The sequence below is a fragment of the Pteropus alecto genome, unplaced genomic scaffold (assembly GCF_000325575.1).
Source record: "Pteropus alecto unplaced genomic scaffold, ASM32557v1 scaffold123, whole genome shotgun sequence".
Taxonomy (NCBI): Eukaryota; Metazoa; Chordata; class Mammalia; order Chiroptera; family Pteropodidae; genus Pteropus; species Pteropus alecto.
This window is the reverse complement of record NW_006433950.1, coordinates 8,786,258-8,843,210: the sequence shown is the minus strand read 5'-3', so window position 1 is coordinate 8,843,210 and position 56,953 is coordinate 8,786,258. Positions and strand designations below refer to the sequence as shown.

The 56,953-nt window shown below is 47.5% G+C and overlaps 1 protein-coding gene and 2 non-coding genes across 3 annotated transcripts; 1 reads left to right on the top strand and 2 right to left on the bottom strand.

The window, feature by feature from the left end:
• Positions 1-10,050: 10,050 nt before the first annotated feature.
• FA2H (fatty acid 2-hydroxylase) lies at positions 10,051-52,866 on the bottom strand. Its single transcript, XM_006908822.2, has 7 exons — positions 52,596-52,866; positions 29,008-29,100; positions 20,766-20,908; positions 20,053-20,159; positions 13,344-13,516; positions 11,462-11,714; positions 10,051-10,209 (listed from the first exon to the last, which is right to left on the bottom strand). The coding sequence occupies exons 1-7, from the start codon at positions 52,863-52,865 to the stop codon at positions 10,130-10,132; spliced, it is 1,119 nt and encodes a 372-aa protein (XP_006908884.1). The 5' UTR covers position 52,866; the 3' UTR covers positions 10,051-10,129.
• Positions 42,266-42,384, bottom strand: LOC112477330. Its single transcript, XR_003045423.1, has one exon. It is a non-coding gene; the product is annotated as a 5S ribosomal RNA (ribosomal RNA).
• A 3,225-nt stretch (positions 52,867-56,091) lies between the features above and the next one.
• Positions 56,092-56,210, top strand: LOC112477354. Its single transcript, XR_003045427.1, has one exon. It is a non-coding gene; the product is annotated as a 5S ribosomal RNA (ribosomal RNA).
• Positions 56,211-56,953: the final 743 nt, after the last annotated feature.

The window sequence follows — 56,953 nt, the reverse complement described above, 5'->3', positions numbered from 1 at the left end:
GAGCAAAAAACTGTGTGAGCCAGCGAGGTTCTTGAGTCTGCTTCTCCGTGCTTGAGAATATTGGGGGGAGGGGGGCGCAGAGGGTGAGGGAAGAGATATTGTCCCCCTAAGTGAGAAAAAACATCACTTCCTCCTCTAAAGTCATTACAATGCTTTCTGTTATAGTGTGAGACATATTTTATTAAAGTTAGCTGTGTCCCCAGCTAGAAAGTCTAACTGAGTTCATTCATTTACTCATTAGACTATTTTCCTCTGAAAAGGCAGAACTGGGTTGTATGAAAAGACTTTCTGGATTGGAAAGGCAGGGGTGGAGGATGCCTGGGGTGTTTGTTTATTCATTTATTTGTCCCTGCTATGGTTCTCCGTCGACTGCATCATCAGTTTTCTTCTTATCTTAGGTCGATTTCCCTAGAAGCCAAGTCTGAGAAAGAGATTTCGGCACATATAATCTATTGAAGGGAGGCTCTCATGATAGAGTGGACTATGACAGGAAAATATAAAAGCTAAGCAAGGATGTGGTCCCAGCAGAGACCTGCTTCAGCCAGATTCCATGGGGAGGTTTGCAGCATGAAGCCCTGGAGCGATACTTGCCTTCCATTATGCACAGGAGGGATCCCATGTTAGGTCATGAAAAGTCTTAACAAATTTAAGATTAAAATCATGCCCGGTATCTTTTCTGATCACAATGGAATGAAGCTAGAACTCAATAACAGAAGGAAAATTGGAAAATTCACAAATAGGTGGAAATTAAACAGCTGTTGAACAATAATTGTGTCAAAGAAGAAATCAAAAGAAAATTGGGAAATTCCTGAGACAAATGAAAATGACACATAACATATCAAAACTTGTGCAAAAGCGGTACTAAGAGAGAAGTTCATACTGATAATACCTACATTAAAAAAGAAGAAAGATCTCAAATAAATAGCTTTGTAACTAACTTTATACCCAAGGAACTAGAAAAAGGAGAACAAACTAAGCCCAAAGTTAGAAGAAGAAGAAGAAGAAGAAGAAGAAGAAGAAGAAGAAGAAGAAGAAGAAGAAGAAGAAGAAGAAGAAGAAGAAGAAAATATATACATATATATATTAGAGCAGAAATAAATGAAATAAAAAAGAGAACAATAATAGAAAAAAATCAGTGAAATTAAGAGTTGTTTTTTTGTTTTAAGCAAAGATAAATGAAATTGATACTCTTAGACTAAGGGAAAAATAAAGAAAATTCAAATAAATAAAATTATAAATGAAAGACAGTATAATTGATATCACAGAAATAAGAATGATCATAAGAGACTATGATGAATAATTATATGCCAATGAACTGGATTACCTAGAGGAAATGGATAAATTCCTAGAATCATATCAATCATATCAAGAAATAGAAAGTTGAACAGACCTATAATTAGTATGGAGATTGAATCAGAAATCGAAAACCTCCCAACAAAGCAGAACCCAGGACTAGATGGCTTCACTGGCAAATTCTACCAAACAGTTAAAGAATTAACACCAATCCTTCTCAAAGTCTTGCAAAAATTTGAAGAGAGAACACTTCCAAATTCATTTTATGAGGCCAGAATGACCCTGATACCAAAGCCAAATAAAGATACTGTAAGAAAAGAAATTTATAAGTCAATATCCCTGATGAATATAAATGCAAAAAATCCTCAACAAAATACTAGCAAATCAAATTCAATTGCATGTCAAAGAATCATACACCATGACCAAGTGGGATTCATTCCTGAGATGTGGGAATGGTTCAACATATGAAAATCAATTAATGTAAAATACCATATTAACAAAATAAAGGATAAATAATAGATGTAGGAGAAGCATTTCACAAAATTCAATACTCTTTTCATGATAAAACTCTCAACGAAGCAGGAATAGGATGAAATTATCTCAACATAATAAAGACCATTCGTCACGTACCCTGAACAAGCCCTGTCCCGTCTGATCTTGGAAGCTGAGCAGGGTCGGGCCTGGTTAGTACTTTCTAGATGGGAGACCACTTAGGAAGACCAGTGCTGTAGGTATAAAAAAAATAATAATAAAATAAAATAAAATACTTTTAAAAAAATAAAAAATAAAGACCATTAATCACAACCACAGCTAACATTATACTAAATGGCGAAAACTGAAAGCTTTTCTTCCAAGATCAAGAATAAGGCAAGGATGTCCATTCTCTTCTATTCAACATAGGAGTGGAGGTCCCAGCCCAAGCAATTGGGCAAGGAAAAGAAATAAAATGCATGCAAATGGGAAAGGAAGAAGTAAAATTGTCTGTTTGCAGACAACATGATCTTCTATATAGAAAACCCCAAAGACTCTATTTAAAAAACTATTAGAACTAATAAACAAATTTAGTGTAGTTGCAGGATACAAAATAAACATACTAAAATCAGTTATGTTCCTATTCTAACAACAAACTATCTGAAAAGGAAATTAGGAAAACAATCCCATTTATAATAGCACCAAAAAGAATAAAATACTTAAGAATAAATTAATTAAGGAGGTGAAAGAATGGTACGTTGAAAACTACAAAAACCTTGATGAAGGAAATTAAACAAGACACAAATGAATGGAAAGGCATCCCATGTGCATAGATTGGAAGACTTAATGTTGTAAAAATGTCCATACTATCCCAAATAATGTACAGATTCAATGTAATCCCTATCAAAATCCCAAAGTCATTTTTTACAGAAACAGAAGAACAATTCTAAAATTAATACGGAACCACAAAAGATCATGAATAGACAAATTACTCTTGAAAAAGAAGGACAAAACTGGAGGAATCACACTTTCTGATTTCAAAATATATTACATAGCTACGATAATCAAAACAGTGTGGTACTGGCAAAAAAGGCCAACAAATAGATCAGTGGAACAGAGTAGAGAGCCCAGAAAGAAATCCATACAAACTGTATATCTACATGCAAAAGAATTAAATTGGACTTTTATCTTACACCACATACAAAAAAATCAACCCAAAATGGATTGAAGAATTGAACACGAGATCTGAAAGTATAAAAATTCTAGAAGAAGACATAAGAGAAAAACTTTGTGACATTGTCCTGGCATTGATTTAATGAATATGGCACCAAGACCACAGGTAACAAAAACAAACAAGTAGGATTATATCAGACTAAAACATTTCAGGCAACAAAACAAACAATCAATAGAGTGAAAAGACAACCTATGGAATGGGAGAAAATATTTTCAAACCATATATTTGATAAGGTGTTAATCTCCAAAATATATAAGGAACTCCTACAACTCAACAGTAAAAAAACAAAACTAATAATCTGATGAAAAAAAATGGGCTAAGGATTGAATAGAGACTTCTCCAAAGAAGACATATAAATGACCAAAAGGTATATGAAAAAATGCTCCCTATTATTAGTTATTAGGGAGATGCAAATCAAAACCACAATGAGATATCATCTCATACCTGTCAGGATAGCCATTATTAAAGAAAAAAAAAAATCCAAAAGACAAGTATTGGTGAAGATGTGAAAAAATCGGAATCCTTTCATACTGTTGGTGGAAATGCAAAATGGTGCAGTCACTATGGAAAACAATACAGAGGGTTCTCAAAAAGTTAAAAGTAGAACTACTATATCATGTAGTAATCCCACTTCTGGGTATTTATCCCAAAGAATTGAAATCAGGATCTCAAAGAGGTAACACTTTTATGTTTATTGCCATACTATTCAAAATAGCTAAGATATGAAAACAACCTAAATGTCCATCGACAGATGAATGGATAAAGAAAATGTGGTATACATATAATGGAATACTATTCAGCTTTTAAAAAGAAGGAAACTCTGCAATATGCAACAACATGGATGAAATTTGAGGACATTATGCTAAATGAAATAAGACAAATACTACATGACTCCACTTATATGAGATATCTAGTCAAATTCATAGAATCAAAAACTGGAATGGTGATTGCCAGGGGCTGGGAAGAGAGGGAAACAAGAAGTTACTAATCAATGGGCATAAAGTCAAGAACGATGAATAAACTCTAGAGATCTATAACATTGTACTTATAGTCAACAATGATATATTGTACACTTAAAAACTTGTCAAGAGGGTAGATCTCATGTTAAGTGTCCTTTTCACAATAAAAAAGAAATAAATAGGGACTATAAGAGAATACTATGAACAATCTTATGCGAACCAATTAGATAACATAAACAAGATAGACAAAGTCCTAGACACACAAATTACAAAACTGACTCAAGAAGAAATAGAAAATCTAAAGAGACCTATAACAAGTAAGGAAACTGAGTCAGTAATCAAAACCCTCCCAACAGAGAGAAGTCCAGGCCAGATAGCTTCACTGGTGAATTTTACCAATCATCTCAAAATGATTTAATGCCAATCTTTTTCAAACTCTTCCAATAGTAGAAAAGGAGAGAAAACTTCCTAACCCATTTTATGAGGCCGGCATTACCCTGATACCAAAGCCAAACAAAGACATCACAAAAAAGAAAAATACAAACCGTTATCAGTGACAAATATAGATGCAAAAATCCTCAACAAAATACTAGAAAACTGAATCCTAAAATATATTAAAGGATTACACACCATGACCAAAGAAGATTTATTCCAGGAATGCAAGGGTGGCTCAACATGTGAAATCAATATAATATACCACATTAATAAAACAAAAGGAAAAACCCACATGATCATCTCGATTGATGCAGAAAAAAAAAAACATTTGACAAAATGTAACACCCTTTCATGATGAAAACACTCAGCAAACCAGGGACAGAAGGGAAAGTCTGCACACGATAAAGGACATTTATGAAAAACCCACAGCTAACATCATACCTAATGGTGAAAGACTGAAAGCTTCCTCCCAAGATCAGGAACAAGATAAAGATACTTCTTCATTTTCACCACTATTATTCACTATTTTACTGGAAGGTCTAGTCAGAGCAATCAATTAGTCAAGAAAAAAAAAGCATCCAAACTAGATAAGAAGTTAAAACTATGTTCACAGATGACATAACCTTGTATGTAGAAAACTCAAAGAATCCGTAAAAAATTATTATAGTTAATAAATGAATTTAGCAGCGTTTCATGATACAAGATTAAGGCATAAAAATCAGTTGTTTTATACACCAGCAATGAAAAATACAAAAAGAAATTAAGAAAACAATTCCATTTACAATAGCAGCCAAAAGAATAAAATATTTAGGAATAAATGTAACCAAGTAGGCAAAGAAACCTGCACACAGAAAACCACAGAACATTGCTGAAATGAAGAACTAACAAACGGACCTCACTCTCCTCTATCCCTCCAATCTCTTGTCAGTGCCTGTATTTGCAGAACTGGCAGCCAATGAGCAAAAGAATACACTGTTACAGTTTACACAGAACGCTTCACGGAGTTCTGGGTGGGATGGGCAGAGATGGAGAGTGAATCTGGAGAGCAAATGGAAGATATTTAGCATATGTAATAATTCTAGTGTCTGATGTCTTTGTGGGTGCATATCCATGGCATGTTTTTTTTTTTTTATCAACTTATACTCATGATGCCTTCTTTCCTTGTGTGTTTTGTTTTGTTTTGTTTTTATCATGAGCTTATAGTCCTTGAAATTTTATCTGTAGGAATTTTTTGAAGCCTGGATTGAAGTTATATTTCTCCATAGAAATTTGTGTTTCTTCTGAGAGCCTTGTGGCTTTACCAGCCAGGGATATTTTATGCCAAATTTTTGACTTGAGCTGTTTCAGACTACCCAGTTTGCATGAATTCAGGCTTTAGACCTCCATGAGGGCCATGGTTTTGGTTCTATATTCTCAAAAGAGCCTTTCTCTGCTCCATGAAGGCAATTTTACTTGCAATGCCCTAGAAGGTGGGTTTATTTCTGGTTCAGTCCTACATTGAGGACATAGGACTGTGGGGTCTGGAGCAGACATATCTGATGATCCTTGCCCTATCCCTTCTGGTCATATCCATCTCTGGTCTTAACCTCAGTTGTGGTGGAAGGTTCTGCGTCTCAGCTCTGATTTTAGCCACAGTTCTGGTGGATAGTTCCTAGCGAGCTCACACACAACTGTACGGACTGCATCCCATTTCAAATGCACACATCCACCTTCCTGCATCTGCTCCAAGACCTTTGCCAAAGGTAAGGAATCTGGTTGGCTTACATGGCAGGACAGCCCACAAGTGAGGAGGGAGTTGACACCCTGGAAGACAATCCTTAACCAATAGAAGAAACTGGTGGATACATGTTTCAGACTCTTGTCCTTCAGGTGACCCGTGCTGGCAGGTATTCTGTCTGCTTCTCAAGATGCCCCTGCAGAATCTGTACACTTAACCTCACATTCTCTCCTCATATGGCTCCCCGATTTTCCTTTTTAGTCCTTCTCAGTCTCTCCTAATTTCTGCAGTCACCTCCTGAATGAACTGCCTGCATCCATGTTCTCATTGTAGGTTTTGATTTTTTAGGGAACCTAGATGAAGACAGGATCTCCCCACTTTATGCTTTTGCCAAAACAAGATTTTTTTCTTCGTTTTCTTACCGCTTCTTCTTTTTTCCTGCTACAAGCTTGTAAGGTGTCTCAGATGGAATGAAGATGACAGTTCTGGCATTTTCCAAATTTCACATTCATCCTATAGCATCCTTAATAGATAACATTTATTCATTGGACTGTTAACACCGAACTAGTCCAATTTTTGCAGCCATCATATATTTAAGGAAAGTTAGAACTGAAAAGTTCATGAACATAGTTATAGTTTCTTCTCAAAAATGGTAGATGAGACAAAACAGTAAGTCAAGAGAACAGGTAAGGTGGAAAAGTGCTGGAATTTTACAATCACAGACACCTTGATTCCAAGAGCCACTGTGAGGGCAGTCATAGCGGGCAGAGCCCGATGCTGTCACCAGAGGGCAGCAGAGGCAAGGGACCAGGTGGAGAAGGCAAGACCAAATAATGTAACCAGCCAGAGATCTGATAGAGGCAAGACTAACATTTACTGGGGCCTGTTACAAGTTGGGCATTGTACTGGCACAATAAGAAGTAGTACAAAGTTCAAAGGCAGAGATAGGAGGCCAGAGCCAATGGAAAAGTGGAACAAAGTCCAGTTAAGAGGGCAGTTCTTCAGGTCAACCAGGAAATGCCCAAAGACAGCATGTGTGGAAGTACAATGCCAGAAATAAATAGAATGGCTAAGGACCCATCTTCTGCCAGGGCAGCTGGACTGTTGCTACAGAACCAGGTAAGGTAAATTGTTAGGACCATTGAGAGTCACTCAACCTGCATATTTACTTTACACTGATCAGAATTTAAATGGCTTTTACCTGAGCAAACATGAAATACACATAACCGCATGCCATAAGTTCCAGGCTTTCCCCTATGCTAGATGTGTTGGTATTTTGATAATGTCCCATGTTTGCTTTAGACTCTTACTTGTGTCTCTTGCACTGGATAAAATTCTCTGACTCTACCAGATGGTCACCAAGTACGGACTGCACCATGAGCACCAACTGGCTTGAGGTTAAGGGCTATGGCACTTCCTACATTCTTCTCTTCTGTAAGGTGGGGTTCACTCCCTCTTCCAAAGGCCTTGTGGAAATCCCTAACCCCCTGAGAAGTTACAGCAGGCACAGCAGGAAGCTCTGGGGGAACCCGTCCAGTGTTCACTCAGTGGACCTTTTCATTAATAAGTCGGTTTAGTTTTGTGGGTCTTTTCCTCCTAAATCTTCTCATTACCATGCTACAAACTTACTTAGATTTTGGCATTTCATATTAGTTCTTTTTCAATCCTTTTCAATGGTTTTTTTTTCCTCCAATTAATTTTTTTCTCAAACTTGCTCAATTTAAGACATTTCTCTGGTGGACCTGCATATTCACACCCGGTTGATCTCTTCCTTTGCTTCTTTTTGTTTCTTCCTTCTCCTTGGGTGCGATGCTCCGTGATCAGATTTCCAGTGCCAGCTAGGAAGTGGAGGTAGTGATCTCTGCCGTGTGAATGGCCCAATTCCAGTGATAGATTCCAGAAGCTTCAGCGATGGGTCGTTCAGACAGATGGCACTTATCTTCAGGCTAGGAGCTGCAGGGATAAAGCCACCATGTGGCTGCCAGAGCAAGGAGAGGCAGCAGAGGTGGGGACTACCCCACGTGGGCCAGAAGCTCTCCAATGTTAGTTCACTTCTGCTGCTGCTTCTGAGTCTGCCCCTGTGTCTGCTTCCGCTTCCGCTTCTGTATCCTTGGGCGGGCAAATCCAGAGCCCACCTCTGCCAGGCTGACTGAATTAAACCCTGAACGTCGAAGACTTGAATCTGTATTTTGACAGGTTCTTCGGGTGGTTCCTCTGGTGTAGTGGCTGAGGAGACATCCTGAGAAACTGATTCACCAAGACTGAGCTGGCCTGAAGTTCTAGTTCCCACTATGGGTATTTGTTGCTAGAACCTTCCTTCTCTGTTTTAGGAAAGGCAACTGGAATCTCAGGTGGGGTCTGATCGATTTCCCAGTGGTGTACCAAGGCAGTTGATGGAAGTGACACTCTCTACCCTCCACGTGCAGGCAGTGAGGGGAGATGCTATCTGCAGAGAATTTTAAAACAGTCATAAAACCATGTAAGAAAATGAGAGTTGGTCAGCTTTTTATCATCGCCATGCCCCAGCAAGTCTATGCAACCTGGTCAGTGATAAATACTTCTCCCTGCCGGACCGACCACCCCCACCTCCTACCCTACGATGAAATCCGGTGAGTCAAATCAATAAGTAGCAATTAATCTTTGTTGGTTTCTTTTTCAATGTTTTTATTTTTCAAAATATACAATTTATTTACACCTTTATTTCACAACTGTAGTTTGTATATTTATTCCAAAATCTTTAAATAACTCCACAGTAAACAGTACAAATCACAGGATCGGTCAAACTGCTTCTCTTTAGCCTTTATGCTCATCGAGTTTTTTTTTTTTCTTTTAAGTTTCAAGTAGTAACGGTTTGTGGGTAAGAAGGGAACAAAAATAGGGCAGAATTTTTACATAAGTTCGACATGTAGGATTAGAAAGGGCGATCTGAGCAGCTACTTGGTCTGGGGCCAGACTAAGAGCGTTTATATAGTTTATAAATAAGACCCTCTTACAAGCAGCGAGGGTTTTGGTTATAAGGAAAAAGGGGCTGGAACCTCATCTGCTGAGGGGTGCACAGAAGCAAAGGGGGAGGGAGGTAAGGCACCACATAAAGGCTCCTTCTTGGCTTGAGGAGGCACTGGCTGGAAGGATCCTGAGTGAGGGGGCCCACCTGTGCCAGGTAGAGGTCAAGAATGGCTGGGGATAGGGTAGGGCCTCCGCCCTTGGAGAGGCCTCTTTAGCCTCTGTTGGAGAAAAGCTTTGAGATCCTGGAGGCAGGGAAGAGATGGCTAGAGCAGCTGGTGGCTCCTAAAAGGGCCTGGGCTCCCACCAGCCTCGAGGCTGCTGCCAGCTCCCCGTGGCCCACCTGCACAGGCAGGTGAGGGCCAGGCTTGTGGGGGCTGGATGTGTCTCAGCCGGAGGCATCTGGCGGCAGAGCTGGCATTTGTGATTGGCAGTGGACAAAGGCACTGCCCTGGGATCACGGGTGGCCTGTGGGAGGCATCATGCTGTCTCTTCTTGTGAGAGCCCTTCATTCACCTCAGTGTTCTCCACTCATCAGGAGAAGAGCCAGGGCCATCGAATCGACCCCAGGAAGAGAAGGTGGGGAAGACTAGGGCCAGAGGCCCCACAGACCCTCCTCCTGCTGTGAACAATGGCAGCTCTATAGTAGGGGGGCGGCCCCCAGGGAGCCCAAGATGCTAAGACACAGGTGGGACACGGGCCTGTCAGGGAGTCACAGGGGTCCGCTTCCTTCATTCCCCTTGGGGTTGATATCGTTGGCCAGGTCCTAAAGCAGTCCTGTGGGCTAAGGCTCTGGGCAGGGATGCTGCAGGAAAGAGCTAGTCCCTGAGGACCATTTGGCCACCAAGGGGACGTGACCCCCCTGGAGTGAATCAGGAGGCCAGTCTCAGTTTTCAGGGTCCCCCCAGCACCTTCGCCAAGGCCAAGGGCCGGACGAAGCCCATCCTGCCTGGCCAAGCAAACCTTCTTCGCAGGGTCTGGATGGAGTGAGGGGGACAGCGGCAGGGCTGGGAGTTGTCACTGCATCTTCGGGTGGGGTTCTTCCGGCATAAGGGTGTGGAAAAAGTAATCCCAAAATTTAGTGCTGATGCCAAATCCTAGAGAGGGAGACGAATGGGGAGAAGATGAGGCACTGTAGAAGTTGGTGGGAAAATCTTCTAAGGAGGGGGGCCAGGGTAGGGCTGGCGCTCAGGAAGATTTTAACATGTCCCCGCTGGCCTTCCCAATTCTCGGGGCCATCCTGACAGAAGTCAGGAGCAGAGTACCTGTGCTTCTAGTCTCCCAATGATGCCATGGGAATAAGGCCAAATTCCTTACGTGGCCTGACTTGCTGGGAGAGCCGGGCCCCAGCCTGCCTCTGCCTCCCCGTCTCTCAAACTTCAGCTCCTTCTTTCTCCTTCGTGATGCCAAGTTTGTTCCTGCTTCAAAGTTTTGCACCTGATGCTCCTGAGATGCTCTTCCCCCAAACATCAGATGCTGGCTTCTCTTAAGTTAGGTCTCAGCTCTAATGACATCTCGCTGGACCACTTTGTCTAGCACTCTGCTTTCCAACATGATCACCACTAGCCCACGTGACTGCTGAGCACTGGAAATGTGGCTAGACCTACAGAGGGACTAAATTCTTAATTTCATTTAGTTTTAATGAACCTAAATTCCAATTTAAAAACTTACACTCGATTTGGTTACTGGAAAGCTTTTCAGCACATTCAGATCAACGCAGGTATGTGAATCTACATTTTTTACTATAAATTTTATAAACTCTAAATACAGATCAAATATTTCCTGTGAAAATTTAGCACCTGAATTGATATGTGCTGTAAGTGCAAAATGCACACTGGACATCAAAGAATTAATACAAGAAAAAGAATGTAAAATATCTCATTGACGATATTTTATATTAATTGTATGTTGAAATGATAATATTTTGGTTATACCGTCTTAACAAAATATACTATTCAAATTAATTTCACCCTTTTATTTTTACTTGCTAATGTGGCTAAAAGAAAATTTAAAAATCACATCTGTGACTTGCATATTTTATCAGACAGAGCTGGACTTCCCCCCTACCTTATATAGTTCCTCTAACATCATCTTGCTTTATTTTCCTTGTGGCGCTTATCGCTGTCTCAAATTCTTTGCTATTAATTGATTTCCTTGTTTGTCTTTCTCTGCATAGCCCTCCACCCCCTACACACACCACAGAGTAGGATGGGGGCCCCAGGTTTGCCTTGCTGCCTCTGTATCCCCAGTACCGAGAACAATGCCTGGCCCTTGGTAGGGGCTTAATGGTAGCTGTCCAATAAATAAACGAACGAACGAGAGAGGCTGGACGTGTTGGCCGGTCCTCACCTGACTTCTGATGTGCAAAGTGATGCTTGACGTGATGGGCCTTCATGTTGTACAGGTAGGAGCCTTTGTGAGGTGAGCCGAAGTGCAAGTAGTAATGGGTCATGTCGTAGAGGACGTAGCCCAGGAGGCCCCCAGAAAACACGGTGCCCCCCACTGCCTCGGGCAGGAGGAGCTGTAAGACTGCGTAGAAGAAGGCAATCACCAGAGAAGCTGGCGCCGGGGGGAAGACCAGGCGGGACTCATCGAAGGGTGCCTGTGGACGGAGAGGCTCAGTGTCAGAACGCAGCCTGGGGCCTGCCCATGGTCACAGCAGAGGCCTCTCCTCGGAGGATGAGGTCAGAGCAGCCCAGACATCCCAGTGGTGGGGGGCAGCGCCTGTCACGGGTAGGCTTGGCACTTCCCGGGGCTTCGGGGAAAGCAGGCTACCATGCCAGAAAGCCCTAGGGAGACGGTCCCACTCCCAAGCCAGGCTGGGACCTGAAACGCTGTCCACCAGCACTGAGGTGAGTGTGATGTGGGCACGATGCTCACGGGTCACAGTCCTGCTTTATGTTCAAGAGGCCACTTTGGCTCTGGAATTTGTCAGATGCTAGAGAGGAGCCCCACCACCGAACGCTAGGTGGCGCACTTAGACTGAGCCCTGATGTTGTCTGGGAGGGTGACGCATGGGCGAGCTGAAGTTAATGAGGCTTCACGTGGAGGGATGATGCATGGTGTTAACATGTTTTCCCGACCCTAACAGGAGCCCTTCTTTGTTCCCAGGTGTGTGGGGTGGGGGTGGGGGGGCGGGGGAGTGTGGTGTTATCACATAACCGCGAGAGACAGGCCTTAGGCTCTGGAGCTTCAAAAGCTAAAGGCCTGGCATAGAGGTAAGATTTTAGACTGCTTCGTGAGTATTCTAAGAGACAGACCCTCTCTGGGCTGGAAGAGAAGACAGAGAAAGAAGGCAGGCAATAGTCGTAGAGCGATATGCTGGCGAGGTCCTCCCTCCAGTCAGACCAGGAGCAACAGGAACGTGTGTGCCTGAGAACCAGCTCCTGGAAACAGAAGGAAGGAAGGATGGAGAGAGGGAGGGAAGGAGGGAGGGAGGGAGAGAGGTGAGAGGAATGCCTGGGACAGGCTGGGAACACCACAGGGTAAGGACAGGGAAATGCAGCTTCCTCGGGGCAGAGCTGGCTTCCAGTCCCAGGCACTGGGACCATCATGTTGCCCTCGAAGAGCCCCGGGGTGGAGGGTGGTTGAGAGCACCGACTCTGGAGTGCAAAGAATGGGGCGCAAGGTCCTGACTGTGCCGGGTGTGACCTTGGGCGAGTTCCTGAGTTTCCTAACTTCCCGAGCCTCAGTTTGCTGCTCTGGAATGGGGAGAACTGCAGCGCCATCTTCAGAAGGAAGCTCCACGAGGACAGTGGCTTTTGACTCTTCTGTTCAGTGGTATCTAGAACAGTGCCTGGCACAGAGTAAGCACCCGGGGAACATTTGTTGAATGAATGAATGAATGCATGAATGAATGCATGAATGAATGAACTAACGTAGAACAGTGCCTGGCACAGAGTAAGCACCCGGGGACATTTGTTGAATGAATGAATGAATACATGAATGAATGAATGAATGAATGAACTAACAAACGAATGAGCGAGGTGTTGTAGGATTAACGATGATACATACAATGTACCTGCAGAGTGCCTGGGGTTAATAAATGGCATATAGACACACGCGCTCACTCTGCCCACGCCAGGCCAGATCAGGACCCAGGCCTCCCTCTGAGCAACATCAAATGCACCGAGTTCCTCCTGTTGGTCACCTGACTCCCAGAAAGACTGGCAGGCAGCTCCTGTGAGCTGGTGACAGACGCAGGGCCCCGGAGGGAGCCTGCCCTGCTCACCTTGTGGTGCTGGCCGTGCAAGATGAAGTGCAGCGTGATGAGGTAATAGCTGTCGCTGGGGGGCTTCATGTGGAACAGGAAGCGGTGGATGAGGTACTCGATTAGGCTCCAGAGGAGCATTCCCAGAATGAAGAGGCCCGGGAACACAGACTCCGGCATGGCTACTGAGTACTCTGCGGGGCGGCAACAGAGAGAGGAGGTCAGGACAGACAGCCCCAGCGGGCGACAATGCCTGGTGGCTCCAGACATCCTATCCTGCCACCCCGTCACCTGGGGAGCTGCTGCCCTCTGTCCAGCAGCTATGGGACAAGGCCACACTACTGGGGCTCCTGGGTCAGAATGGGAAGGAGGCTGTGAAGATCTGTACTGGGCTTGGAGGGGTCCTTTAAGGGAACGATGGGGCCACAGGCCAGAGATCTGAGATCTGAGATCTTCCTTAGAGGGACTAAGAGCAGCAGCTGTGGCCCGCACTGGACCTTTGCCTGGTGTCATGGTCTGAATGTGTCCCTTCGAAATTTATACGTTGAAAGCTAACCCCCAAGGTGATGGTGTTAAGAGGTGGGGCCTTTGGGAGGTTAGTAGCACATGAGGGTGGGGCCCTCATGAATAGGATTAGTACCCTTATGAAAGAGGGCCCACAGAGCTCTCTTCCCCTTTCGGCCATGTGAGGATACAACACAAAGTCTGTGACCTGGAAGAGGGCCCTCACCTGACCGGGCTGTTACCCTGACCTTGGACTTCTGGGTTCCAGAACTGGGAGCAATGCATTTCCGTTGTTTATAAGCCACCCAGTCTGTGAAGTTTTGTTAACAGCCGTCCGAATGTGGCTCAGATCCCTGAGAAGGATGACCTTGCCTCGGTGGCATGGCGGGGAGGGAGGGATGATCCCAATAAAGTCAGTAGAGCTAGGGGGTCATCGATGAAAAATGTTAATGACCAGGGACACAGGGGGTTAGAAGGGACAGGAAAACCCAAGAAGAGAAATCTCAATGGTCGAGACTTGAAATCATAGCACACGAGGAAGACTAAAAAAACAAAACAACAAAACAAAACAAAACAAAACCGGATGATTGACCTGGAGACTGGAAGACCGGAGAGATGTAATTGTCATGCAGTGTGGGGTTCCCAACACTCAAGCCTGATGCTGGGCTGCAGGCCTTGAGGCTCTCATTCCTTTTATCTATCTCATTCATTTCTGATTTCATGGGGACTGGGCTCTTGTCCCTCTTTCCTCCATGTCTACCCTCACCCTCTTGGCTTTCCTTCTTTTCTCCACAAGCCAATGCTTTGGACACCCTCTCCCTCCCTTTTTAAAAATAACCGCTTTATTGAACTATAACTCACACGTCACACAATCCACTCACTTTAAGGACTCAAGTCAATGGTTTTTAATACATTCAGAGTCGTACAACCATCACCACAAGAAGAAACCCTGTATCTATCAGCAGTCGCTCTCCATTTTCTCCAACCTCTGCTATGGCCCAGCCCCTGGAAGCCACGAGTCTACTTTCCATCTAAGGATTTGCCAATCTGGACATTTCATATAAATGGAATCCTACAATATGCAGTCTTTTATGACTGGCTCCTTTTACTCATAAGATTTTCAAGGTTCCTCCATACTATAGCATGTCAGGATTTCATTCCTTTTTACGGCTGAATAATAGTCCATTGTATGGCTATACCGCAGTTGTTCATCCACTTATCATCTGATGAACATCTGTGTTGTTTCTACTTTTTAGCTATTATGAGCAATGCTGCTATGAACATTCATGGATAAATTTTTGTGTGGGCACACGTTTTCAGTTGTCTTGGGTAATGCCTAAGAGTAGAATCACTGAGTCATATCGTACCTATGTTTGACCTTTCAATGAACCACCAAGCTGTTTTCCAAAGATAGTCATTCTCTCTCGACCTTCACTCTCTCACTACCCCATGAACTCCCAGCCCTGGATCAGTACAAGAACTGCCTCTTCAGCCACCCCTAAGCTACTGAGCATGGAGGGAGAGTTGTATGGCCCTGGGTGTGGTGCCTCAACCTCAGCTAGATCCTTTTATGTCTCCAGGCTCAGGTCTCGTCCGGCCTGCCCTCAAACATCCCCCATCTCCTTCCACCCAGCCTCCTACTTCACGGAGAAAAGAGGCCTTGGGGAGTATGAGAGGGAGGGAGAGAACGGCTCCCAACACATGCTCCCTTCCACCTTGAACCACATTCAGACCCCCACCCTGGAACTTCCTTCTTGCTCCTCAGAAAAGAGGTGTGCCCCAGGCACTTGAGCACTGGATGATGGGGGTAATAATAATAATGATAGCAGACACGTATGGGTGAGCACCTACATGCTAGGCACTCTTCAAGTGTTTTACAGGGATTCACTCCAGCCTCACAAGGGAAGCCTCGTCATTGGCCACGTGAAAGAGGGTGTGGAAGTACCAACAACCTTTGTTACTTGGCCGGCTCACCCCGCTAGGCAGTGCTGAGCCCTCAGCCTCCTCCCTTCCCTCTGGGGATCTTTGACTTCTCCTTCTCCCCTGGCTCTTCTGCTTGTCTTTAAGACTGTCCTATAACAGACTCTGTCCCTTCATAGCCAAGCTCACTGAAAAGGAAAGCTAGACTCAAGTCTCCACTGCTTCTCATGCGCTCGTCAAGCCCCCAAAGCCTGTCTTCTGTGAAGAAGAACTTCAAAGGCCATTCAGGATGTATTTCTTGCCAGATCTAAGTCATTTTTTCAATTCATCTCTAACTTGGCTGTGGCATACGACATCAGTGATCACTTTCTTCTTGAATCCGCAATCACGCAGGTTCATGAACATCCAGAGGTGAGCTGTTGGATTCCACAGTGTGAACCCACTGAAATGATATCCCAAATGATCTATCTGTGTGCATTTTCTCGGGGGAGCGAGTCTACAACTTTTCAGATTCTCAAAGGATCTGGCTTGGGGCTTGAGAAATGGGGAGCAACTGCTCAGTGGGTACAGGGTTTCCTTATGGGGCGATGAAAATGCTTTGGAACTAGACAGAGACGGTGGTTCCGGAACACTGTAAATGTACTAAGTGCCACTGAATTGTTCATTTAAAATGGTTAATTTTATGTTATGTGAATTTCACCTCAATCAAAAAAAATCTCTCTCAGGTCAGTTTACTGCTCTGAATCCCCCATTACCTTATCGCCTCTGGCTCCAATGACTGCCTCGGCCTTCTAGGCCAACCCTGTGCACGCTGTGAAAGCCCTTCTAGGTGCCTCATTACCTTCAGGCAAAGCCCAAATCCCCGACAGGGCACTCGAGGTTCCCCAAGACCTGACCCCGCTGGCCACATCCCTGCCTTGTCTTCCTGTCACCATTGACTGGGGCCAAAGCAAATTCCTTCCAGCTCCTTAGACGTACCATGTTCGCCCTCCTCCCCCGCAGCCTTGATTTTGCTCACGTTTCCTTCCCTGGAATTCCCTCCCCGCCTGCCTTCCCTGTGGAGATTCAGCCCACGCGTCTCCTCCTGAGAGGAGCCTCGCAGGTGCGCAGATGTGCGTTGGAGGCTCGGGCGCTGCCTCCACATCACCCTTTACCGACCGCACTGAACTGTGGCTGCGCTTTGACTCATTCTTCCCCACTAGGTGATGAGCATTTTACGGGCAGAATGGGCCTTTCGTTTTAGGTCCCCAGGGCCTGGCACAGCAGGCGCTCAGACACTCGCTGGCAATTCCTGGGCAAACATTAGCCTCTGAAGGGCTGTGTGGGATCAGGTTTCATCCGTGCTGGACCAAGGGTGGAACCAGGCCCAGAGAGAGGCAGCTTCTGGTTCTGAGTAAGGAAGCACTTCTGCAGGGGCGTGCCCAGTGTGGATGACCGCAGGTGGCTGCTGAGGAAAGAACGTCCAGGAAGGCAGGGCAGGGAAGTGACTTTCCAGCTCTTTGGACCAGATCTGAGGCCCAGCCCCATTCTGATAAAATGGTTCCAAGTGACTCTGTGCAATGGGGAGATTTTTCATGCCTCGACTGGGAACTAACACGTGATGCAGCTAAGATTCGGTCCCCAACAGATCCATCTGTCTAAATAAGGTGTTAAGCTAGTCTGACATCTCTCATCGGTGGAGCCTGCTGTGTCCACATCTGGTATAACGTTCTTGCTTAACAACACTGCCTGCGAGTGGCCATTTGGACTTGGCTGGGCTGCTCAGGTTGGCCAGAGGCTCGGCTTCCAGGGAAGCCTTGATCCTCCAGGGTCCCACCAAACACATTCTGGTGAAGTGCGGAGAGCATGGGCTTTAGATTTGCAGACTTGGGTTCGAATCCTGGCTCTGCACCACCTACACGTTATCTCAACAGTGAAATATCCTACCCATCGTGAAGGACAGAGAGAATATAATACCTGATTATGTGATAAGTATATATATATATATATAAGAAGAACAACGTATTACATATTAATACTTATACTAATGTAATATCATATATAACAAGTAGCTACTATAATTTTTAAATATAATGAATCAAATTGTATCTAAGTTCTAACTCGCGATCCTACTTGTGCCCACCTTCTCTCGATTCTCCTTGGAGAGATCTGGAGGGTCCCTGGATCGGGGAGAGCTTCCCAGCTCCCTGGCCCCCACCCCAGAGTGCAGGAGCCCTTCCTTACTGCTTAGCTCTCTGTCAGCAGGGAAGGGACCGGTGGAGCATTCCTGGGCCCAGACTTTAATCTTGACCTTTGCTGGGGCTCCCATGTGCAATGCCGTTGGAGACCTGCATCCCCACCTAGGATCACTAGGTTTTGGCCTGGCACTCACTCTAACTGGCTCCCAGGCACTGCTCTGGGGGCCGTTCTGAATGAGCAGAACCTCTCTTGCTTTCCAAAACACTTTCATGCACACGTCTAGGAATTGCAGCCTTAAAGTGGTATCTACATTCAGCTTCCACTGCTTCTCGGCACCAGACTCTTCGGCATCGATTCCGGTTCACTCTTCGTTCGGCAGCTGTGCTGTGACTCTGCTCAGCCTCCCTATGCCTTGTCCTGTGGCAATTATTTTCTCTGCTGGGGGCCTGTGCCTTGCACGATGAGCTGGAGGATGAGGGAGGTATGTGGAGACATAACTCTCATACCACCACTGCTGGCCTCATGGTCACAGGCTTTACACTGGACCTTTATTAAACAGCACATCTCAGCTCTCTGCAGAGGCCTGCAGTTCTGACTGAGCCCTCCCTGCTGTGCAGAAGAGTCCCTCCTATAGGTCAAGTCTCCGCCCGCCCCCTCACCCCAGCATCACCCCTGTCGGACCATCCGCAGGACCTGGTACCGAGTGGCATCTCTAGAGGAATCCTGCAGAGGGACCTGGGCCAAAGCTCTGGCATCCCCCTTCCCCCTCCAGCCACCAGCCCTGGCTGCACTGCTACTGTTGGTGATTGTTAGGGAAGAGCCGGGCGGACAGTGGGCGATTCAGTGCACAGGCCTTCAGAGCAACAAGCCCTGTGCTGTGCCTGAACTATTTAGCGTGGGCTGAAAAGGGTAACCTTGGCTCGCAGGGCGTGCATGTTAACCCTTGGTGACCGGGAGCAGTTCTGGGCTCCCTGCAGCCTGTTCATCCCTCGCCATATCCTGGCCAGGTGGGAGAACTGAGGCTCCCGTTGCCATGGCTGTGGCCTCGCTCATCCAAACCATTCAGGCTCTCGACCTGCCACTCCCAGAAGAGGTGAGCAGGAGAGAAGCCTTGGAGGTGGGGAGGAGGAGCCTGCATCTGGCAGAGGAGTGGGGGGCTCCGAAAGTTCACGGTCAGGCACATTACACATGACCAGGAAAGGAAAGCCCGCCTGAGCTATAGCAGCATATCTTTCCTGCCTGTCCCCCTGCCTGGCCTCCACCTGAGCCATCCACCATGGCACAGCACCTCCCTGAGGCAGGCTATGCCAGGACAAACAGTCTACCTGGGCAGGTAGGCCCAAGATAGGTGGTAAGCTTGGGAGGCAGGCTGGAGGAAGTGACCACACCCAAACCCAAACCCAGGGCTGCCCTGAGACGCTCAGTCCCATAGGCTCTTTGAAAGTCACTCCGTGTCAGCCCTTCTCTCTGTCCCAGTCCCTTTAACTGGTGGTGGGGGGGTGGGGAAGAACCTGGCAGCCAGATCCTAGTCACGTGACCCTGAATCACTTGCTTGACTTCTCTGAGGCTCCATTTCCTCATCTCTAAAAGGACGTGATGATGGCACCTTTCTCACGGGCTGCTGGGAGGGCTTGCCACGTGGCAAGCGCTTAGTAGAGGTTAGTGGGGCTGTTACTCCGAGTCAGCGGTTCTGCTGCCTGAACCTTTGCCCAGGAGTTACCATAGGACACTCCCAGATCTCTCTGTCCCAGGCTCCAATTTGTGCCGTGTTCATGGACCATTCTGAGTTCAGCTCTTAGCTATGCCACCTGGTGAATGATTTCATTTAGTTTCTTGAGAATCCCAGGTCATATGTTTTCCAGTATTAGACTCAACGATAAGTCTCCTTTAGTGCTATGTCTCCTAACGAATAATTTCACTTAGTTTCTGCTAATGTGTTGCTGTTGTAATCCATTTGGGTTTGGGGGAGTCTGACAATGCTCTTCTTTGGAAGACTATTTCTACAGATAGGTCTCATTTAAAAATGTTTGTGATGTGGTTTGGGGTTCTCTGTTTTAAAAACTCAGGGCCACTGAGGTCTCCCACCTCCGGGAGCCACGGGAGCAAATCAGAAAGGAACCCACATTACCTGTCGTGAAGGTTGCGAAGAGTCGGACGTTGCCCTGGGCGAGGGTTCGGTAGTGGGACCAACCGAGGTACAGCATCAGAGGCATCCAAATGACAGGGACGCTGTACCTGCAGGAGGGCCAGCAGAGGAGAGAGAGACATGCCTGGAGGCTCAGCAGGGCCTAGCTTCCCGAGACATACCTCTCGACTAGAGGGGAGATGAGATGATACCAAACCGTGTATAAAAAGCATACGGAAACGTGGGGTCAAAGGGATACTGCTGGGGGTAGGGAGGAAGAAGCAAGAGAAAGGCTGTGAATCCATCTCTTCTCATCTCTGAGATGAATTACTGGCAGAAAAAAAAACTGTGTTTCTGCGGCTACGGACTCTAGCAGCTAGATGGATGCTGATCTCTTGTGGCAAAGGAGCTAATTGCAGGCAAAATTGTTTTTATGGACAGGACATTACAGGCTGAAAACCTTTCATAGGAATATGGAATAGAACAAGAAGAACATTTACAGTGGTTTCTGGCTACCTGTCGCTTTGTCACTCAGTCAACAGACAAACCAGGCATATAAGAATGAATTATGTCTACGGCACGTTCCACCGTCCCCGAGAGCTTACAGTATAGCTCTGGGCTGGCGTGGTGGGGCGGGGGCAAACCCAACTGCCCCTTCCGTTATTGTATCTGATGGGCTCCATTAGGAGAGAGGGACAGCTTAGTGCAGCACTCACCAGGCAGTCTTGGAGAGGGACTCGACGAAGTCTGAGTAGAAGAGGCGGATGGGCCTGGTCACCGGCTGATGGACCCACTCATCGTACTTCTCTCCCAAGTAGCCTACTTGCCACAGTAGAGGCTTCTGCCAGTCTACCAGGTCCTGCAAGAGACAAAGTTCATGGACACTCGAGAGTCACGCCTGCACACATTCATTCTCCCATCTCCTAGTTACAGCATCTCGGTCCCCATCCTCCGCCTCAGGTGGTCTGTATGGGGCTACCCACCTTCCCACCTGAGTGATCCAGGACTGACCAAACCACTGTTCTCAGCTCCTGGCCATAGAATTGGGATCCAGGACAGGCCCATGACCTAAGCTGGTGCAATAAGCCATCAGACAACCTCTCTTCCTGCTGGAGTTGCTAAGTTGGCAGGGTGTGACCTTGGAGTTGCCAGCAGAGCCTGCTTGAAGACTCGTTCAACACAGAGGATGGCCAAGGCAGGATCTAGGGACACCGAATCCAGGTAATGACACCTGAGCACCCAGATTCAGCTATGCCTGAAGCTTGCCTAGAACTCCTTAGGTGTAGGAGCCAATACATTCTGTATCAGGAATGAAATAGGCCTTTTCCCCTCCACCATGAGCTTTCTTTTGGTGTTGGCCTGGGCAATGCCTTCTTTCATCCATTCAATCATGCATTCAAAAATTCATTGGTTATTTCAGGTCTACATTTCCAGGTGCCAGGAAGAATAAACAGAAACATGAGAGGCCATCTTTGCTTTGCATGGCTTAGTGTTTAATGAGAGTTTCAGCTCTGGAATCAGGCCTGGGTACAGATCGTGGCTCCGTCACTTACTGTGCGACCTTGTGCAAATTACTTGATGTCTCTGAGCCTCAGTTTCCCCAGCTATGAAACGGAAGTCATAATAATGGTGACTGCATAAAGTGCTCAGCAAGATGCGACATGCCAGGCGAGGTGGTTTAGTGGTGTTTCAGGAGAGAAGGGAGGTAGTGTCAGGAAAGGAAAGGAGAGAAGGAGATGTTCAGGGAAGAAGGGCAGCGAAGCCTGGGAGAGTCAACGGTGATTCTCGAACCTGCCTTCCCCCATCCCTGGTTGGAAATTCATCCTTGTACAAGCCTCCCTGCCAAAGCTGGCTCAGTCCCAGCAGGTGTCCCAGCCCTGCCAGAGGTGAAACTAGCTCCACCATCACGGGCTTGGAACAGGCAGCAGGGGTGTAGGGGTCTCAGGCAAACAGGGAAGGGCGCTGGGCATTCTCTCTGTGCCTATGACCAAGAGGAAAGACCCCCAAAATGGTTGTGGTTCCTGTTATGTGAACTCGGCAGTTCCCAGGGTTCCCAGGTGCTGGCTACCTTCCTGCTTCCCGGCCTGGAAAATGACTCAGGTCGGCACGGAGCTACCTCATCCAGCACCAGTTAAACCAGGCAGTCATCCAAACCCCACCTAGTTGCTCCCTTCCCGGCTCCATTCATCCATGCCTCCTTGACTTTCTCCTTTGGGTATAGCAGGAAACAGATTCAATGGACACACCCACCGACACACTCACCACCACCACCACCACCACCACCACCACCAGGAAAAAGAACTGGAGGAACCAGCTAGTGGCTTGTGTTTACACCTTATCTTGTGCAGCCTTCAGCACCCCACCTCAGAAGCAGCCAGGCCAGGGTCATAGTGAGAGCTTGAGGCTTTGTCCCAGTTGCAACAGCATTGAGAACTAACACTCACAGAGCATTTACTATGTGCCAAGCATGGTTATAAACACTTTACATGAGTTAAACCATTTGATCCTCGCCATACCCCTAACTAGACAAGGACTATTATTATTATTGTCTTACAGATGGGACATCGAAGCAGAGTAACTTGCCCAAGTTTGCCCAGTTATGTCTTTTTGATTAATTGGCTTCTTTATCCTTGGGAAACAGCCAGCTTGGTCCCTGGTAATATTCCTTGTCATGAAGCCCACTTTGTCTGATTTGCCAGGGCCACGCCAGACTTTCTTACGCTTGGCATTTGTACGGTCTATTTTTTCCCATCCTTTTACTTTCAACCTGTATATACATTAACATTTAAAGTACATCTCTTGCAGACAGCATATAGTTAGGTTTTGCTTTTTTTTAAAATCTAGTCGGGCAATGTGTCTTTTAAATTGGAATGTTTTGTCCATTCACGTTTAATGATATGGTTGATCCACCACCTCGCCATTTGTTTTCTGTTTGTCTCCTCCGATCTTCCTTTCTTGTCTTGTTCGCATTAATCAAGTATTTCAAAATATTCTATATAATCTCCTCTATTGGTTCTTTAGCTATGCCCTTTTGTATTTTCCCCTGGTTGTTACTGCTGATAACTCATCACCATCTCTCAGATGAAACCCCTGCTTTTTATACATTCCACTTTTGCATGTTACACATGACACCCTGTGCCTGGTTTTCATTTGTACACTTAATTTGAATTATCTACTTTATATGATGAACGTTTCCAGTTACGGCACAGGGGTACGGCCAAGTGGGCCTCTCTCTGAACCTTGAAGTAGTTTAGGCAAATTTCTACCTACTGATCTTTGTTGCCCTTATTTCGTAAAGCGAATAGAAAACAGCGTAGGACTCATCAGCTTGATTCAGTTGAGACCCAGGAACAAATGTCTAGGTAAGTAGCAAGCATAAATTTAGGCCTGAATCTTATGCTCTATCGTGAAGGGGACCGAACAAAAGACAGAGCAGGTGTAGACTGTGAGAGCTAGACTGCTGAGGAGGTTTGTTTATAGGTGTGGTGGAACCAGACCCAGTGTCCCCCACCCCTCGAACACAGTGGTCTCGTTTGATGACCTGCTGCCCGTCTGATCTTCGCACATGACTTTGGTTCCTCCCTGGGTAGACTAGCAGGCACTAGACACCATAAAAATGGTGGACTTGCTGTCTAAGGCTGCCTGTGACCAGCTCAGTGGCCTTGGACGGCCTTGAGTCTGGGCTAGCCTCTAGTGCATTTCTGCGAGGTAGCCCTCCTTGGTGCCTAGGGAGGGCCACTTCACCCTTGGGACTGAAGCGCCACCCTGGGGGAATCCCAAGAAAGCTCACTGTCTTGCTGCAAACATCTCCCTCAGTCCTCGAAGCCCAAAACCTACACTTCCGCACTGGAGCCTCTGCCGACGCTTCTAGGGGGAAGTAAAGCTAGCCTTCCATGTTAATATAGAAATCCAGGCCTGCTGACCTCTTCCTCATTTTACAGATGAGGACACTGAGGCCCAGAGGGATTGAGTGATTCTCGTAATGGGGTTGGTTGGTCTTGGAGAGGGAGCCTCCATTCCCCCAGCTGTGGCATCCTCTACACGATCTCTCAGGAGCTGAGACATTCACTGTGTGTTCAACCTTGATTTAGATGGTATATGTACTTACAGGGTGTCTTTTCTCAATTCTCTCCCAGGCCTGATTACTGAAGGAGAAATTCTCAGCTGGGTACTCATATGTTCAACACCTCCCACTTGCTCGTCATTTCCAATATGGCAGCTAGCTTGAGAAGGGAGGATGGCAAGAGATGACAGATGACAAGAGATGACAGCTTCGGATTCAGGGAGGGACCCATGATAAATTTCACTTCCTACTGTACCTGGCGGAGGACACTTTGGCTAACCCTCCCACGCAAATGGCTCTCCTCCTCCTGAGCTGGTGCCTGGTCCTATCCCCCAGCCACCACTACTTCCTAAGGCTTGGGGGACACAGGGAAGGTATCATCAAAGGTCTGCCAGCCTCTGTAGGAGGGAAAGGAGGGAAGAACATGCCACTGATCATACTTCTAGTTCCCAGGCATCTGGGGTCTTCCATAGCAATCCTCACAACAGCAAAACTTCTTTTTAGAGCTGTGGAACCTCAGATGCTCAGAGAGAGCAAGTGATTCGTTCAGGGTTGCCCAGCTAAAGCCAGGCTGCATGGATGAGGGTGAGAAATGCCTGGGGTAAAGGGGCTGAGGCCTAGAGACAGGAAGGATGCCTAGAAACTGCTCCGGAGTAGGCTAATTAGGGTGGGAGATTCTTTGGTGAATGAAAAGACCCCAAGCAACAGGCTGGGTCCCAGGAAGCTCACGTAAGTCTGGGGTAAGTTTGGCCAAAGCACCTCGTGCCAGCTGTGTGTGTGTCCCATCCCCCCCGCCCCACGCTCCACAGCTCTGCCCCAACAGGAGGGGGAGGGCCTCTCAGGGCTATGCCAGGAATGCAGTTGCAGCAGGGCTGGGCAGGGGGAAAGGGCAGCCGGCTCCCAGAGGGTGGGTGGAAGGGCAAGTGTGCCGCCAGCTGGGGAGGGGGCCTCCTCTCTCTCCCACCCACTGGCCGGGTCCACCTCCTCCCGGGCTGCACGGGGGCCAGGCGGCACAGAACTCCTTCCAGATGCAGGACCAGCAAGCGGGGAGGGCATCTGCTTCTCCCCAGAAGAAGCGAATGTAGGGAGAGGGGGCAGCTGCTCTGTGCCAGCAGCTCCTCCCACGACCACAGCCATGAGCGAAGGCAATTGTTTAAAGAAATGTCCACTCATATAGCTCCAGGGCAGAGTTCTGAGCCAGGAAGGCAGAGATGGGCTTCCAACCAGTGGGGTCCAGTAAGGAGGGGAGTGAGGACAAGAAGCTTGATAAGAATCCTCAGACACTGTTTCTGCATCCTTGTCATGGGCTTAGACTGTGTCTGTTTTCCTTTACAAGCCATGATTTTGAGAACTGCGGCCTGCAGCGACCTCACTTTACAGACAGGGAGACAGGTCAGATGCTCAGCTGTACACGCTTGGGGTGAGACCTGCACACGAGTCTGTCCTGCTCCAGAACCCAAGGTCCCTAACCCAGGGCCAGGAGGCCTCCTATCAGCTGGTCCCGGACCTCCACGGCTATGAACTCCCAGCACAGAGGCTGTGAGGGGCCCAGCAGGGTGTCTAGTGTGGGGGCCTGTGGGGGCTCTTGGTCACCTTGCAGGGGCAGCTGCAGGCCACCTTGTGCAGTCCAACTGGGGGCCCCTACACCATAGTCCACCCGCCCCTTCCTGCACCCAGGGGAGGTGGCCTCAGGCCCCCCACCCCGTGAGGTTCAGAGAGATAAGAGTGGACAGGGAGCAGTGGGCGAAGGGGCTGAGGCCTAGAGGCAGAGGAAGGATGGCCATGCACCATGTAAGAAGCCAGTGTGACCTAAGTCCTTGGGACGAAAGCACAGCCCCAGTCTGCTCATCCTAACACGAGAGGCTGGCCTTGCACAGGCAGCTCACTTCTGGATACCCCCTTTGTACACTTCGCCGGATGGCGCTGACAACCCCACAGGATCCTCCATCCCACTGAGGGAGAAGCAGACCAGAGCTGTCTGCGGTCACCCAGTGGCATCCCCAGCGCCCAGCCTGCTCATCCACTGACTTCGCACGGATACAGAGGGCGGTTTCTCCCTGGGGAATTGGGGGTGGGTATTTTTGAGTACTCCTGAGCTTTTTGGAAGAGTGGCTAGGAGCTCTGGGCAAGGGGGCGATCAGGAAGAAAACCCTAGACCCTGGCCTGGCAAAGATGGTCTTCGGGAGGTCCCTGTTGACCCCTTTGGGCAGCCAGACCCTCCAGACACTTACTCTGGGGAGGATCAAGGGGACCCAAGGGAACGGGGGCGGGGGCAGGATGCTGGGAGGTGAGCCAGGGCCGCACCCACAGGGACGAGGTTGGCCCTCCCCAGAGGCGGGCCGGCCAAGAAGGCCCTGGTTCTGATCCAGGAGCTCTTTTTGTGAGTTCTCAGTGACTTAACTGAAGGTTCCAAAAAGTTAAACCCACATGGCCAACATCAACATCTGTCAGGCCCTGAGGATGCTCGGAGCAGCCCCAATGCTAATGTGTGTGTGTGGTGTGTGTGTATGTGTGTGTACATGTGCGTGGTGTGTGTGTGTACATGTGTGTGTGTGTAGTGTGCACATGTGCCAAGGTGGCTTTGAGAGCCCACCCTTGCATTTGTTTTGTGACACACCTGGCTGGATAATTCTACCTGTCTCTTAGGGGACAGAGTGGTTCGCATCCTCTGGGGCTTCTGCTGGTGTCTGGCTTGGCCTGAGACACAAGAAGGGGAAGGGGAGGTGGCAGAACTTTGGGGATGCCTCCCTCTCCCCTGCTCAGCCTCTTCCCTCCCTTATGCCACCCCTTCTCCCAGTCACAGTCTCTGGGACACATGGAGGGGTGCTGGGCAGGGAAGCGGGGGCCGTCAGTAAGCACTGGCCGTGCTAAGCTCACCAGCAGACTGGCTCTGGGCAAGAGGCTTATGCTCTTCCTCATTAGTTAAAGCAGGATCTGATCATTGCATCTCTTCTACTTTCTAGAGGACTAAATCAGATGATATATTTAAAGCGTTTGGCCTACAGTGTCTGGCGCATGGTAGAGCTCAAGTGTTAATTTGGCCCTAACTCCCATGCCCGGGGCGATTTGGGCAGGAATTTCTGCAAACCCTTCTAATCACACCAGTTTCATCTGGTTCCAGCCAGCTGGTCCCCAAAGTGGTCAGGGTGGAGGAGGCTGCCAGGGCAGCGCTCTGACATGGACACAGTGAAGCAGTGGAAAGAGACAGTGGGACAAATAGGACAGGTGTGCCCAGAAGCCAGGAGCGGGGGCGGCTTCCACCGCAAGCACTGGGGCAAGCCCCTGGCTGGCTGGGTCCCAGGACGCAGGGGGACATGTAGGGCGCAGTGTGGGGTGCAGGGCTGCCACCTGGTTTCTCGTCCCACGAGGAGGCCTCAGGAGGACGCGCCCCACAGCAGGACATCTCTCCAGCCCTGGTCAGCTCTCTCAATCAGCTCTCTCCTTAGAAGATTATCCTTCCAACCTTCAACCCCTAAGCCAAGCCCACCAAGGTCGGCCCCAAACCCCTCTTCACGGCTCCTTTCGGCTCCATCCACTGGCCCTGAGCCCGGAGCTGGACCCGCCGCAGCTCACTCCCGGGTCATGCCCTCGTCCCCACACTGTCCTCGCCTGCCACTGCAGCTCCTTCTCCAGGATCCTAACTCCACAGCATCTAGGGGCCTTGTCTCATTCAAGCTGGCTGTCTTCCCTTGCAGAAAAAGCCCAAGTCCCCAAAGCTTCCAGAGAAGTCAGCCATTTGTACCAAGACCCCCCAGCCTCGGCCCTTGGCCTCAAGCAATTGTAGCCAAGCCCAGGTATCGAGGTCAGGACGCCAGGTTCTGGCGAGCCCTCTGCGGGGTGCGCTGTGTGGCCCGGTCTGGCCTTGGCCCTCACTGGCCTTTGATTTCCCTCTTGGTTATGTGCCTCTTGAAGGGGAAGGGCACAGAACAGCCTTGGCCTCTCTGGGAGAGCACTAACTCGTGTCTTTGCGACAGGCGGACAGGGTCCATCGGAGGCGGTGGCAATTCTCAAAGGACAGATGTCGTCCCCGAGTTCCTGGGGTCAGGGCCTCAGGAGTCCTGGCCAAAGGTCCCAGCAAACAGTAAGCTTCCTGGAGTCTCCGGTCACTCCTCTGGTCACTTGTGTTCTTTGGGAGTGCTTCTTGCTCACCAGGCTGCAAGCCTGGGGGCAGGGCCTGTCCTGTTTGTCTCTTGTCCCAGTATCCAGCACAGGCAGGCGACATTTATGAATATACACACTTGTGTCTCTTCCAGGAGGAAATGGCAAAGAGGCGTGGGGACAGTCTTACGACCCAGGTTGGACGGAAATGGCTCTCACATCTGTTCCCTCCAGAGCCCCGGCCCCACCTCCACTGAGCGGCTCCACTTCCGCCTCGGAGCGCTCAGCACTCCCCCAACCAACAAGTGGGGCCTGCCCAACCCTGGCAAGACGCTGGCCTCTGAACGCCAAGAGACGTGTGTCACCGGGCTCTGCAGACAGAGCTTGCAGATAGCTCCAGCTTTGTCCCCACCTGTCCCAAGCTGGTGACCCTTGCCGGTGACTGTGCCGATGCCTGGGTAGCTGTGCCTTGCGCGTAACTTAAACTGGGCAGGCCCGGGCCCGCCGACCCCGCACTGTGCTCTTCTTGGCTTCAGAGGTCCTTGTGGGGACGCTCCCTCTGGGGTGTTTGAGGCCTGGCTCTGCGCAGACCTCCTCGTGCATAGCTTTCCTGCACCCACCGCAGCCTTGGTTGTGCTTGTCCTGCCCAGGTCATGCGTGTGCGCTGTGGGCACCTGCTTCCCGTCTTCGTCTTCCGTGGACAAACGTCGTGCATGACCACAGCCTTTGACTCCACGCACCCTCTCCTTGGCCCCAGGAGCCCTGATCATCACCCCACCCCATCCCGTGCCAGTTACCTTGTCCCAATCCACCACTTTGAGCTTGGGTTCCATCGCCAGATCTGTCTTCTGAGTGTTCGCAAAGGCTGCAGCCCCATTCTCCACAGAACCCTGGAGAGAGACAGCGATGAGGGGATTATTTACAGCGGGTGAGGGCAGAGAGCCGCAAGCCACCCCATGACGAGGCAGCCAGGAGTGGTGAGAGCCTCATGGTGGGGGAGGATGGGCGAAGGTCAAGGACCCTGAGTGCATTTGAAAACAGGTAGATACTGTTGTGGGAGACGTTATTTTCTACATTTTTCTTCTCCCTTAAAAAATAATTTCTGCAAAGACGAGAGGCAGAAAGATCTGGGAGAGAAAAGAAGCTGGCAATGAGACTGTAGGAGAATTAGCTATTAGTGGGAATGCTCTGGGCAAGGAGGTCCCTGCCAGTCCCTCCAGGGCCCTGGCAGGTGTTAGGCAGAGGGAGTCACGGGGAGTCGCCTGGCGAGCTCACTGTGCCACACCCGATGACGATCACATCCTCTCCGTCCCTGGTGATTCCACAGAGTCCATGGGTCACAGGCTGGGCCATCTAGGTCCACGTGCGCACAAGAAAGGCAGGCAGCAGGGAGCACGGGAGACGGCCCCCCTGGGAACTCCCGTGCAGCCGCACATAGGGTGGAACTGGCAGAGCCCACACGGGCTCAAGGTTAAATCACGCCAGCAAAGAGGCAAAGTCAGAAGGACATGGAATGTGCTGGGAGGATCACGTGGCCCCAGCTGGCCCTGACAGCACATGAGGCTGGAGAGGGTGGGCTGGCACGTAGGTGACATTCGTGCTTCCTTGCAGGAAGGCTGGTAGAGCACTTGCCACTGGCGGCGAAGGGCGGGGGAGCGGGCGTTGGGGCTGCCCTCTGAGTCCCCGTGACTAAAGGACACTGGTGCTTGTGGCCATAGAGGAGGCCTTGGAAGCTGGGTATCAACAAGAACCCAAGAAGACTGTTTGGGCGGCCGGTTGGGGTTGCGACCGCCACGATTCTTACATTTTTTGCTTCCAAATGAGAAGCCGATGGTGACAGTGATGCTGACATTTTCTGGGAAAACCCATGTGTTACCCAAATAAAAGCTGGCTTTCATGGGCCTGTCTTAGTCTAAGTATCTCAGTATTTTTAGTCTTTGTCACCTTGCTAATACCTGCATTCTTTAGAAAAGCATCTCTGATGATTTCTTAAGGACAAAGAAGAGGAAACTTTATCGCATATCATACAGTGAAACTCCCTAAGTAGCCAATATAAATCTTATATAATAATCTTGCCCCTTCTAATTCTGTTCCACCCTCAAAATATCCCGGAGTGTCTCCAGTCATCCAGCTATTGTCTCTCCCTCCCTCCTGGATAGTTATTTTCTCCTGGTTGCCTAGGTAGTGTGGTCCATTCCTTCTCCTGGCTCCTTAAACCCACTCGTTGCGGCTCCATTGTCTCTCTCAACAAAATAAAAGCTTCATCTTGGGGTCTGCCATCTAAACAGGGGTGGGGTTATCACGCGTATTGTCACCGAGTGATTTTGTCTGTGTCGCCCTTTTCAGACATCCCTGAGTGGCAGACACAGGTCTGTTCTGGGCACATCCGCAGAAACCGCCTCTGGAAGCAGGAGGAAGGATCACTGCCTCCCGCACTGGGCGCGAAGCGCCCGTCCGTCTGGCCTGTGCCTCCGCCGCCTCCAGTGCGGACCTTTTTCTGAGAACTCCAGTCCTTGGGGAAGTCTCCCTTCCACTCGGCTGGCTGCCTTAGGTCTCCAGGGATCACTACTGGTTTTTTTTTTTCCCTCTAGGACTGTACAGGCTCTTTCTCTTTCACCTGGCAGACTTATATATATTTGAGGACATCCAGTACCCCACCCCCTGCCATGTACTTTCCCCCAAGTCCCTCTTAGGACACGACAGGGTCTCTAAGTATTACGGTTTGATCCATGTTCCACTCCTGAAGCCGCTCTGATGGGACCAGTGCAGAAGCCAGAAGGGCCCGCACTGCCCTCATGTGCAACATCATATTTCAGGTCACGGGAACTCAGCTCCCATCCGCTCTTTTGGCTACCACACTACGAGGCTCCTTCATTTAGCATATGGCCACCCTGAAGATTATTTCATGGACTACTGCTGTTGGTGTGGTGCGGAGAGCTGGTGTGATCCAGGAGGTGATGTAGACCAGCAGATCTATTCACTGGAGGACCACAAAAGATGTATGGAGACCTCGACACCCAGAGTAGTGATGAATGGGAAAGCAGTAGGCAGTAGAAAGCAGAGAAAGCCTGAAAAATGGATCATCAAGGGGAGTCTGCAGAGACAGGAAGCCCTGGCTCCATATCAGCCTCCTCTTCAGGGGCTGGTGGTCTCGGTGAAGCACCACCATGGCCACCCCCTCTTCTCTCAATTATCCCCTCCTATAAGGACCTCATCCAGAGCCACTGCCTTCATCCACTCATCCAGGCACACACATTTGAGCATCTGTAATGTGCCAGAGCCTCAGCTCAGAAGACTCTCCCACATCTCTCTCTCTGACACTAGCCCCGCTCCTCACCCCTGGAGAATGTTTCCAACTGCCCACATCATAGCCTGACCCAAAAGCCCTGCTGTCACCTCTGACACCACATTCCTAAAAGCGAACATAGTATTGTCCTCTGCAAACTGCCTTATCGCTGACTTCCCTGTATTTAAAGTCTTTCCCCTGTATTTCTAAACACCTCCCTTGCGATGCCCTTGGATTAACCCTAATGTTTCCCTCTAGCTAGCAGGGATCATTTGCCATTTTCTAAACACGCCTTGCATTTTCCTTCTCAAATGTCACCCTGTCCAGGATGATGACAGAGGTTAATATTCATAGCTGTTTACTATGTGCTCAGCCCTTTAATCTTCATAACAACTATGAGAAGTAGGCACGATTATTATTCCCACTTGACAGGTGAGGGGACCTAGGCACGGGCAGTCTCGCAGCTAGTGAGAGGTGGAGCCAGCAACTGGACTCCAGAATATTCTCTCGATCCCCATGCACTTCCCTAACCATTCTAGCTAGCAATGATCTCTTCATTTTCCAACTTTTAGAAAATCATAACTTTCCATGTGTTCCACTGCCTCAGTTGGTATTTATAATCTCCTGCCTCTTGTCACATTTGGAAAATTATCCTATTTGTCCCATGGTGTGACAGATGCCAATAGGGCAGGAAACTACTGCTTCCTCTTCTTGGGCTGCCGAGGAGAGGCCCTTGATACCATGAGATGCTCCATTTGTATTTCCTGAGTGGATCATATTTCAATGCCGGTTCTCTGCAGAATAGCCAAGGCCTCCTGAGACTCCTGCAGGGCTGTGGGCCTGGCTCTGCGGACAACGCTCTGAAGCTCTGCAGGGCACATGCTCCTTGGAAATGTAAAACGAATGGAGTGAGCACATCTGCTTAGATGAGAGAGGTGGCCCAGGAGACTGAACACACCATCTGGGAGTGTCAGTCTTGGTTGGATAGGACAGCGCTCAGATACAAGGGTCGAAATTCCAATAATGTGGGCCATATATTCTCAGTGCCCTTTGGCTGGGTACACAGGGTAGACACGAACAGACTGATATGAGATGGCCAGCATTTTATTTTGCCAGATAAAACGACTTTTAAAATTACCATCAGCAGCATTTCGTAAATAAAAGGACATTTTCAATACCAAACAGGTAGGAAATGCACACTTTCAGAGTAAAAGCTGGTTCTTCCCAAAGAAGGGCTGTTGGTAATTTTACACTGACATTTAAAAAAAAAAAAAAATAGGTTCTAATTGAAAATATTTATGAATGTAGAAAAATTACAACCTAAAATTTTGGGAGCGTGAACTGTACGGAACTGTTCTCTTTGATTAGGGTGGTTGGTGGAGGGCTCTCTAACCCATGGGTAACAGGAAGTAGATCAAACGTGCACTTTGTTCCAGTTCTAAGGTTTTACTTTAAAACCCACGAAAAATCCAGTTTGGTAGAGAGATGTTGGCTAAAAATGGAAACAGTACTTTTATTCAACTGGAAACATTGCAGGTAAAGTGAGGGAGCGGAGACACCTGTGTCTCTCTGCCGCCTTCCTGAGAGCCGGGAGGGAGGGAGGCCCACAGGCCGTGGTCCCCAGCCTGGGGCAGGAAGGGATGCTCTCAAGACAGTTCCCCTGAATCGTGGACCAGCCTCGCTGGGGGCGCGCTGCCCCTGAAGGACGAGGAAAAGAAGGGAGGAAGGGAGGGAAGTGGGAGCTGTTTCCTCCTGTCCATCTCCTCCTTCCCTCTTAACCGCAATTTGAGAGTCCTGGAGCCACCAGGTGGTAATGTCATCGGTGATAGGCGTTTGGCAAAGAAACCCGAGAATGATGATATAAGCAAGGTGCTTTCTGGGTGGCCTCCCTGGGACCACAGTCTCCCTGGCAGAAGCCCAGGTTATCAATCACAAGACTGCACACACCTCCAATACAGGAGGAGACTTCAAGGAGAGCCAGAACAAGCAGCACGTCCGCACGGCCAGGAGCAGAAATACCCGCAGGGGCAAGGAAGTGTCCTCTACTGCGTCATTCATTGAGCATGTTTCTCGAGTCTGGGTGTGAGATTTCAAAAGATCTGAAAAACCAGCTCCCCATGCAGACGGGACAAAGAGCCTCCCAAAGAAGCTCTCCTATTCCCACTTGGGGGGCTGCTTACATCCGAAGCTGGAGGGCAGGGGGTTCCAGAACTGAGTCTCGCTGGGAGCCGCTGCGCCACACACACTGATCTGGGCCGCGTTTTCCAGACTGCCATGCCCAGTGTTTATTTTTATAGTTGAGCCGGGCTCACCCTTGAATTCCACAGGCAAACAGCATGCATGAATCAGATGTGTGTAAAGGTCATTCCTGGGAACGAGGGTACAACTCAAGCTTTAAAAGACTTTGAAAACAAAAGTTTCTTGGAAACTTCCATCACACGTTATTTAAAAGGCTCTCCTGATCCTGGCAGCAAGCCAAAGGAAGCTTTAAAACCCAAAAAGCATCAAAAGTGAAGAACATGTGGGCTCTTTTCCAGCATTTTAAAATTATTCTGGGTGATGCCTTCAGATTCAATAAGTTTCAGGATTTTGGTAAGGGAAGTGAGTAATTCTATAGTCAGACATACTGGTCGATCTATGTTAATGGGTGTGGCTGGACCTGGGGTGTCCAACCTACCTGTGTCAGATGACAGTTTTCTTAGAGGGGCCACCTGAGGGACACAGGACTGTCCAGCAAGAATGGAGCTGAAGACCCACCCCTCATCCTGGCCACTCTCGTCCTCCTCACCCTGGGGAGGAAGGCCAGGGACATGGCTAGAATTTCTGTGGTCAGGCCGAAGGCTGTTTGGGAGGGCCCTGGTGGGTCCAACAGGACAGCACTCAGGATGAAAGCCTCTCACTCTCCTTACACGATTCCTTGTGATCATCTCCTAAGCTAGAATGCAAGATCCACGAGGGTAGAAACTCTGCTGTCTTGCTCACTGTTGGGTCCCCAGTAGCTGGCACGAAATCAGCACTCAAACACTTGCTGAACAATATATTAATGAGTAGATGGTGGCCTTTTAACCTCTGGAGGCCCAGGCCTGGGGAGGCCACCAAATGTGAGCGGGGCAAGGAAGTAAACAACTGCCCGACACCTCCTTAAACCTTTGTGTACTTGCACAGAGGACCATACGCTCTGCCAAGGAGGCTGGGTAGGCAGGCACTGTCCATCCTGAGCTGAGAACCACTGGATATGTTGGGCAATGTGGTGGAGGCAGCTAGCAAGGCATGTTGAGCCCCTTAGATGTCCCAGCTACAGCTCAAGGCCGCGGGGAGAGAAGCCAGTGAAACAGGAATACCAACCCTAGTTTCTCCCAGCACAGTGCCAATTCCTGGCTGGTCATAAAACATTATTTCCTCTCAGGTCAGCCCAAGCCACAGCTCTCCTCTCATGGAGAGGATGCTACTCACACCACTGCCCCTTCTCCCGGGGTCCGCCCTCCGCTCTCCTCTCTCACACTGAGTTCGGCATGCTCAAACCCAAACTCACAGAGCACCCAGGAGTTGTTCCCTGCCAGCTCCCTGAGGTTCCAGCCAGTCCACCGAGCACACCGGTCCCTCAGGGAGGCTCACTCAGGAGCAGCCTGAGGCAGAGGGAAGGATACAGGGCCAGGGTCTAGTTTTAGATGCTGCAATTCAGCTCTAAACTAAGGGGTATAGTTCTCAACCGGCCTCCACTATGAACTTGCTGTGTGCCCTGAGGATCTTCCTCTTGGAACGAGATGTTTCTCTCTGGCAGGGGCACCCCAAGTTCCTGCTCTGCCCTCGAAGGTTGACACCAATGAGTGAGGCAGGCAGGGAGTGGTTCTTCTTACAGACCCATTTTGTTTCCATAATAAACATGTAGGAGTATTCTTCATCTCCATGAGGCACCAACAACCGAAATCATGAGGTACCCTTTTGCTACAGATGTTGGTACAGAGGGAAAAAGAAATGGAGCAGGTGTAGTAATCAGTGGTCATCGTCACTTGGCCTTAAGATCAGCGAGACTGTAGACATTGAGTGGACTGCAGTCAACGGGAAGGGTCAGGCCCCATTAAGAGGGGGCAGCCCTGCCTGAGGCCCGGGTCAAGTGAGGATGGGGCCCAGTCTTGTCAGACCTTCTGATTTCTAAGAAAAACTGGAACACTACTAGATTTTTGTATGAAATCTCAAATTTTAAAATTTGACTTGCATTTAAAACAAACAAATGAGATGGACTCAACCCACCTGTCTGGACACAAACACAGCCCGAGGTCTGCTAGACCGAAACGTCTGGGCGAGCAGCAGCCCTCCTGCCCCTGGTGCAGCCACAGAGAAGGACAGACGGGGACAGGTAAGAACAAGGGTTTCTTCCCTTGCACAGTTCCCAGAGCCGGGAATCCAGACGGACGCCCAGGCTGCACCCACGTGGGCCGGGCCTGCAGCGTCAGCTCTACCAAGACCCTGAGGGGGCGGCGTGACCGGCTGGCTCCAGGGGGACCTGAGCCCCAGCGACTCCTAACGCGGGGCAACCCTAGGCCTCCACCTCCCTCTAATCTAGCTGAGACGAGCAGCAGGTCAGGGAACGGAAGTGGATGGCGGCTGCTGGTTTTACTGGTTCTCTTCCCCTCGTTGTGTCTGGAATGAAGACAAAACCCATGAGGACAAAGGACTCCCAGTGGAGACGCAGGCCATGCACAGCAGAGGTAACCTCCGAGGTCTCATTTCCCAGTGCAGAGGCCTGTTTCAGGCTGAATTGTGTCCACCCCACCCCGAATTTATATGCTGAAGTCCTAACCCCCAGCACCTCAGAATGGGACCTTAGCCAAGAAACGCCAAAGACGGCCAGCGAACCAGCAGAAGCTGGGGAGAAGCCTGGAACAGCCCTCAGAGGAACCGATCCTGCCCACACCCCTCGGACTTCCAGCCTCCAGGCTGTGACACATACAATTCTGTTGCCTAAGCCACCCGGTTTGTGGGACTCTGTTACAGCAGCGCTAGCGAACTAACACGAGGCCCGAACTGGTTTCCCCTGGGACTGAGGCAGAGTCACAGAAGAAGGACTTCAACCAGGAAGAGAGCAGCTGAGGGAAGCATCCAGGGAGATGGGGAGGCCAGACTCCGCCTCTCGTCCCACGCTGAGGGTGTGGCAGGATCCAGGCTCTGGCAGTTAACACAGCCACCCTACCGGGCCTGTGGCGGCCCACATGGACAGCTCCTGAAGGGAGAGGCATTCGTTTCCTGTACAGAAGCGAGGGCTGGCGTGTTCCCCTTCTTCAGGGCCTGAGACGTCGCCTCAGTTTTCCCCATGTGGAAGAGGTGCACATGGGGGATGGTGGGCTGAATTGGGGGGTGAGGCACACGGCAGCCCTTTTTAGCCTCTTGGCTTATTTTGCTTTCCCCCTCCAAACCATGTGCCTCCTGGGACAGCCGTGCCACCTCCCCGGTGAGTAACATTGCCACCTCACATGTGCAGCTGGCATCTCACTGGTATCAACACAATTCTCTCTGAGAGACTGGCAGGAAGTGTTCCACAGATGGGGGAAACTGAGGCACAGGGGGACCAAGCCACTGATTCGAGAACTCTCAAATAATTGCTGGGCGAACCACACGGCACCCCACTTACAGTTCTGCCCCCACTAAGTCTCTTCCCGTGTCCTCCTCTGCCCTAACAGGGAAGACGCCATGGGGTGCCCCCGAGCCCCTGGCATGGACTCCGCCTTAGCCCCCAGCCCTCCTCGGCGCCCCAGACGCAGTGCCCCCAGAGAGGGTTTGCTTGGAGGCCGCATGAGGGGGAGAGAAAAGAAGAAGACAACAAAAAAGCTTGCACTCTGCACAGCAAACAAACAAGCCGACCACAGAGGCGGTGAAAGGAGGCAGTGTGCTGAGGGGCGGGGGCCGCGGGAGGCGGGCAGGCGGGCATAAAGGAATGTTGTTCGGGAAAGCTGGGGCTGGGCACCGAGGGATGGACAGATGGCCTTTTATCCCTGCGTTTGGCCTGAAAACCCTTTTCTGAAATGAGATGATGCCCCAGGCCCTGTGTACAGCTGCCCCCACCCCATGGAGGCTAAGAAGGCGGAGGGGGCTCCAGGTGTCCCAGCATGCCTGAGTGACCCGGGCCCTGGGCAGGTAGGAAGGGACAGGCACAGGAGGAAGAGGAAGGTGCTGGGGCCACAGGTACACCAAGAGTCTTCCTTGGGGAGAAGCCTCTGTGCTGCACCCTCAGAGAGCAGCCTCCTCAGAGCTGGTTGTTTCCAGTAGCCAGAAATGTTGGGTTCAAATGCAGACAGCAGGAGCTGCTTGCTTCAATTTCTAATAAGCCACCCTCTCCCTGACGAGGTCCGAGTCAGAAGCCAGGCCCAACCAGGTCCTGTGGCCTCTCCTATCCTTAAAACAGTTAAAATAAACCCTTTTATGTATAAAAATAAGAACTAAACAAACAAACAAAAATCATACCTGACAAGCAACAAGCCACGGAACCCCAAAAGCATTCCCACTCCTCGCCCACCCGGAGTCTCTGCGAGGCAATTAGCCCTGCGGGTCACTAGCCCAGTATTCACGGTAGGAAGAAGAAAAGAAAAGAGAAAACGAGTAGAAAACTTGTGCCCAAGGTATGACCAACTTCTCTTACTCAGGAGATGCTGGGATCCAGACAAGACAGTCCCCTCGGTCCTGCCTTACAAAGTGCCGCCTGGCACCACAGCAGCTGGAGGGCTGGGGCCGGAGTTTCAACTCTGATGAGCCGCATCCGTAGCTTGCAGGACACGAGTCCCTCAAGCTTTGCCCTTCTGTAGGTGTGATGGGACATTTCTCGGCTGCAGTCTGTCGGGACTCGGACCTCAAGGTGCCACAGGTAGGTTCATGGGATGTGCCATCCACAGAAAAATACACTTAGGCCACCTAAACGACAGTATCTCCTCAATGACCTAACATTCGGAATAAAACAAATTTCATCTCTGTCTCCAGTTTGTAAGGATTATCTCCCAAACACTGTATTTTGCTGTTTTTTTTTTTTAAAGGGAAAAACAAGAGCATTGATGTACATGTGAGTTCATATATCACAATTCCAGAACCAATATTCTTAAATTTTCCTTTTACATTCCAATAATTTAAGAAAGAAAAATAACCGTTGTCCTCATCATTACCTACAAAATAGCAATGATTATATTGCCCAAAACAGTGTAAGTCACTGAATTGTTTTGTTAATAAAATAATAACAACAAAAAAACCACCTGCTTTATACCTACCACTTCTTTTCAATGATTCAATCAATTCCCTCTCCCTCTGCCCAGACGTGGACTTTCCTTCCATTTATAATTGAGGACGTTTCTGTTCAGAGAGGTTGACTGGCTGGTCTCCAGTAGTATGGTTGGTTCTAGAACACAAGACTGAGCCTGTGCCTTCTTTTCCACTCTCATTTAACCTGGCAACCTCCAATCTCCCTGCACATCTTAACCGAGCCAAGTCTATGCGGTTGGCCCTAGAACTGTTGTCACCTTGTGAGCTACCATCTATACTCCACATTTTAGACTCATTAAACATCATGTTTACACTCATCACTCTAACGGTGCTTCAACCCCAGAGGGTGATGTCCTTGAACCACCCTAGGGCAAGTGGTCCTTCTGGGTGGTCAGTGCCTCTCTGACGTGGTCACAGGTCATCACTGGATATACAGTCTGGTGTGGTCAAGCGGAGAGGAAAAAAAGGAGCCATTGTGAATGACGTAAATGACTCAGGGACACCAGCCTCCTTGGCCAGAGCAATCCAGTTAGGATGCTGTCATCCCAGAGAGAAATGCCTCGTGACTCCTCTGAGCCACAGCTCTTGACCGTCACTGTCCAACAGAGCTTTCTGCAACGATAGACATTTTCTTAACTGTGCTGTCCAATATAGTAGCCACTAGCCACGTGTGATTACTGAGCACTTGAAATGTGGCTAGTGTGACTAAGAAACTGAATTCTTATTTCATTTAATTTTAATTAATTTAAATTTAAATAGCCACATGTGGCTAGTGGCTACCCTATTGGAGAACACATCTCTGGACTCATCCATTCAATCACCATTTGAAATCTCTGAGTGTTTTCTTGGCATCTCAAACCTAATGTGGACCCAGTGAACTCTGCCCCATCCCAAATCTGGGCCCCCAACCCAGGATTCATCATTTCAATAAATCAATCCACCCTGGTGCTCAGGTCAAAACCTTGGTACCATAGTCAACATCTCTGTCCCTTAGTCCCGACATCTAATCCATCAGCACATTCTAGTGGTCCTACCTCCAAGACATTTCCAACTTCCATCCATTTCCTTTCATCCCCACGGCCACCCAGTTCAGGCTACCTCCCACCTGGACAACAGCAGTGTGGCCTCTGAGCTCTCTTCTTGCTTGACCCCCTCCAATGTGCCCTCCACACAGCAGCCAGGATGCCCTAATAAGATACAGACCAACTTTGCTAGCCTTCTACTTAAAATACCCCGGCTCACTGTCCTCAGAACATAATCTAAGCTCCCTACAATAACCCATGAGCTCAACTGAGGCAGGGCTCCAGCTCACCCCTCCGGCTTTACCCCACACTATGCTCTCCCTCACCCGCAACGCTTCAGCAACACCAGAGCCTCCTTTTGGATTCCTGATGTCACCAAGTCCTGTCATACCCCAGGGCCTTTGCACTTGGCCTTCTCTCTACCTGAAATATTTTTTAACCCAGTTTTAATTACGACAACTCCTTTTCATCCATCAGATGTCAGATCCTCAGAGACGCCTTCTCTGACTCCCCTAATCAGATGCAGCAGCCACCACTGTCACAGCCCTTTGCTCTAAAATATATTATCTACTGTTATATGTGATATATATGTACACAGAGATATATACACACACGCACGCGCACACACACACACTGTCGTAGCTCTTGCCACCACCTGTAGTTATCCTGTCTCCCTCCCTCCACTGGTAGGTACGCCTCAGAGGACAATGACCAGTTATATTTGTATCCCCAGCACCAAGAGCGGTCTGGGCATGAGGGGATGTCCACTGCATTTGTGACTGAATAGAAGGAGGAATGGTAAGGAAAAGGTGACAGCCCTACATACCCTTAGGGCCTCTGCCAGCCTCATTTTTGGAGACTGTCCCTGACCAGGGTGAGTGTCCCCAGCACTGCAGTTGTCCAGGGGAAGACAGAATGAGGGCAGCAGGTTAGTGCAGACCTCACCCGCCCAAGCTGGTGGAAGGGGCAACTCTTGAGAGATGAAAATGTCACCACTCTCCAGCTCCTTCAGGGGGGTGAGTGGCCTTGCCCTAGAGGGTCTGAGCACTTAGCAACCCAGGTTCTGAACACATTTATGCCTCGCCATCTACCTGGAATCGACATGTTCTCGGCCGGAGCTAGAGCTGAGAGGACTGGTAATCGTCCTGTTTCGGTGTAAGCTACACGTTCTGTTTCACAGATCTCACGTGATCTCATTGTGGCCACACAAAATCCTGCAGGAAATCAGGAAACCAAAGCTGGGAGGGATTAAATGACTCATACAATGTCACACAGCCAATGAGGCACAGAGCTGGACCCAGAGTGAGGGCTCAGGCTGCAGATCCCAGGCCCCTACTCTCACGAGGCCACAGGGTGGACTCCCCGTTAATGCCCAGTGCACACGTACTCTGCGCCAAGCCCCACACTGCGAGTTTGGGGTGCTGATCTTTAGTAATCCCAAGAAATCTGCTCACCAAACCACTTTTGGTGCCTCCACTTTTCCCATCTCAATTCTCCCTCTGCCCTTAGCCCTCTAGGACAGTGGGTTATAAACTTTATGGTGCTGCTGAGTCACACAGAGTGCTTGTTTAAAATACAGATTTCTGGAGTCTTGCCTTCACAGATTCTGATTTTACAGGTTTGGAGAGTGGCCCAAGAATCTATTTATATACGTATATAAAATTATATCCTTAGTCTAATTAATTCTTTAGCTTAGTTACATGTGTTTCTTTTCCACTCAAATGAAGCATCACACTGTTCACTCGTCTTCAATATTGGAATCTTTGTCACTACGAGTCATTTTTCTGAAATGTAACACAGTTCTCCGGTGCTCCTTTGTGAAGATGGAGGCAGATATGGAAGTGCTCTATCTACAAGCCAAGGATTCCCAGCCCCGCCAGGAGCTAGGCGAAAAGCATGGAACAGATCCTCTCTCACAGCCTCCAAGGAACCAACCCCACTGACCCCTCGACTTCAGATTTCCAGCTTCCAGAACTGTGAGAGAATCGATTTCTGTTGTTTTAATTCACATGCTCTTACGCTGTTTTATTTATTTTCCCACTCGGCCCTTTAAGAACACACCTGTGAGTGATGTCCACAATGGAACTACTTAGTGTATTTTCCAACATTTAATTATGAAGAAGTTTAAACAAACAGCCAAGCTGAAGGATTCTCACCGTGAATACCTATATCCCCACTACCTGGATCCTAACATTCACATTCTATTTCTTTTTAAAAGCAATCTTTAAAGACTTGTATATATTGGTGTCTAACTCAATCATGGGGTCATATCCTTAGGAGTGATTACTAAATGTGTGTTAAATTTGTTTGCTTCCTTTTAAAAACTGGGTATAACTTTCACATAGTAAAAAATTACCAGTCATAAGTGTATATAGTTTGATAAGTTTTGACAATTATATGTCTCCTTATAGGCAATGCCCAAATCAAGGTGTAAGAACATTTTCATCATCTCAGGAAGTCCCAGGACTGTATTTATTTTTTATTTTTATTTATTTATTTTTTTAACGCCTACAGCACCTGGTCTTCCCAGGTGGTCTCCCATCCAAGTACTAACCAGGCCCGACCCTGCTTAGCTTCCGAGATCAGATGGGATCGGGCTTGTTCAGGGTAGCATGGCCGTAGACCCAGGAATCTATTTTTAATATAAGCTCCTCATTTGATTTTGTTGAAAGGAAGGTGGGAGATAAGTATGCAGTTCCCTTGGCCAGAGAGACAAGAAGTTTGAGATTTACAGGGCTCTGACAAAGAGGCAGCAGGTTTCCTGTTAGCAAGCACAGCTACTTCCCTATTCTGCTAGCCGGCTGTTCACACACACACAGAACTTGACCCGCGGGCCTCTCTTCCAACCACAGGCTGTGGACACAGTGCAGGAAATGTACACAGGACCCACCCACGTGCTGAGTTCCAGCAGCAAGGCTGCTTCCAGATGCTCCCCCTTCATCCCTCCTCACCCCTCCCCACCCCTACATTCCCTGCTGAAATCGCTACCATTCCATGACCGCTTGGACACCCACTTTGGACCTTCCCATGGGCCTGTCGCCTGCGTGGGCTTCCTTGAGCCGCTCCTCCTGCTCTGGCCACACAACCTCAGGGTCAGGTCAGGCTGGGCAGCCCCAGCCTCTGAAAGTCAGTCAGACTCACTGTATGTCCCTAAGGCCAGCAACAGGGCCCAGAAACGCTGCTTGCTCCTGGCCTGCTCTTTGCTTTCTCTAGGGCGGGCAGGTGGGAGCAGAATCCTGGCTGGAATGGAACAGGAGAAGAAAAATCTAATGGCTAAAACCTAATTTAAAAAATGAGTGATTTCATTGATACAGAATAGAATCCAAAACAGACCAAAATATCTGTGACTATGAGGTGATTTAATACTGAAACCCAGGCAATTGATATGTGATTGATGTATGACTGTTTTTTAAATCAGTAGGAAAAATAGATTATTCCATAATTCTACTGGGATAACCAGTTGGTCATTTGGAAAAATATAAGCTTAAAATAATCTCTATTTTGTTCCTCATTCCAAAAAAAAAGAAAAATCCAGGTACGTAAAACATTTAAACAAAAACAAACAAGTAATATTAAAATATTAAGCATAAAATTATTAGCAGGATACTAAAATATTTTTGGTTTTATGTATGAAATCTTAATGTAGAGGTGGTCTTTTTAAGAATAACAAACCTTGATATCTTTATGTGGAAAATTTAAAGATTCAGATGAAGAAGAAACATTAAAGTCAAAAGACGTGGGAAAACTGGAGGACAAATAGTAATACATACGATGGGAAAAAAGGATATAAAAATACACTTTATATATAAAGAGTCATTATAAATCAATAAGAAAAAGATCCACCACGGTGTAACCTCATGCCTTCGATTCATCTCTAATGGATGTGCCATGGAAACACTGGGCACCTGGGGACTCGGATTCCAGGATCTCTCAGGGCTACAGGTTTCTCATGTGAAATGGGAGAACCGACATCTGCCTCACCTATGTTAAGGGTTCAAGCAGAAATCAGTGGGAAAATACTTTGAAAAGTGTGAATCGCTATATAAACATAGGTGTGTTACTATTAGTTCTTCCAGGCTCATTGTTATCCAGGGTTCTTGGATCTGAGTCCCCAAAGATTCAAGTTGCAAAAGACAGCAAAAACCACCCTAACATGCAACTATTCATGAGTTGACTGATCACTTATAAATTTTGTCCCTGCTCAAACACCAACCCCAAATTTCCCCAGTTCCCCAAGGCAAAGTGATGGTCAAGGCTGCTATCATCTGACAATATCCAATAGAACAAAATACGAACTGATTGCAAAGTAAAATGGAAAATAGATGCAAAAGTACAAAAAATTTCAGGTCAATGAAAGAGACAAAAAAACTGTTTTATTCACAACTCCATTGCCAAATAAGGATCTGGCAAAGTTAGGCGATTTAACATTGAAACACAGACAACTGAAAAAGGATGAGGCCCTTCAAAAGAGAATGACCTGTTTATCAAAGGATCAAGAGAGATCCTTAGTCCTTAAATAAATACTCTTGATAAAATGACCTTCTTTCTGAACAAACTGATGGTTGTCAAAGGAAAGGGGGATCTGGATGGAAAAGGTGAAGGGATTAAAAAGTACAAATTGGCAGTTACAAAATAGTCATGAGGATGTAAATTACAGCATAAGGAATATAATCAATAATATTGTCATCACTATGTACGGTGTCAGGTGGGTACTAGACTTACTGGGGGGATCACTTTGTAAGTTATACATGTCCAATCACTATGCTGTACAATATAATATTGAAATTAATATAATATTGAATGTCAACTGTAATTGACAAAAAGTTTTTAAATGACTCTCTTTAGGATCATGCTATGAACAGCCAATGCAAAGTTTGGAATGTCACATTGTGCTTTCACACAGTTTTATCAGAAAAACCACCCACGTGCACAAAAACAACACTATTTGATTTGTTATTTGCTCAATTTACAAATCAGCGTGCAACTGCAATCTGAATTGTTCTGTTAGATTAAAATAAACTAAAAAAATACATTTGCATTTCATTTTTAAGGGTAATCAATTTCCCTCTCCTGACCCCCACTGCATTTTCTATGAAATGTTGATCTTCATTTAAAGTAGGTTCACTTTAAGTGACCTTTTATCCTAGGAGTCAAGGACTTTCCTACTTAGGTCCAAGAAACAACTGAATTTTTTATGGCCCTCTGTCTCTAACCTGCATAAGTCATTACACTTGGTACCCCAAAGGGTTGTGACTGGAACAAGAAAAAGTGACCACTAAATCAGGTTAGCCTGGCGTTTTCCTGGGTTTGGGGGAAATACAAGATCATGGAAGCTATAGTTAATCAGCCCGATGTAAGTGCTCCTTATTCCTCCACGGCAGCCAGTCTCAAAGTGTGGGCCTTGAATTGACTTAAAAATTTGAGGTCTCTTTTCTTTGATCTTTGTGGATAAATGACGCCTGTTTCATAGACTTTTATCATTACATGAGACTGGAGACTATTAGCAACTAAGTGGGTTATTATAGACTATTAACATTTGGAATTTATGAACTAAAACTCGCCATTACTAGAGATCCCTAAACCGCGGCGATTCCATTTTCCAGTGGGAAATCTGAGCATCATGCAATGTTTAGCAATGTTGAAAACATTCCACTGGGCACAGAAGAATGTAGAGAACTAGAACGCTACTCCTTTTCAATTCTATTCCTTTTAAAAAAGAAATTATCACTAATTAGGGAATTATCTACCAAGTTCACTGTAGATCGCATGGCTCACTCTAAGAATGTAGTCACATGGACTTGCATCAATGGAATTTCTGGCTACTAGTTTTCCTATAACATGGTTTTAAGATATTCTGTATGCATCATAGTTCAAATATATTAAAACAAATCTCCCCAAAATTGCTTATCTAGTACTGCTATTTAAATATCTTTCAATATACGATCAAGGTAAGAAAACAAAATATTTGGATAATTATGTTTGGGGGCAATGTTTCACAACAAAAAATCCTGAGTATGAGGTTTATATTTCTCAATAATAAAATTGAGTGTTGTTAGCATCAAGTTCATTGCTTCCCAATTTTATTTTCATGACTAAGCTCTTTTTCCATGGGAGAGCAAGAGCAGGTGGAGTGGTCATTAGGGTCTTCCTAGGTGAGCAGCAGTTAGAGAAGATTGAGAACCACTGTTCTGAGACTCTATGCTTTAGAAAATCTGTATGAAAAGACACAGGAAAGAGTAAACAGAGCTGGAAATCTAGGCAACCTGGGTCCTACCTATGTATGTCATCCAGACACATACAGCCACATGGGGACTGGTTACATCCCTGAGAGCTGTGAGGGCTCTCGATTGGCATTTTCTATGGTTAATTTCACTTCTTCCCTTGTTGGGGGCTCACAGGCAAGAGTGAACTACAGTAACCTGGTATGGAAAATGTTTTGCCAACTCTCTCTGGCTGCAAATAACTTAGGGCAAAGGCAGAAATGAGTGACTCAATTGATAGCCTTCCATCCTTTCCCTCAACTCCTAAACCTTTTGGCCAGCAAAGAAGAAACCAGAAAGAGATTTTTTTTTTTTTTTTTTTTACATTTTAATTCTTGAAGTATCTTGTGTGTACTACTACCACCACTTTTCCTTGCAATTTTGTACACATCTCAGCTTTCCAAGCAGCTCATTAACTCATGTATTCAAACCTTTATTAATTCCTGTTGTCATGCACCAGTGTGCTAGTGTGTCCTAGAGAAACCCAGATGAATCAGACAATTCCAGTCCTCGGAGAGTTTCCATTGCAGTGGAGAAGATAAAACACATAGTGAAAATACAATAAATGAGGAAGAACATGATGAATGCTAAAATGCAGATACGAGAAAAGTTCTATGAGCGTTTGGGAGAAGGAATATACCAGTTCTAAATGGGGAAGTAAGGAGACGCGAGTTAAAGAAATAGCATTTGGGCTGGACTTAAAGGATGTGGCAGTGGGGAGCCACTGAAGACTTAGGAATACTGCTGTAACATAACCAAGTTCTCTGTAGGTTTCATAGGCCATGGGGTGCAGGAAGCATGGGCAGGGAGGGACCTGCTCAGAAGATTGCTGCAGTAATGAGCGTCTGGGGCTCTGACCAAAGTAAGGCAGGAGTGGGGAGGCATCCTGGAAAGAAGACGAAGGAGGCTCACAGGGATTAGCACGTGGTCTCCTTTTTCCAGTTATTCCCCATTTCCCCCATTTTATAGCCTATGAATTCTCTAGGACAGAGCAGGCAACGGAGACAGTTGCTGTTGAGAGTAAGGAAAACACAGATCATCGCCCAGACATAGTACCTGTACCACAGAGCACAGACTGCATGATTCCGTTTAAGCATTGTGCACTTTTCTGGGAAAAGAAGAGCAAGAGAAACTAGCGATGGAATCTGAGAAGTAATGATGGGGGTATAGGTGGTGAGATAGATGGAATGATGTACCCCTCCTCCAAAGTCTATGTCCCAGTACCTGAAACCTGGGACTATGTCGCCTTATATGGCAAAAGGGACTTGGCAGATATGATTAAGATAAGGACCTTGAGATTATCCTGGATTATGCAGGTGGGCTCAGTGTACTCACAAGGGTCCTTACAAGTGAAAGATGAAGGTAGGACAGTCAGAGTCAAAGAAGTGACATGAGGGCAGAGGTCCGAGCAAGGCAATTGCTGGCTGGGGCCGTGAGCCAAGGAATACAGGCAGCCTCTCAGAGCTGGAAAAGGCAAGAACACAGATGCTCCCCTATAGCCTCCAGAAGGCAGGCTGCCCTGCCTATTTGTTTTTGACTTCTGACCTCCAGAAATGTAAGAAAATACATTTGTGTTGCTTTAAGTCACCGAGTTTGCAGTAATTTGTTACAGCAGCAATAGCACAAGTGGAAAACAAAAGCGTGTAGTATATCTTTCACTTGGGCAGGCAAGTGAAGAAAGTATATCAAAGAGGGGGAGTGATCACCATGCCAGGTGAGATAAGGTGAGACCTGACCACCGGGTTTAGTGAGGTGAAGGTCCTGACGACCCTGCCTAGGGCAGTTTCAGCACTGTGGTGGGTTTCAGAGAGAACAGGGTGCTTATTACCTGTCTGTCTAAATGAATGAAAACAAGAAATGGATCAGCAATGAGTGTGTGTCATAAGAAAAATAAATAAATGAATAAGGGAAGGGAAGATGATGGATGTTGCTTAGGTATCAGTTTGGGTTCTTTACCGGGAATATTACCAAAGGTGATGACTCTCAGGTGTTTCTGGGAATCCTGTTTCTTTTTATTTCGTCCAGTGAGTCATAACTTCTAATATTTTCCCAAATTTGTTTCTCAAAGCCCTTTTACTCCCTGAATTCTAGGGTGACACCAAGGAGCACCCCTGGAGTCTATGTTTACCCTGGTCTCACATGGAACCACAGTGACCTGGGTCCCTGCACACTCTACTAACTAGCCCTAGGTAAGTCTCACCCGGCACCACAGCAGGACACAGCTTGGAAGTCACTGACAGGTAGTAAAGGATGGTGGCTGCTGAGTGGCCAGGCAGGCTCAGTGGGAAGCCCTCTTATAGACCAAACTGATCTCAATCCCCCTCAGCAGACTTCTCACGTCTACCATACTCTGCAGGTGTGGGCAGTTTGACAAGTTCCTCAAGCATGATTTTTTTTTAAAAATCTGAATTCCCAGCTCAGACCAGCTTTCCAAGTCGGGCTGTGCTCAAGATGTTCTGGAGCCTCGGGTGGGGTGGGAACCCCGTCTTATTGCACCTAGATCTCCTCTTTATTGTCCAATCCCATTTATTTACTCAAGTCTTAAACCTCTGAATGGCTAGATGGACCTGAAAGCCTGGCAGAACCACATGTGGCAGAATCTGTGGACTTCTTAGTCACTCAGAGGTGGATGTAACCTGTGGGATTAGGACATGGCACCCAGAGACATTAAGAAATCAGGTGACCCCAACAGCAGTGGCTGGGGAGTTGAGGCTTGCCTTCCTCCAGGGTCTTCTCCAACAGGGGGCTTTTATCCAGGCAGGTGGATAAAAGGTCGTGTGTGAGATGGGTAAGCTTGAGCTGCCCTTTCACAGGTATTATCCCCTTGGCAGCAGGTTTGGGGGGAGGGAAGGATTTTGGCTGGGCTGTGATGAAAGCTGTAGCTCTCGCACTAGAAAAATGTACAATAGTGCCTCTTTTTACACACAATTTCGTCTTTCATCAATTCCAGAAAATGATTCGAAGAATGCCAGAGTTAAGAAGTTCTGCTTCATATGTTTTCCAAAGGGTGACACAGACTCCACTGATGGTGCCCAAGATGATTTCAGGGGGTATGAGGATGAGCATTTCTTCTTTTCATAGCTCAATTATTTATTTTATAATCTATATGTGTTTTATCTCCATATATTTTAAAGTGCATGTAAAACTTGTGATTTCACTGGCATTATTGCCTCGCATTACTAAATACTAAAAGAAAAGGTGAATCTAGTTAAAAATAAATTTTAAATATAATCATTCAAGTGGTATGCCAATTCGAAAAAAAACCAGGACAGCGGTTCCTGGATGACCTAAGTCTGGGAAACATGGTACCTGTGGAAGGAAGGTTTGGACCTAAAGTTCTTTTCTGTTTCTTTTTTTTTTTCCCCCCTTCAATGCTGGTCGCAGTTCAGTAAATGAACTTCATGTCCCACTAACAATGTGAGCTGCAGCTAGAACACTGCCCTTTCCTGAGCTGGGGGTGAGGAGCTTGACCATGCTGGCCCCTGAGAGCCACGGCGAGAAGAAGGCCTGGCTTCCCTGCTCAGCCATTGATCTCTCACTTGCTCCAGAGAGGCAGCTTGGCTTCCTCGAGTCCGAGACCATGGCCACAGCAGACCTCGTCTCATCCCCACAGTATGTTGGCTCAAACAAGTTTGACTTGTTTTGTGTGTGTGCCTTCGTGTGAGTGTGAATGTGTGTGTAAGTGTGTACACAGATGGGTGTGGCAAAGTGGGGAACAGGGGAAACCAATGAGGCCGAGCTTTCTCCCTGGGAATTTCACAGAAGAGCTCCAGAATGCTCCCCTCCAAAGACTTCCTAGGAGGGGCACCTTTCAGAAATGAGATCCAAGTGACAGAGCAGGTTCATGACACTCTCCTTCCCCATCAACACCTCTCCTGGCCCTCACATTACAGGAGTCAGGCTCTAATCTCCACAGGTTCCTGTATCCCTGCTCCAGCAGGAGAGGAGGAAGGCGGAGAAGGTGGCTAGAAGGGCTTAGCTAGAGAGAAGAACAGCAATGCCTTGTCTCCACTCAGGCCTTAAGAAGAGGGTTTCTCTTTGAAAGGATACCCCACTCCAGATTTCTCCTCTAATTGCCTCTCTCCCCCAATTTAAAGACAACCTTATACCTGTTTCTAGAATAGATATCTATAGACAGAAGCTAACAGGCAACTGGAGTATCGAGCAAGTATGGCCAGTCATTGGTCAAATTTGGGCCATGGGTTTGTAAGTCTGTTACTAATTGTCCGTTTGTTTCCCCACATCCTCAGGTTGGGGCCCAGAGTTAAGGATGACTGCAACATGACCAAACTGGGACTCTTGGGGTAACAGGTGAGTACAGGGGTAGGGAGCAAATCTGGACTTAGTATCCTCTGAATCCAACCCCTGAGGGTTGCGAAGCAAAGCAAAATCAAACCATACTGCTGTCCTGGTCAACAGAGCCAAGAGGTGGAGCCATCAAGGCACCTGGCCAGGAGTGATGCTCACGGTGGGACCGGGAGAAGCCACACCCTAAGGCTCCTGTTTATAGAACACAGCTAAAACATATGATGGCTCCCATGAGCCATCGCAAGCCTGGAAGTCTCTGATATTCTGGTCCCAATCTCTAATTTTCTGCAGTCAGCTTTAGCTGTATCTACGACTAAACCTTTGGCCCCTTCAGTATAACCTGACACCAACATCAACTTCCGAGATTAAACTGGGCTCCCATAGCAGAATGTGGAGTCCTGGCATTTTATGGATGAAATCTCCCAAATTCAACCCCTCTCTCCCCTCAGTCACAGCCACCATAGTGCCAGCCACCATTACTGCTTGCTGGGCTGTGCAAGAGCCTCCTGCCTGGCCTCCTTACACTCACTTGGGCTCCCTTCATTCTTTCTCAGCTTTGCAGCCAGGGTGCTCTTCCAAATATGCAAATCTGACCACGCCACACCCATGCTCGAGTCCCTTCCCTGGCTTCCCACTGTTCTTAGAATCAAGTCCCAAATCCTGACCGCTGCCTAGGAGGCCCTGCATGACGTGCCCGCAGCTGATCTCTGGCTACCTCCCACATCCCTCTCCTTGCTCACCAGCCTCTGTCACCTTGGTTTTATTTCTTTGCCTTGACTGTGCCGAGCCTTTACCCTCCAGAGCCATCATACATGCTGTTCCCTCTGGCTGGAATGCTTTTCACACCACACTTTACCCAGTTAAGTCTTATCCATCCAATAGCTCTCAGTGTAAATGACACTTTCTCAAGAAAGCTCTCCCTGAACTCTTCCCCTCCAGATCCATACTCTGAGAACACAAGTAATTAAATGATTATTGTGCAATTAGTACATCTTTCCCCCCCCCCATTAGCCTGTGAGCTCCATGAAGACCAGTATTGGTTTTAGCCATTAGTGCCTCCCCAGTGCCTACCTCAGTGCCAACCATTGAAGAATTAGGCAACATAGCCCAGGCAAGGAGAGTAGCCACCTGGAATAGTGAGAGGCAAGTCCTTTTTGCAAAGATCTAAAAGCATTTGCTAGGGCCATCATGAAAGCAAGAGCTAGAAGGATGGAACAACTGTTGGTTATATCAAAGTATGATGGACCCACTGTCACCAGTCCTACAGCCAGACCTGGGGAAGGCCAGAGGATTCATTTTGACCTCTGGCCTGAACTGCCTGGAGCCCTGTAGATAGAGGCTATCTCCCGTGCCCAAGGATCTTTGGGATGGAGACAGCATTGATTTTGGAGTCAGATCTACATACCTTTCCACTAACTAGCTGTTTGACCTTGGACGATTACAGATCCACCCGAAACCTCAGTTTTCACATCCTAAAATGGGGATAACAAAACCTACCCCAGGCTCGATTAAAGGCTTAAATATTATAATGAGCCTGTACTGCACAGCAGCCTGCACCTCAAAGCACTAATCCCTTCTTCCCAGCAAAACAGGCTTAGCCCTGTCATTTCGCCCTTTGGACACACAAGCCGGCAGGTAAGACAAGGAATAAAGGGAAGTCCGAGGGGGTGGGAGGACATGGTCCACCCAAGACACTGCCCTGACTTCTCTGCCTACCCAGGAGAGCCCTAGAGCAAGACTGGTGATGGAGGGGACCAGGAAATCTAGGTTAGAGGAGAAGGTGACTGATCTGTGCCTTTTGGGAGCAGGAGTAGGATGAGATGGGGAGGGAAGAACAGGTGAGCTTGGAAGCTATTATTCAAATAAAAATGAAGAGCAGTTGCAAAGAGGGAGAGGCTACTAAGAAAATAGGAAAGACTAGGGGCTGGGAAAAGGCGATCAGAGTTGTCAGATGGTGCAGGCTGCAGAAGGAACAAGTAGAAAGGAGGGTGTAACTTGGGAAGTGGGAGAAGTAGCAAATAGAAGGGGGTCGGGGTTAAGGCTGGAGAGGAAGGGCAACCCCCTGGTGAGGAGCGCTCGGCGAGGGGTCGGGGCAGAGGGCAGTGTGACCTGTTTGCTGGAACGAAGAGAGGGGAAGCAGAGGTGAGGGAGGAGGATGTCACCTTGGGTGCTCCTAGAGGGCAGGTGAACGCGGCTTGCCTGGGCGTGGAGAGTTGAGGGAGGGCGGAGGAGAGTGCAGGTGATTGTGACTGCGGGCCCGGCTGTACCTGAGAGTCTCCTTGCAGCTCGCCCACGTAGTACTGCTCAAGCCAGCGGCGCGCGTTGGCCGAGTGCCGGTGCGGCGGCCCGTCCAGGTCGGCGCTAACATCCTGGCCAGCTCGTGCCCGCAGCAGCTGCTCGCCCCCCGGGTGCTGCCGTAGGAAGCCGGTAAGGTCGTAGAGGCGGGCCCCACAGCGGACCCAGCAGGCGCCGGCCTCCAGGCGCTGCTGGACCTCGGCGGGTGAGAAGGAGGCAGCGCGGAGCGGAGTGGAGGCCATGGCGGGAGGCCGGAGCTCGCAGCTCGAAGCCCAGGCGTCCGCTCGGCAGTTGCCCAGCGCGCCTCTAACATCCCCTGAGCCTCGGCAGCCTTAACCCGCGGGCCGCCACCGCACCTGCTCATTTGCATGCGGCGCTCCCATTGGCCGCTCCGCGGGACGCGGCCCAAGCTCGGAGGGGCCGCCTTCCCCATTGGCAGGCAGGACGCCCCGCAGACCTCCGCGTGGCTGGCGGAGCGCTGAGTGCCGCCAGCCAGGTGGCCCCGGGCAGGTAGAGGGCGGGCACGCCCGCCAGGTGTGTCCCATCGCAGGCGGAGAGCCAAGGAGGCGGGCGGATCCAGAAGGACCAATTCTTCCTGTCTCCAGTGGCTGTCTGGAGGGACAGACATCCTCGGTGGCCTGATGGCCAGTGGAATAACTCTTCTGCTGCTGTTTTATGAGAGAAATTTGCAGTTTTCATCCTTAGGCTCCAGGACGGGTCAGGAGGTGGAAGGCAGGGTAAGGGCTAGAGTAAGGCAAGTGAGGCACTGGCCTCCAGCGCAAAATTTAAGGGACTACTACAAACTCAGTAATCACAATACATAACATTTTAATGTAATATTTAAAAAAGCATATCGGTGCACAACGATGTGAATATACTTCATGTCATAGAACTGTAAAATTTTAATGGTTAAAATGGTAAATTTTATATTATGTATATTTTTACTACAATAAAAATATATAATAATTTCTTTTTAATAAAGTCATATCGGCAAACCACAGCCTGCAGGCTGGCCACCTGCTTCTGTAAATAAAGTTTTACTGAAACCAGGACTAGTGAGGTGAGTGAAACAATATGATGAAAATGAAGGATGGGATCTTGTCTTTAATTTTTAAAGTTTTGATAGTTTGTTCATAATTTGATTTTTTTTGCATTAATTTTAAATTTCTAAAATACTGCATTAAAATATTCTTTATTTTAGAGCCAGCCATTTGTGAAGCTCCTCCTCTGTGTTTCAGAGAGCGGTAATTCATTGTTCAGGATGTTGCAAGTTTTGCTTCTTATTTGTTAGGCTCATAGATCCTACAACTGTCTGTAAATATTCTTTAAAGCTTAAAAAAATTTTTTTATCTTGATTACTGAGTTTTTTGGCGTGCCCTTAAGTTTTTCACCCAGAGTGACTGCCTCACTTGTGTTACCCTGGTCTCGCCCTGAAGGGAGGACCCTGAGGGAAGAATGGAGAATCCTGTTTCCATTATTGAAAGGGAACTAGGGACCTAAGAGAGTAAAGCCAGATGGTCATGCTAGAGGGAAAGGAAGACTGAGTGTACTCATCCAGTTTGGTTTATAAGAGGGAAGAGCTGCACACAATTTTACTTGCCCAGAGATTGGAGAACCTCACTTGAATTCATGATTTGTACTTTAAGGATCCTGGGACTGAGGCTACGCCATCTAGCTGGGCTCAGTCTCACTCAGGAAAAGGTATTTTCAGGGTCATCTTGGTTTATGCTCTTCTGAGGTTGGCATCTATGCCGAGCCAGCACTGTGGGGGAAGCCTGGCCCAGATGCGTCAGGAGCCACCCAACAATGGACGTGCCCAAGGTCAGGAATTGTCTCTTCCTTCTCTCCCTTCTAGGCCTCTCACCTGGCTCACCTTCAGAGAGTTGGCAAGAGATGGGTTGAGTCTATGGATCTGTTATGGAACTGCTGCCCAACAGGCCCAGAGGCCTTAGGACACTAATATTGCATTTCTCAAGTGGCAAATGTATAGTCACCTTCACTCCACTTCCATACCTACTGTTCCAAATATCTTGTATGTGCAAAAGCTGTCAAACACAGACTCATAGGTGTTCTCAGTTTCTTTCTACTGATATCTGTGCGACACCCTCATTTTGATTTCTTGCCATCACCTTAAACTCCTATTGTCTGAAGTTGAAACAAGCAATTTAGCCACCCGTTCAGAATTGTAACACGTTTCTTGCCACAGTAATTCCACTTCTAGAAATTTGATCCTAAAGATACTATATAAAGATGTATGCATAATAACCTTGTCACATTTTTCATAGACTAGAAACAACCCAAATATTTATCATTAGGGAGGACTGATTAAATAAACTATGTAGCCATTAGAAAGAATGAGATAGGTCTATGTGTATTGATAGAGAACAATATATCTCCAGTACATTGTAAGTGGAAAGCAACAAGAACAATGTATATGGTATGCTAACAATTATTTTGTTATTTTTAATTCTTTAGTCTTTAAAAATATTTTCAGTGCAACCAAAAGAGTATATATAAATTTTAAAGCAAAAATAGTATAATTAACTCAATGAATTTGCCTCCCAGCCCAAAAGCGAGGACATTACCAAACACTTGCACCTACTCCTATACTCCAAACCTCCCACCTCTCCACCTCCTCCCAAGAGGTAATCACTGTCCTGACTTTTGGGCTTTTCCTTACTTTGCTTTTATTTTTAATATATTTATCACATCTACATGTATGTCTATATAATACGCTGTTTTGATTAGCTTGTTTTTTAGTTTTTTGAAAATCATATAATATTGTATTTTACTTTATGTGGCATTGCACGTTTTATTCAATAGTGTTTTAAGATTTATCCATGTCGTTGAGGGTCAGTGTAGTTCATCGGTTTTCACTGCAGTGTCATATTCCACTATATGAATTTATTTACCCATTTTCCTTTACTTATAGGTAGGAATTTGAGTTGTTTCTTTTTTTTCTATTATAAGCATTCTTGTACATATAAGTGAGAGTTTATATAGTCCATATACCTAGGAATACAGTTGTAGTCATGGAGTATGCAAATGTCCACGTTTATAAGATAAAATGTAAATTAACTTCTAAGTGGTTGTACAATTTTACATCCCCATGAAAGATGTATGAAAATCCTTAACCCTAAGTCTTGGAACAAGGCAAGGCTCCCCACTTTCATTACTTATACTTAACATTGAATTTGAAGTCCTAGCCAATAATATAAGGCCAACAAAAGAAATGAAAGGCATAAAGAGCAGAAACAATGGCTTAAAAAATTCTCTACTTGCCGATAACATGATTGTTTACATAGAAAACCCCAAATGATTTGCAAAGCAACTAGAATAAATGAATGTAGCAAGTTCACAGGATCCAAAGTCAAAATACAAAATCAATTGTGTTTTAATTACGAGCAGCAAACAATTGGGGAATTAAATTTTAAGACTCCCATTTATGTCAAAAAGCATAAAATATGGGTCTACAGCCATGCCACCCTGAACATGCCTGATCCTGTCTGATTTCAGAAGCTAAGCAGGGTCGGGCCTGGTTAGTACTTGGCTGGGAGACCACCTAGGAAGACCAGGTGCTGTAGGCTTAAAAAAAAAAAAACAAAAACAACAACAAAAAAAACCCCTGTGACCTTTTGTTAGGCAAACAGTTCTTAACCAAGATACTGAAAGTGTAGCCCATAAAAGTATTGACAAACAACTTCATATGAATTAAAAACATTTGTTCTGTGAAAGACAATGTTAAGAGAATGAGAAGATAAGCCATAGCCCAGGAGAAAATATTTGCAAAAGACACATCTGATAAAGGACTGTTACCCAAGACGTACAAAGAGCTCTTAAAACTCAATAAGAAGAAAACAAATGGCCCAGTTAAAAAATGGGTCAAAGGCCTTAACAGACACCTCCTCAAAGAAGTTATACAGATTGCAAATAAGCATATTAAAAGACGCTCAACATCCTATGTCATCAATGAAATGCATATTAAAACAACAATGAGATACCACCACACACCTATTAGAGTATCCAAAATCAGAAACACCGACAAAATCAAATCCTGGCAAGGATGACAATCAACAGGAACTCATTCATTGCTGGTAGAGTGCAAAATGGTACAGCCACTTTGGAAGACAGTTTGGCAGCTTCTTACAAAACCAAACACATGCTATTATACAATCCAGCAATTGCGTTGCTTGATATTTATTCAAAGGAGTTGAAATTTTATGTCCATACAAAAATTTGCACATGAATGTTTATAGAAGCTTTATTCATAACTGCCAATGCTTGTAAGCAACCAAGAGATAATGAAGAAAGATTTTAAAGGAAGTCCTTC

Coding starts and splice junctions, on each gene's coding strand:
- FA2H (XM_006908822.2), bottom strand. CDS start 52,865: ATGGCCTCCACTCCGCTCCGCGCTGCCTCCTTCTCACCCGCCGAGGTC. Junction 13,517..20,052: donor CTTCGCAACCTTCACGACAG/GTAATGTGGGTT, acceptor GCCGCCCCGCAG/AGTACTCAGTAGCCATGCCG. Junction 10,210..11,461: donor CTTTGCACATCAGAAGTCAG/GTGAGGACCGGC, acceptor CTCCCTCTCTAG/GATTTGGCATCAGCACTAAA.